The 64,062-nt window shown below is 52.8% G+C and overlaps 1 protein-coding gene across 4 annotated transcripts; it reads right to left on the reverse strand.

The window, feature by feature from the left end:
- Positions 1-2,471: 2,471 nt before the first annotated feature.
- Positions 2,472-57,964, reverse strand: AAK1 (AP2 associated kinase 1). 4 transcript variants are annotated; one of them, XM_077191728.1, is made up of 22 exons: positions 57,564-57,959; positions 57,173-57,475; positions 38,754-38,872; positions 37,076-37,184; positions 34,690-34,832; positions 31,389-31,510; positions 29,962-30,043; positions 28,262-28,394; positions 27,228-27,331; positions 26,265-26,344; positions 25,442-25,596; positions 25,088-25,356; positions 24,700-24,909; positions 23,821-24,041; positions 22,931-23,088; positions 22,367-22,474; positions 20,743-20,838; positions 16,766-16,867; positions 15,801-15,902; positions 14,942-15,052; positions 13,421-13,525; positions 10,356-12,373 (listed from the first exon to the last, which is right to left on the reverse strand). In XM_077191728.1, exons 2-22 carry the CDS (start codon positions 57,333-57,335, stop codon positions 12,279-12,281), a joined length of 2,787 nt encoding a protein of 928 aa, XP_077047843.1. In that variant the 5' UTR covers positions 57,336-57,475; positions 57,564-57,959; the 3' UTR covers positions 10,356-12,278. The 4 variants fall into 4 exon arrangements, with proteins under 4 accessions (XP_077047845.1, XP_077047843.1, XP_077047842.1 ...); XM_077191727.1 differs by having other exon boundaries at positions 25,088-25,362; positions 57,564-57,956; XM_077191730.1 differs by lacking the exons at positions 10,356-12,373; positions 13,421-13,525 and adding an exon at positions 2,472-6,824 and having other exon boundaries at positions 25,088-25,362; positions 57,564-57,964.
- Positions 57,965-64,062: the final 6,098 nt, after the last annotated feature.

The following is a 64,062-nucleotide window of genomic DNA, read 5'->3' on the forward strand; positions in this document are numbered from 1 at the left end:
GCCCCGCCTTTGCCGTCCCGTCGGTCCCGGCCGTCCCGGCTACCGCGGGCCCCGCCCCTCAGTCCCGCCCACCGCCGTCACCGCGGCCCCGCCCCCGATTCCGCCCCTTCCCCCCCGCTGCCAGCGCGGCCGCTCCTGCCCCCCCCCACGCCCCCCTCGCCGACACAGCGGGGCTGGCGGCGGCCCGGTCCCGTCGCTGCTGCGTCTTTGCCGTTCCCTGCGGCTCCCGGGTCTGCGGTGCCGAGCGCGCCTGGCGCGGCCGCGCTGCGCCCCCAGCGCCCCCTGTGCGCGTTGCCGCGGGAGCCCGCCCCCCCCCCCCGGCGTTCCAAGCGCCTGCAGCGCACCCTGAGCTGCCCACGGGCCCCGTGGCAGTGCACACGCCCACGGCTGACCCCGTCCCCGCCGGCGTTTGGGCGCAATCCCCCGGTCCCGGCACGGCCCCGCTTGCGCTGGGACCGGGGCACCCCAGCCCGCCCAGCCCCCCCGTGCCGGCGCCGCGGCGCCTACACCGGGGTCTGCAGCCTCTGCCGTGCCCGCGGCCGCTCCAGCCCCCCCGTGCCGGCGCCGCGGCGCCTACACCGGTGTGTGCAGCCTCTGCCGTGCCCGCGGCCGCTCCAGCCCCCCCGTGCCGGCGCCGCGGCGCCTACACCGGTGTGTGCAGCCTCTGCCGTGCCCGCGGCCGCTCCAGCCCCCCCGTGCCGGCGCCGCGGTGCCTACACCGGGGTCTGCAGCCTCTGCCGTGCCCGCGGCCGCTCCAGCCCCCCCGTGCCGGCGCCGCGGCGCCTACACCGGTGTGTGCAGCCTCTGCCGTGCCCGCGGCCGCTCCAGCCCCCCCGTGCCGGCGCCGCGGCGCCTACACCGGGGTCTGCAGCCTCTGCCGTGCCTGCGGCCGCTCCAGCCCCGCCTCCCGTCAGCGCCGCCCCTGCCCGCCGGGCCGGCAGCCACCGCAGCCCCCAGCGGCTGCACGCCGCGGCCGAGCCGCCGCCTGGCCCGGCGCCCGCCATGCCCCCCCCCCCCCGCAGCAGACTCCCGCCGCCTCCACGCCGCTCCTCCCGCCTCCCGGGATCATCTCCCGCTGACGAGGCCGCTCCGCCGCCGCCCGTGGGGCCGAGCCGCGCCTTCCCCACCGCGGCCGCGCTCTTCAGAGCTGCTGGATGGCGCGGCTCCGCCGCCTCCTGCCACCACGGGCGTCCCGGCGTTCCATTCCGCAGCCGCAGCCCCGGCTCCCGTTCCCGCAGCTCCGCCGCCTCCCGCACCCCCCGGCCCCCCCGCCGCCATCAGGGCGTCCCCACGTTGCCATAGTGACGGGACCCACGCATGCGCGGTTGCTACAAACCCCGCACCAGCGATATCGCTCCGCGCCGACTCATCCAACCACAGCGCTGCTTCCGGGATCAGCCGCACGCATGCGCGGTTCTATCCCCACGGCCCCGCCGCCACCCCGCCCTGCCTTTGGGTGCAGCCCGGTCCCGGTTCCGAGCCGCCGCGTGCCGCTGTCCGGCCACAGCCAGCACCCCTGTGCCCGGGCATGCCGCTTCCGCCGCCACTGGGTCCGTACACGGCACCACAGCAGGGGAAAACGGCAGCGCCTTGCGTGTATCCTTAACCGACAGCTGGTATCCCTCCGCGTTTTCGCCTTCCGCACCCCTAGCACCGAGTGGGACTACTTTGTGTCACGATTCGTCTGCACAGCCACATCCACGCACGCAAACCGTGCAACGAGGAGGGGGAGGCTGGAATATGACAGCTGCTTTAATTAATACAGGACAGAGAATTATTTTGCCCCTGCAAATGCCAACCCTTTGATCCTAGCACAAAAGAATTTCCAAAAAGAACAGTTCCCAAACAGCCCCAGAGTCCCCCCAGTGTCTGGGACAGATTTCTCGACCCAAAAAGAGACACTAAATCCTGAAAATTCCCCAGCATTAATCCCAAAATTAGAAAACTCACAAAAATCTTTTGATAATTTTCAACTAAGAGACTGGGATGAAGTCAGAGGCCAGATTTGCAAAGAAGAAAGTCCAAATCCTTTAGCTATGCCTGTGCCATTCAGCCAGCGAGCCCCTGGTCCCAGAACACGGGTGGCTGTCCCACCTCATGAGACGTGACATTTACACCAAGAGAAAAATTAAAATAACAAGTCTAGCAAAGCCCAATTAATATTTTGCACTTAAGAGAGTCTTGGCAGCTGAATGATACCAAAAACCACGTTTAACCAGCACACAGCGAGGGCTCAGGGCTCTGTCCTGCCCTTGATGGGAAGGGTTCTCTCTGAAATATAAACTGGATACAAACTGAAATATCCTCTGCTTAAAGCAGCAAGATCAGTTTGACTTCACAGCTGCCAGATTAAACATCCAAACCCAGTTCAGCACTTAGGTAGGAAGAACTCATTAAAACCCAGCTTCCCTGTGTCCAGCAGAAATATTTTCCCCGGGGAGGGGAGAAGGAAGGCACAGTGGAGATGGTGCTTGTCATCAGATATAGTTTTAATAAAATGTACATAAGTTTACAAGCGGAACATTTCTTCATGATTACCAGGAACAGACGATCCCAACCAAAGAGTGCAAAATTGGAGCCCGGGGCTCTGCCAGGCATGGGGGGAACAGAGGGGACTGGGGGACACAAGTGTCTCATTGTGGGTCACTGTGGGGACCACGGACACCCCCAGCTCCTCCTGGACACAAAGGAGTTTTTCCAAAGCCAGACTCAGTGTTTGGGATGCTCCACCAGCTGCATCCCACACCACAGCAAGCCCCCTGCCCTCCCAGCCCATCCCTTTGGAGGCGAGGGATCAGGAATGCTGAGCAGCCTCGTCCCTCTGACTGCACAGGGGGATTTCTGGGTGTGTGTGAGGGTATTCACCCACCTACAGCAGAAACTGCAGGCTGGGGTTATTTCTAGAAACGCTAATGCAGCTGATCATCAGGAATGTGTTTCAGAACTGGAGCAGGGTTTCAGTGTCATGACACTACTGTGAAAGTGCTTTGGGGTCTGTCAGTGTGCTCCAAGGCATTGATTTAACACTGTGAGGAAAGGAATAAAAACCCACAAAAATTCAACTCCCCAGCACAAGAGTCTTTGGTGGAAGCTGAGTTAAAGTAACCGATTAGCACTTTGGAGTGGTGGAGTTCAGCACTTAAGGAGATCTCACCCGGTTTTGCTGCTGTGTCACACGGGGTGGGGGTCACAGCAGGAGAGGGGACACGGGGACAGTCCCCAAGTCCTGCAGCATTCACGGCAGTGAGAACAGAGCCAGCTGCTCGTTCTACTCACGCAGAAACTCTGATTGATCACTTGGAACAGAGACTTTAGTGCATTCAGTGGGTGAGAACCAGGAGCCAGCCCCTCTCCCAGGAGGAATCCAGGATTGTCACAGGGATGTGATAACCAGAGGACCCAGGGCAGTGAACACCTTTTACTACAGCATCCAAAAAGATGTGAAACCAGTGATTCTTTTCATAAAACTGATTTCAAAACACCCCATTGAGCCTGTATAAGTCTCACTTCATTAAGATCACTGATTGTGTGGCAAATAATTAGCATGATTCTTCCACATTCATTAAAACAGTAAGCTTCAGATGCTATGGAAATTGAATTTCCACTTCCATCACACTGAGGCTGCAGCAGTGGTAGTGCAGGATTAGGAGGAACACAGGCTGGAAATGAGACCGGTGTTAGCGTTGACAGGCATTGGAATTGAGTTTTCTGGCCATCACCAGAAGTCCCATTACCTTATGAGACACATGCAGAGATACAAAGGAGCTGCCTCCACTCCCAGAAGAGATTTCAGGCCGTTTAAGCACTGGATGTGTCTGCAGGATCCCGAGCTCTGGGGCACAGTCAGCCTGCCCCTGGTGTAAAGTGCATTCCAAAAGGCCAGCTGGGAGCTGAGCCTGCCCTGGGCCCAGCAGGGCTGCAGAGGAGCTGCAGAGCTCCGGGCACCTTCCCTTCCCAGCAGGAAGGGTCAGGCTGAGGCTCCTCCAGCTGAGGCTCCGTGCACCTGCATGCGGCGCCGACAGAAGCTGCACTGAAGCATTCAGGGGCAATTTTTCAAGTAAAAATGAAGAGAAGGAAGGAGAAGCTGCAGTGAGCAGAGGCAACGCCTTGAACCCCCGTGGCTCATGCAGGAGCAAAGCATCTCTCTGTTGCACAGGCTCATCCCACAGCACCAAGGCCTGGCCTCCCTTCAGCAGCTTCTGAGCACATCCCAGAGCTCAAGGGCAGCTCCTGGCTCAGTGTGCCTGTGACCCTCACACTCGCTGTCCTTGAATTCACAGTTTGCTGTCACAGTCATTCTCTGTCTCTCTCGCTGATTCCAGCAACAACCGACTTGGGGGAGCACATAATTAAAACTAAAACCACCTTTCGGGTGTATATTTAAACAGAAAACTAAACAACAAAACAGAATAAAAGCCTCAGCTTTGCTGAAGAAACATCTCAAGGGAAACCCAGGAAGTTCTCTACAGTACTTCTGTTTTCAGGAGGTGGTGATGGAGGGCAGAGAGCCCCACAGCCACCACGATGCACCAAAACCACCAAAGCCATCAAGTGCTTTGACTTGCTGATTTGGTCTTACAGAAGTGGCAATGTGTGTCACAGTGAGAGTTACCATCTAAGGAAATACTGTATCTTGAAGAAGGGTATAAAAAGAGTTTGCCTTTCCTAATAAATGCCTCAGTTTCTGTGCCAGGCTGAGTCCATGCCTCCGTCATCACAGTCCTGCTCTTGGGAACAGGATAGAAAACATCACATCAGAAGGAGAGCAAATGGATTCTGTTTGGGTTCATCCTTAACCAACAGGAAAGCAACAGGCAGAATTGACTTTGAAGCTCTCTGCCAGTATAAACCAGTCTAAGGGGGCTGTGGCCTCTGCTGAGTCACAGCACATGAGGTACATCAGGATGGTTATGGAGCTGTTTACATCACAAATGTCCCATAAGGTCTACTTTTAATACTGTAAATACACATTTCTCCTTCACCATAAGTAGATTTCCATGTCCTACACTTTGGCATAGACCAGACAGGAAATACAAGTGTAAAAGTGAAAGCTCTGCCTGATTGTTTGCACGACCCTTTGATTTTCCAGCAACAGTAACAGCCTGATTGCTTCACTGGCTTCACAACACCCTCCCTGCCTCCAGCCTGGGGCAGCAGCACTGCCTGGTGTTCCCGTCCTTGGGGAGCAAAGCTGTGCTGCTGCCCTGGCTCTGCTCCACCAGCACTGCCCAGACTGGCACCAGACATCCCAGCACGGCTCTGGCTCTGTGGGCACGGCACCCACCTGCACACCCAGAGCTGCAGCAGGAATATCTCCGAGAGCAAAGGTCACAACAACCCTTTCACCTGTGAAATCATGTCCTTTCCAGAGCATTAGCAAGTCCTGCTTGACTCGCTCTGTAATTAATAAACCTTTGTAATTTATCTTGTAGTGCATTTCTCCACCTGGGACCAGAAAATACGGAATACTGTTGGTTTGAGAAAAGCATCTAAAAAAAAAGAAATAAATGGAGTGAAGACAGTGAGAGGAGGAAGGTGAGAAGCAACTGGAAAGGATACGAGGATCCTGAGAGCCAGGCATTCGGACAAACATAACTTAAATGCTTCACCTATGTATCACTGCAAATAGAGTTCTGACCAAAAATAATAATTACTTTATATATATATATGTATATATTGCTATGTCATTCAGTCCAGCTCAGAGGTGCGAGGTCCTCCCGGGGTGCTCCTGCAGCCAGCACAGCCCCCAGCACGTCAAGGCTTCTGCTTGGCGGCTTTGGAAGGGAAGGGCGCTGAGGCGAAGGGATCCGCGCCGGGCAGCTCCGTAGTCCTGGCAGACAGAGGGACAAGAGGGACAGAGCCCGCTATGGCCTGCCTGTTGGTCTGAGACACCACTTTGTAAGCAGCTATGGGCTGGGCCTCGGGCCCATCCTCGGGGCCGTAGTGCCGGGAATACTTGGCCAGGGCCTGCGGACGGAAGGGCTGGCTGGCCACGCAGCCCAGCGCGTCGCCCTGCTCCGGCAGCGCCGCCTTGCCGGGGCTGCCCTCCTGGGCCTCCACGGCTCTGGCGGGGCAGGGCTGGACATTGCCTGGCTGAGCAAAGCCAGCACAAGCGTGCGGGGATCTCGCAGAGGCCACGGGGCCGTGTGCTGCCGGGTCCAGGCCTGGGAACGGGGGCTGAGCTCGGCCGTCGCCCGCCTGGCTCAGGAAAGCGGGCGCTGAGAACGGCTCCTTGTGGGGAGTCAGCTCCTCCACGCTCTTCTTCTTGGTGAAAGGGGCCCTCAGAAACACATCTGCTTCCTCTGGGTGCCGCAGAGCTGCGTTGCCCTTACAGATAAAAGGAGCTTTGGTAAAGACATCCACTTCATCGGGGACCTTCCTGGAGCTCCGGAAAGGAGCCGTGGCAAACACGTCGGGTTCGTTGAAAACCTCCCCGCTGTGGGACTGGAAGGCCGGGAACAGCGGCTCCCCTGCCCTGGCCTGGGGCTGGGGATCCTGTTTGGAGGCCTCGTGCCTGGGCACAGGCTGCAGGAGCCCTGGGCACAACCTGCTCGTCTCCTCCTCCTCCTCCGAATCCATCAGCAAAGGCCTGGAGCCGCTGCAGTCCAGGATATCTCCCTCGTGGTCGGTCCCCTCCCCTTCGCTGCTGTAGAAGGAGCTGTTGCTTGAAGGACCATCCCTGGCCAGGTACTCTGAGTTGTGCTGCACTTTCACCTCCAGCATCTCGGGCTGGCCCTTGTACAAGGTGAGTCCATCAGCGCCAGGATCTCCTTTGCAGAGCTCGAGAGCCACGGCTGGGAACCGGCCCGGGTCCCTCTGCACACCTACAGACACAAGAGAAGGGAGTTACTGAGGCAGCTCAGCAGCCACAGCAAGGTACCCTGCACAGGAACGCCACGCTGCTCAGATGGAAACCACCACCATGAATGGAAAATGGGCAGGAGAGGGAGGGCAAATCAATGTAAAAACAATGCCAGGGGAGTGTTGGCAAACGGGAACCACTGCAGAGAGGATGGGAGATGTCTGACACACGCATGGGCACACACAGCACCCTCAGCACCATCCCACCAGGTTTCTCTCCCACCCACCCCTGACAACAGCCACCAGCACGGAGTTTTTCCCTTCCCAACGCTGCTGCCCGAGGGAAGCTCCAGCAGACAGACAGGTCTGTCCTTCCATCCTGCACTGCTGCTCCCCCAGCACATCTACTGCTTGGCCTGGCCTCTCTTCCTGGGGGCCAGCCCACAGATACGTGGAATTGCTGGTGGGGATGCCCCAAAACCTGCTAAAATAACAGGCCCATTTCAAGGACTGAAGGTCAGCTCACAGCTTTCAGTGAATCCTACGTAGCAGCTATTTTAGTAGCAGCTATTCTTTTTAACCACTGCCAGACAAATGGTTTTTAAGCACTCCATAGCATGACTTCATCATGGATCAAGGATCAGAGCTCCAATGACCTGGCTGGTTTCTGCATTGGCATAACCAGGCAGTGCAGGGAGAGGCTGCCCTGCCCTTCCCCAGCTCCAGGAGCCACCAGGAGGCCGGGTTTGCCTTAGGACTCACACAGACAAAACAGAAGATCTCTTACCTTCACAGAACTACTGGCAGCTTAGAAGTGTCATTGGACTCGTTAGCAAGAGGATAGGAGAAAATCACATGAAAACTAAAACAGCAGGAATTGCAGGAAGAACGAGGAGGGTGAGGAGGCTGGTTGGTACCCAGGGTCAGCAAGGCACCAACCAGGACACCCTGCAGTGCCAGAACCTCACCCAGGGAAACCTGCCCGGGTTAATTGTTCATGTTTACACCCCCAGACAGCCCTCGGGCACCACAGACACCAAACACCCCCTCCTCCATCGCTGCTCACAAGGAAAGACACAGCAGGCACTCGTGGGGCATCAGAAGCAGCGTTTATTGGGAACTCTGCCCCTGGGTACAGCACACTGCTAAGGAAAGGCAGCGCAGGTACGAGCACGTCGGGCCGGTCACTGCCCAGAATCCCCTCTCTCTCCTGCACCCTGCTCTCCACACTGCTTTTCCCCCAGGGCCACTCGGATTCCAGGAGCAGCACGGGTGCCAGCCTGGCCAGGGGTCACTGGGACACCCTGAGAGCCAGGCTGAGCCAGAGCAGGACCAGCTGCCCCTGATCCGGGGCACTGGGCACGGAGAGCAGGGCAGCCAGGGCCCGCTCTGCACAACAACTGCACAGCTGGCTGCCACCTCCTGACTGTGCCAAACCAGCCATTTGGGACAGAGCAGGACAGGCAGGACAGCATCTGAACCCATCTGCTGAGCAGCAACAGCTCTCCATGTGGGGACACTGCACAAGAAGCAGAATGCCCTGTTCTGGGAAAAATCCCTTTTTCTGATGTTCTCTCTGCCCACTGATGTGAAAAGGGCACCAAATGCTCACAGCAGTTTTCTCCTGCACAACAGCAGTGTGTGTAATCTTTGATTCCAGGGTCAGATATACACACTAAAGAAGATTCCAAACTACACCCAGGCTCTTTCTCAAGAGGGAGAACCTTTAAAACCCTCTGATCACTCAGTACCCCAGGAACACACTCTGCAGGCATCCAGACAACAACTGAAAGAGCTTCACCCCAGGAAACCTGGAGTTTCCCCAGCTCCCAAGGAAAACAGTGCCCTGAAATAGCCAAGAGGAAAACTAGAAAATATTCACTCCCTGTTAACAAGAGGCAGAGCAGTCACCACAATGGTGATGATCTCACTTCTGGAGCAGAGCCGAAAAGAAAAGGTCAGGGGAGACAGAGAAACTCCTGGAGTCCAAAGCTCCCCTTCCACCAGGAAACTCCCCTGATTTCATCAAGGCAGGGTCAGGCAGGACTCAGCATCCAGGAAAGGGCAGCTCAAGACCAGCACAGTTACCAGCAGCAGAATTACTAGGTTGGAATTTTAAAGGGTCTAAGGCTCATCACTCCTTCATCCCCGCACTGTGCAGGTTTTCCTTCTACTCCAATTCCCAGAGCAAACTGTTCCAGTTTCTAGAAGCAATCCCATTAAACAAGAGCCCAGAACTGTCCCCAGCCAGCACAAGGAGGAACAGCACAGCCCCAGAGGTCGGTGCCACCTGTGGCACTGCACAATTGGCAGGATCAGGTGTCTGCTCAAAGCCACTCGCAGTGGGACACCTGGAGGCAGATCCAGAGCCTGCAGTCCCAGAGGATGGGGAATTTAATGCTGCAGTTCTGGCAGGAGTTCAGCACACCAACCCACAGCCCAGCAGGGATGAGCTGCCCTGACCCTGCACACCAGGAGCAGCTTCACTCTGGGACATGGCCCCAGAGCAGGGATGGCCCCAGAGCAGGGATGGCCCCAGCACAGGGATGTCCCCAGAGCAGGGATGGCCCCAGAGCAGGGATGGCCCCAGCACAAGCCCAGCCAGCAGCCCCTCCTGGTTCCCCAGGGCCAGCACAGTGAGTGAATTTTTAAATAAGGTGGTTTTGCACAGCTTTTAGGCCAAAGAACACCATTATGGCTCCTTTACAAGATGCTCCCTCTAAAAATGGTTTTGCTCCACACAGATTGTCTCCAGCTGCCCTGGCCTGTGATGAGGAGGCTGGAGGAGGATGAAGATCTGTCACAAAGCCAGGACTCTCCCACCCACTGTCCCAGCACGTTGCACAGCACCTGAAGCCCTGGCCAAGGAGGCCCCAGGGATCCTGAGAAGACTTGGACATCCCAGAGCCAGGGAGCTGCAGCTCCTGCTTTGGGACAGGTGCTCCCAGCACAGTGGGTGGTGTCAGAAATGAGGAGGCTGACTGAACTCATCTGGTTAAAAATGAGCAGGAGGATTCCAAAGGCAGGGGCCCTTCCCAGCCTGAGCCCCTCAGAGTGACCAACACCAAAATTCCAAGCATCCCTTTGCACCTCTGCCACCCAAACCCAGAGCTCGCTCCTGCACCCGGAGCATGGCCCTGAGGCGAAGGGAAATGGCTGCAGGTGCTGTGGCTGTGTCTGACCCTGCCATGGGCAGAGCAGAACAGCCCTGAGCCCTTCAGAGGGGCCAGGAGAGCTCCCCTGGCCCCAGCCAAGGCTCCAACCAAGCCACAGCACTGATCCTCCCCAGGGACACCAAACCTGTCCATGGGACAGGGGCGAGGCTCTCACACAAACTCCTCAGCTCTGAGCAGCACCAGCACCAGCCCAGAGCCACGGGACACTCACAGTTTCTGGAGAGTTAAAATGAATCCCCAGTCTCCACTCATCTCTCAATTCCATTCGCTCTGCAAGCACATGGTGAGTATTTGCTGATGAAGGAGGTCTAAGAACAGTCTCTAAAATATCAGCTTTCCACCCACACCCAGGAACAGCTACTTGAAAAAGCAATAAAATAAACATTCACATCTGCTTATTTAATAGCATTATTAACAACCCAGTGCATTTGTCATTTTTTCCAGAACCCTTGAACAAGCGCCATTAGATTTAAAATCTTAAACATTCTTTAAAAGTACTTTAATTCACAGAAATCTTTGTTTCTAATATACAGTAGATGGTTACTTTTTAAAATCCATTCTCTTTTCATATAATCTCAGTATCTGACTATACAATAACTTTCTATCTATAGCATCTTCGTGTTTTCCAGTCCAGCTCGCCTGTGCTTTAGGAATATAAAACAAAAAAATAATAAAGTTCTATCCACAATTTTACTAAGGTCATTTCCATAGTTCTCATGTAAAGCTTCTCTTGGAAAGTGCAGTATACACATGTAATGATACAACACACGTAAGCAATACTTTTATTATTAAGTGTAGGTTTTAAAAGAAGAGTAATGTAGAGACACAACCGATGGGAGCTCTATGTACAGAATTTGTTCAACTAAGTGTTGGGCTGGGGGAGGAGATGGAGAGAGGAGAGGAGGAGTCACAAACGTGGGGTTCTTCCCTTCCCAGCGAGGTCAGCACAGACACATTCAGTCGCTCGCACTTTCGCACGGGGGAACTGCACCGCCACTAATACAGCTACAAACACAAACACGGGGAGCAGGAAGCTGGGGAGAATTCCACTACAGAGAGAGTCCTTCTGCTCAGAGAGGGCTTTCAAACACGAGATAGAAATTCCAGACTCGGCGGGAAGCCAAGGAGAACGAGCTGAGCGGATCCAGCTACGGACAAACCAAGCAAGGGGGGAGGAAAAGGGAGAACCCATCGAGTTGTAGCAGCACTGATTTCAAACCACCTGAACCCAGGGCATGCGTGGTCACAGAGACTGGGGTGGAGAGAGGCCCACAGGAATCTTTGTCTACTGAAACAATGGCTCCATACTGAACCGGGGTGCACTATAGCAGTTACAAGAGAAAATGGAGAACCCAGAACAGATACCAGATGCTTGACTAAAACCAGGATTAAAAATAGACAAACAGCCGTAGGACAATTTGTTTCATACACCATTTACAGGAGGTTGAGGGGAGTTTCTTTTTTTCCAGTCAAACACAGAAAAGAAGTCACAGAAAATACATCTGCTGCTGCCACAGCGCCCTTTTCACCCCAAAAAAGGTCAGTGAAACACTGGTCACAGCCATACTCACATGGATTTGGTTCAAAACCTCGTCACGCTTCACTTAGGGTCATTTCTGCAGCTTTAACAATCTGGGGTTTTTTTCTTTTTCCTTTTCTCTGTTTTCCCTCCCCCAGGAAGAGCAGTTTGATCCCAGCAGGATTGTCAAACAGCAAACCATGAGCTGGGGGCAGCTGGAAAACTCTTCATGTGCACCATCACCAGAGTATGGCCGGGAGGAACCTGGGGCTTCCCCCTCCTCTGAAGCAATTCAGAGCCACCAGCTCTCCTGGCCCGTGTCCTGCAGCTCAGGATGGCCCTGCCACTGTCCCCTGCCCCTGCCCAGCCGTGGGGAACAGAACCAGAACCAGAGCCCAAAGCACAAAGCACAGGTGGGGCTGCCCTGCTCACGCCCTGCTCGGGGACAGGAGGCTGGGGCAGGGTCACAGAGCAGCCCCAGCTCCCTGAGCAGGGCCAGGGGGGCTCTCAGGGGGCTCCCCTGGCCATGGGACAGGAACCCAGAGGGAACCCACAGGGCCCCACCAGGCTGCCTGGAGAGCTGAGCCAGAACCTTCCCCAGGCCACGGGAGGACAGGCAGAGAGCTGGGTCACTGTCTCCTGTTGGCAGATTTTTCTCTTAATTAAAGGAGGAAAAAAGAAAAGAAAAGAAAAAAAGCCCCAAAGAAGCACAAGGAAGGAAACTCTTCTGGCAAGGAAACCGGAGGTGTGGGTACGTTACAGAAACTGCTACTGTGTCACTGCTACAGGTCTATGAGCTGATCCACCAGCAGCAGAGACCTGGCTATGTTGGGAAGACTGGACTCAGAGCTTCCACTGTTGTTTCTAGAATGCCCACCTGAAAGTGTGAGAGATAGGAATTCAGTATTGAGCAGGACACACACACACACGACAGTTTCACAAGTTCAAGATCAAGAAGGAAAGAAAAAAGTCAAAGCAAAACAGAGAATTTGCTCAAGCTCTTCTCGTTATTTGTACCAGCACAGCAATGAATCCCCTGCTTGCTGCTCACCCTCTCCCCCCAAACCAAAGCAGAACAGCAAATCCCTACAAACCCATTCTTTCCACAAAGCTTATCCAGAACCCTGTCCTTGCTAAGGGATCTCTAAAACAAATTCGAGGACTCCCACAGCCCACAGAAAGGACAGGCCAGAATTTTAAATCTTGAAATCTATTTTAGGAGCACCTTTGGGTGCTTTGAGCTGCTCCCAGCAGAACTGGGCTATCGTGGGACTGGGACTTGGGCACTAAAGGAGAGACCCAGGGAATGGTTTGGGCTGGAAAGGACCTTAAAGTCCATCTGGTTCCAACCCCCCAGGGGGGGCCTGTCTTGGCCCAGAACTGGGAGAAATCCCTGACTTCCAGAGGAGTTTGTAATGTCTGAACTGTTCCTAACAAGTGTCAGCCTCTGAAAGCCAAGACTGGTGCAGAGCAGGGTTCAGCACATTCCTGCTGAGACCAAAAATGGGAGTTAGGGAAGCCAAAAGGTTCTGTGACCAAACTGAAAAAAAGAAAAGGCAAAAAAGCCTTAAGAAAAACCACACAAAAAAAAGGTCATGGATTTGTCTTTACACCTCCCCAGGTACATCAAAGGCTGAAATCACAAAACCCTTCCAGAGGGGTGACTGCAGAGAGGGGACCCAGCCCAGTGATCCTTCCCTGGGGAACGAGGGCCTCAGCACAGCTGCTCTGTCAGCCCAGCAGTGCCCACTCCCTGCCCCACAGGCCCTGCCTGCCCAGAGCTCCTCAGGGAGGTGGGACAGGGACCAGACCCCTATTCCACAGACTGGAACCATCTGCTGCAGCACCACTGCCCCAAAACTAATTCATAGATCCACTTCTTGCCTTTTTTCCTTCCCTTTTTCACTCCCACATCCTGGCTTACCTTGTGAATTTTTGGATATCAACACTGGAATTGGGTCAAACTCATCTTCTGTCACTTTTTCAGAGCCCTCAGGAGCATCAAAGCCTGATATCAGGTTAGTATCTTCTGCAGCATAGAAGAGAAATAAGGGTAAAGAAGCAAAGACAGCAGAGAGGCTGGTTAGAATTGCAGAAGTGTTAGAACACCTTAATGTTTTCAGAGACAGCGTTTAGAAGCAGGAGTTCAATTTAAAAAGCGAAATGAAGTTGGTAAGGCTGGGCAGGAAAGAAGAGAGGCCATGAAACACAGAAGTGGAGGGGATCAAAGCAAACCAGGCAGGACCCAGAACAGAACCTGAGCAGTCTGAGGGCTCTGCTGAAGCTGTGGCACAGGCCTGGGTAAGCTGCCAGAGACTGAGGGTGCTCTTGGTCATGGGCATGGCGAGAGCTCAGGCTGGCTCTCGTGCACAGGGAGAGGAAAAGGGCTGGGGAACAGAACAAACCCCAGAGGAAACCCCAGTCATGTACCTGAGACAACCCCCGAGCTCTACCCGAGCAATGAAACAAGAAGGGCAACATGAAGGCAGATGTCCAAGGAGCTGACCTGCCTGGAGAGTGCCCAGATGCTGTGAGAGGCCTTCCAGAGGCCCCTAGGGCAGTTCTGGGAGATAATTCCACTGATTCAAACCACATCAGCTGCAGTTCAACACGTGGGAGAGGCACTGCCAACCATCTCCAGGGACGAGATGATTTATGCACCTCATCAGGCAATGATGTGTTTTCAGAGCCTCTCACACTCCCTGGGCATCACTCCTTGCTCCTTCAGACACCTCAAATACCCTCCCAGATCTGCTCCTCAGCTCCTGCATGAAATGTTCCTGAAAGCCCAGCAAGGGCACATCAACCCAACAGTTTCCATGAACAGAACATCCCTGTCTGACCAAGACTGAACAGGTCTGGGGAGAGGTGAGGCAAGAAAGGACTTGTGGAACTGCTCTGGGGGATCAGACCCAGGGAAAACAACCCTGAGGGAGCCCCCTGGCCCTCCCCTTAGGCTCCCATTCACGTCTGCTGTGACACCACAGCTGGACTCAAGAACTTCTCCTGATAAGGACAACGTCCTCTTGGGCTGGAAGAGTTCATCAGCCTGGGATGCCAACTCCAAAAACCACAGAAAAATTCCTTTTGTTCCAAAACCTTGTGCCAGATGATTATCAGGCTCCCCTCTGGAATTAATAATGCAGAAAAACCCACCAGTCTCAAATGGCACATGAAAAAGCAAACCCAGAGTGCACTCAGTGAGGAAGGGCTGCACACAGAGCCCACCCCCATGGAAAACAACACCACTTTGCACAAACTCTGTCTTTACAGTCAAGCTGAATAATTGATTTTTTTCCCCTCCCTTAGTACATCAGTGCACATGCCAAGTTTGAGCAGCTTGGGAAGAAAACAAAGCAGTGCCTTGGGGCCAATAAAGCACCAGAACGGGTCAGAGCAGCTGTCCCTGTGAAGCAGGAGGGCCAGGGCTGAGAGCAGAGTTTACCTTTGTGAGGCTGAGCTGTGAAAGCTACAGGAGCAAACTCATCCAGGAGGTCAGCAGCAGGGTTAGAGAGCAGAGAACAGTCAAGCAGAGAGTCTTCCCCAGTGAGAGAGTCTGCATCCAGGTGAGCATCCCAGGGTGGCATTGGACAGGACACAAACAGTGTTAAGCTCTCGTCGTTGCCACATTCCCCTCACCCACAGGCAGGGTGGGAGCAAAGCCAGCACAGAAACTGGGATGGAGGAGATCCCACTGCCCCCAGGGAGGGCACAGAGCCCCTCCAGCAGGGCTCTCTGTCCCTCTGGAGCTGAGCAGGGCAATCCCACAGAGCCAGGACAGGGGCAGAGAGGAGCTGCAGGCCCAGGGCACTCCCAGCAGACACCTCTGGGCAGAGCTCGAGTCCTCCTGCAGTGGGAAGGGGCCCAACCAAGGCTGCACAGGGAGAAAGGGCCAGGAGCTGTTTTGCTCCCCCCTGGGACAAACCAGGGACTGCTCCTGAGCTCTGAACCACTTCATGGAGCACAGCACCAGCACCTCCAGCTCTGGGAGGGTGGGCTCAGGGAACACCACCACAGAATCTCCTGAGTGGGAAGGGACCCAGCCCTGGCCCTGCACAGACACCCCAAATCCCCACCCTGGGCATCCCTGGGAGCGCTGTCCAAAGGCTCCTGGAGCTCTGGCAGCCCCTGGGCCATTCCCTGGCAGCCTGGGCAGTGCCAGCACCCTCTGGGGAAGAACCTTCTCCATTCCCACAAGGAGAGGAGGAAGCCCAGAGCAGCCCCAGTGGCAGAGCAGCCCCCGAGGGGACAGCCAGAGCTCCCAGGGGACAGCAGTGGCACCCCCAGCCCCGGGCCTGACCAACCTGTCCTGTTGGAGGCCACGGAGTCGCTGTGGGACACGAGGCGCTGGGCCAGGGGGGCCTCCAGCCCCGGGATCAGGCTCTCCACAGCCACGGCAGCTTGGCCTTCCCACGGGCACAGCAGCCAGAGGTTGGTTTGCAAGGAAAAGCAGAAGGAGGAAACTGAGGCAGGAGTTGTCTGAATCCTTTCCTGACCTGCAGCGAGTGTCAACTCAAGGGCTTGGCTGGTTTTGAAGCCTGGTTTTGGCTTTTGTTTGTTTGGATTTGTACAAGCCCAATTTGAAATACCCAGAGAGTGGAACAGCAGGTGCTAACACCTGCCCTGCAGCTGAACAGGAAGGAAATATCCACAAGATCCTTGGCCAGCAAAAGGAAAGCAGTGACCACTGGAGTCCCCTTGCATTCAGAGGAGCTGATCATTAAAATTCAGACAACTGCCAGAAACTGCCAAAGCAGAAGTTTTACTGTTACAGGAGTCATGTCCTTCCTTTCTGTCAGAGCCCCAGGTCACACCTACCCCACAGCAGCAGCTGATGGCCATGAGCTGCAGCCTGCACTCCCTGTCTGCAGGGCACCTGGCAAGTAAAACCAATTCTGCAGCACCCAGAGCCCTGCCCTGCCTGGAGCTGCTGCTGCCCACCTCCACCCCAGCACTCCCAGCTCCAGGAACCCTCCCCTTCCTCCTCATCCTGCTGAGAACCAAGGGCACAGCCCAGCTCAGTGCCTGGGCCATGCTTAAACACCAACTCCTGAGCACATAAAGGCGTTTTTGCCATCCTCAACCAGCAATCACCTTCTCCTCCCAAGAGAACACCCATGACCCAGCAGAGCGGAGCAGCCACAAACTCCCCCTGCTCAGTGCCCACCCCAGAGGGAAAAGGCAGCTCAGGCCCAGCACCAGCCAGGGGCTGCTCTGGGAGCCAGGGGAGCATGCAGGGGGCACAGGGGGGGCACAGGGGGGCAGTTACCATTGGCAGGGTCTGCCGTGCTGCCGAAGGGGTCAGCCAGAGGCAGCAGCTCGGGCAGCAGCAGCGCAGGCTCGGGAGATTTGAGGCCCTCAATCAGTTTTTCTGGGGCAAGCAGGAAAAAGGAGGAAAGGAGGCAACAGTGAGAAAAGCAGAAGAAAGAAGAAGACACCATTAATGAGGGCTGGCAGTGCTGTGTGTGAGCCCCAAAGCAGGACCTGCACCACGGGTGGGAAATGGCTGCAGCACAGAGCCCTGAGTGCCCTGGGCTGAGCAGAGCCCTGAGTGCTCTGGGCTGCAGAGTCAGAGCTCTGAGCAGAGCCCTGAGTGCCCTGGGCTGAACAGAGCCCTGAGTGCCCTGGGCTGCAGAATCAGAGCTCTGAGCAGAGCCCTGAGTGCCCTGGGCTGCAGAATCAGAGCTCTGAGCAGAGCCCTGAGTGCCCTGGGCTGAGCAGAGCCCTGAGTGCCCTGGGCTGAACAGAGCCCTGAGTGCCCTGGGCTGCAGAGTCAGAGCTCAGCCACCCCTGCCATGCCAGGGTCACCTCCCTCGAGCCTCCCTGGCCTTGGGCACTGCCAGGGATCCAGGGCAGCCACAGCTGCTCTGTGCCAGGGCCTCACCTGGTTCACTGCAAAGATTCTCTTTAACCCAATCCCCAGCTCCTTCAGCTCAGCTTTTCCTTCAGACCCTTTTCCAGCACATGCACACCCCTGATGGAGTTTACTCAGTCAGTTTGCTCAGACTTTGCACCTGCAGCCTCCAGTGCCACAGACTCTGCTGCCATGCTGCTTTTACTGCTGCCCACACACCCCTCCAGCCACACACACTCAGGAAGCAGTTTAGGAAACACCAGAGTTAGGGAGAAACACCAATCAAGGTAATATCAATAATATCAACATCAGAAATACCAATCAAGAGATGAGAGAGGCAAAGGGGCTTGGGGTTAGAGCAGGCTATTAGAAAGAACTCCTGACCAGCTGCACGTTAAAAGGGAGCAGAGGGCAGAGCTGTGTGCCAGGGTGAGGACGCAGTGCCCAGCAGGCACGGGGGGCACACACAGGGCTGTACTCACTGCAGGGCTGGCACCCACTGCAGGGCTGCCCTGGGCAGCACGCCCAGCTCAGCAGAGCACACAGCAGAGTCCTTTCCTCTGGGGGCTGGCTGGGAGAGAGAGACACAGCTGTGAAAATCCTGCCAGGGCAGGGCATCGCCGCCGGGCAGGGATCTGGCACTGCCCAGGGCTTCTGCCAGGGACTGATGGAGCCTGAGCAGGGAAAACGGCCCTGCCTGGTGTCCAGCCATGGCCCAGGCCAGGCACTGCACCCCTCTGCTGGGAAACGGGGCTGGGTCCCACACAACACGGGCAGGGACAGAAGGGCAGCAAAGGGAAATGGAATCACAGAGCTAACAGGACAGCACTCAGCAGCTGTGGATGTGGCAGCCTGCTCAGAGAGCGAGAAAAGCTTTCCCAGAACTGGCCTGGGAGACTTCAGGGAGCTGGAGATAAACAATGATAGCAAATTCTGATAACCTGCAGGTGTTGTTCTCCTAATATCTGTTTTCTTGTTATTCTCAAAGATTGTTTACAAATGGGCATCTTGTAACTTTTTCAATCAGGTGAAATGCATTGATTAAATGACCAATCGTACTGTTAATTATTCTTTCAGGTGAAATGCATTGAGTAAATGACCAATCATACTGTTAATTATTCTTTCAGGTGAAATGCACTGATTAAATGACCAGTCAGGCCCACCTGTGCAGGCCAGTGTACCAAAGGAGCAGTTCAGTGCAGGCTGAGGCCCTTAGGCCACTCAGCCTTCTGATGGCTCTGTGTCATTGCTTTTTAAACAGTGACAAACAGTGGCTCCTTAAGAGAGCAAAACAAGCAATTTCAGGTTCACGTTCAAGACCTCAAATATTTATAAAACAGTAAATTCTCCCCTAAGATCAAGCTGAAAGCCCAGGCAGAAGAACACTGGATGCTCTTTACAGTCATTTAGCTGGATTCTCATGGTCTGCTGGCTTTGTGGCTTTAAATCCTCACACCCCCACCTTGTGCTCCCAGTGAACACAGCAATAAATCCATCAGGTTCCCACATGAGCAGCTGCCCTTCTGCATCTTCCCAACTCAAGATGCAAACTCAGATCATTAGTGCACACCCACAGCTGCTGTGCATGCCCAATTGAGCATGTGCAATCACTTTATCTCAATGTGTCATCTTGGTGCAAATAAAGCCTCAGCAGCAATACAGTTGTTTATCACAGCTCTTCTAAACACCCAGGCAGAGCTGGGCACCCAGTTATCTACTCAGAATTTATGGGCCTGGAGCAGAGTTATGGTCATTAAAAACATCTCATCCAGTGTTGTGTTCCCAAAAAAATAAAATACCCTCCCTCCATCAGTCAGTGACCCAGAGAGAGCTCCCCTGACCAAGCCCAGGATCAGTCAGAGCTGAAGCCTGAAATCAGCTCATTAAGAACAACTTGGCTCATTTTCCTGCACATACACAAGGAAATATGTTTTCAGCATGAATATTTAATTCTCCCTTGTTTTAACAGATGTTTTGCCATATTTTTACATCCCTCTTGCCAGCTCCTCTTCCTAGTTACAGTTCCATGAAGAGCTGCAGCCATGACACAGGGGAGGAAGAGGAGGGACACAGTGACACCCCCCCTGCAGCTGTGCCTCTGCAAGGTCTGACAGGCACTCAGGTGATGCCACCTGCACCTCCAGCTGCCAAGGGGAGGAGGTTGGTGGCCCGAGCTGAGCTTTGGCCAGGTGAAAACCTGAGCCCAAACCCAGGAGTTGGGTCCTTTCTGCTGAATTGACAAGCAGACCCTCTCAGTTCCCAAGCCAAGGGCTGCTCTGTAGCCCCAGTCCTTGGAAATATTCATGAGACCTCAGGTTTTCCTTTAAAAAGAACAAACAAATGAAATTGTCTCTTTTGGGTCCTCCAAGACCCAGAGCTGGGCTAAGGACGAGGATGGGAGCTGCAGTTGTGCTCTGGGGCTCACACGTGGGACCTGCCTCACACCTTCACAGAGAGGCTGCAGGATAAAAACATCCCCACATTCCCAATCCCACTGATTTGCAAATAAGCTCCTAAGCACTTACATAATCTGTGCTAAAAAGTGTTGGCTGCTGCAGTCAGAAATGTGCACAGAAAAGGCTCAGAAGCAGCACTGCAAAGTAAATGAAATAGCACCAACTGCACTGGAAAACCTTGCCAAATCAGAAAAGGTCACATGGAACTTGTGCTTCTCAAGATGCTCAGATTTGCAACAGACTTTGGAAGCCAAAGAAACACTGACTCTTAGAGGAAAGAAAGATTAACAGTAATAAAACCTACAATTCCATGGTTGGAAGCCATTTGAAAACAGCTTAAGTCAGAGGTAATTAATCACCTGGGGATCATTTCTCACAGGGTCCTGGAATGGTTTGTGTTGGGAGGGACCTTAAGGCCCATCTCACCATCATTCCATCCCACCCCTGCCATGGCAGGGACCCCTTCCACCATCCCAGCTGCTCCCAGTGCCCAGCCTGGCCTTGGGCACTGCCAGGGATCCAGGGGCAGCCCCAGCTGCTCTGGGCACCCTCAGGGCGCAATTCCCAATTCCCAATCTCCCATCCATCCCTGCCCTCTGGCACTGGGAGCCATTCCCTGGGTCCTGTCCCTCCATGCCTTGTCCCCAGCTCTCCTGGACCCCTTTAGGCTCTGAGGTGTCCCTGGAGCCTCCTCTGCTCCAGACTGAACAACTCCAGCTCTCAGCCTTCCCTCCAGGAGAGGTGCTCCAGCCCTCCCACCCCTTTTGGGAGCCCCTGAAGGGAGCCAGCCCCATCTCTGAGATCAGCCCAGGCCCTGCCGTGCAAAGCCCCAGTGCAGTGAGGCCAGCAGAGCCTGGCAGTGCCAGGGGTGCCCAAGAGAAGCAGGAGCTCCAGAGGGCAGAACAAAGGGCAGGACTGTGCCCCAGCTCGGGTTACCTGGGGTGTCGGATAACGGGAGAGGAGTGAAAGGATCAGGCACAGTCAGCAGAGGAGGGCTAGAGTCCAGACTCAGAATGTCTTTCGTTTTTTCAGCTGGGAGAGAAGAGGGAAGGAAAAGAAAAGAAAAGGCAGAGTGAACAGAGAAAAGGAGAAAGCACACAACAAACCCCAGCACAGGCACAGCCACACACAGGCACACTCTGACCAAGTGTGCCACTGAAAAGAATAAAAACCCAAACAAAACTCCTGTTACCATGCAGCTCTCCAGCACAGTTTGACCCACAGATCTCAGAACATTTCCTGGCAGGGAAGAACTGTTATCTGCCTTCACAGCAGCACAAAAGGTGAAAGGTTTCACAAAGGACACACAGTCTGCAATAAAATCTGCAATAAAATTGTGCAGCAGCCAGGCTGGGACAGGCTCCTGTCTCTGAGGAAAGAAAGAGAAGGGCTGGAAGTGCCCAGCCCCAAAATTGCCAAGGTTCCTTCCCATGCCAAGCCCCAGGACTGGGAAGCCCTGCAGGAACTGACCATGGTACAGCAGCCACAGGGCCCAGGGCACACAGATGCTCCTCAGGCTTTGCAGAAGGTGCCTTACAGCTCAACGTGGAGCTGCTGCTGCTGCTCAGCATCACCCAGGCAGGCTGATGGAACACCAGAAACTGCTCACAGCTGGACAAACCCAGAAAGCAACCCCCCAGGAGTACTCCTGTGCCAGGGACTTCAACTCCCTAACTCTCTGGTAAGAACCAACACACCAGGCTCAGTTATGAGCTCCCCTGAACCTCCTTTTATAAACAGAAATAAGCACAAATGGATTTGTCACTGCTTGCCCCACAAAGGATTCTTCAGCCTTTTCCCAGGCTCCTCTCACCAAGAGTTGTTTTGTTTCGGTGGGGAGGCATCAGCCAGGAGTATTTGTCACCAGGGGAGGATCCCTGGCTTCTGGAGCTCCTGGAAGCAGCTTTCCACCTCTGCTTGGCAGGTCTGAGCTGCCCCCAGCGAGAACTGAAGCTGAAGCAGTAAAAATGAGCAGCAGCACTCACCAAGGGTGGTTGGCATAGAAGGGGCCGCTCACAGCAAACCCCTGAGACACAAGGGCCAAAGGAGAACCAGACAAGGCCCCATAGGCAGAGAAACTCCTCAGAGCAGCCAAGGGGGAGCCACACAGCCCAGCCAGTGCAGAAATTACTGCCTTCATCACTCCACGTGTCAGTTATGGGGCTGTGCTCCCCTCCAAGGGCTCTCCCTGCTGCAGAGGTGTTATCCTCGTTCCTCTGCTCCTCCAGACAGAGCAGCAGGCCTGGCCAACACCCCCAGCCAGCTCCCTCACTGCACATGGCAGGTTTTACTCCTTGTGATGAGCTCCATGGAACCTCCTCACACTAAGAACCTTCCTTGGGAACTCAGGGCTCAGCTTCTTCCCTCACCACGAGCCCCACCTCTGCCTCCACACAGTCTCTGCCACCCAACTGTGTCATTCCCTCCCCTCCTGCAGTGCCAGCCCCGTTCCCTGCAGCTCTCAGTGCCCATACACTCTGCTTGTACCAGTTTTCCTTCCCTTTCAAAGAGGTTCTGACCAGGAGCTGCCCTCCCATGCTGTCCATGCCCCCAGGCTCACCTGGCCCAGCAGGGAAGGAGGAGCCACCGAAGGCATCCGTGGGGGCTGCGGGCTGGAACCCTGGGAGCAGGTTCTCTGTGGAGCTGCCTGCCTTCTCTGGAGCTTTTCCTGCAAAGCACACCCAGAGTTAGGGGGAAACCTCCATTTGGAAACGTCTGTTCTTCTGTTCTATTCTATCCTGAAAGCAGGCTGCTCATCTGTATTTCCAGGACACTGTTCCACAAGTGCCTGAGCAGTGCCTGCCCAAAACCATCCCAAATAATCCCTGAGCAGTGCCTGCCCAAAACCATCCCCAATCCCTGAGCAGCGCCTGCCCAAAACCATCCCCAATCCCTGAGCAGTCCCTGCCCAAAAGCATCCCCAATAATCCCTGAGCAGTGCCTGCCCAAAACCATCCCCAATCCCTGAGCAGTGCCTGCCCAAAAGCATCCCCAATAATCCCTGAGCAGTGCCTGCCCAAAAGCATCCCCAATAATCCCTGAATTGTCCCTGCCCAAAAGCACCCCCAGCCCATGGCACCTTCCCTTCCAGAGCAGGCAGGTGTTACAGCACCCAGGCACCTACCATCCCCCAGCTTGGCAAAGTCCTTGTTCAGCAGCTCCTCAGCTGTCAGCTTGGAGAAGTTGTCATCATCAAAGGGGTTCCACGTGGACACGTCAGGGGGGTTGTAGACGTTCTGCTGCGAGGTCCTTGGCGAGCCCGAGGGCGTGGTGGAAGCAGATCTGGATGGGGTCACCCCAAACAAGAGCCATTAACCCACCTGAAACCCCCTGGCCAGCACCATCAGCTGCTGCAAGCCACTACACTCTGATGACTTCCCACATAAAACATGCAGTGTAAGTTACTGCAGTCCCCGCTCAGAAGCCTGGGAGCACTGAGGGTGAGCAACCAACAGCCAAAAGGCTTCTTGCCTGTAGACACTGTCAAAGTGACCTAGCAAATACTCCTACCTAAGGAATCAGAGCTCCATTAAGATCTCCAAGACCATCAAGTCCAACCTTCAGGAAGTGCTGGTGTCAAGCAGTGAGACTCAACTGCACACCAGGGCTGTGGCCTTTTGGGAGCCAGAGAAGGGCCTGGTCACCCAAAGCTTTCTGGGACTTCAGGCAACTCATGAGGGGCAAACACTTCCCAGTGCTTCCTGCCAAGCCCTAAACTGAGGTCTTGAAGGCAAAGATTCACTCAGAGTTTTGTACCTACCTCCATTCAGAGCTTTGCATCCAACACCTCCCAGAGCCTGACCCAGCCTTCACTCCACACCCCACACGGGGCCCTGGGACTACTCAGACTTGTTGAGAGTGACCCCCAAAAGCCCTGGGCACCTACTTGGATGTCTTGAGGCTGAGCCCCAGGCCCTGGCACCTCAGACTTGCTCAGGCTGACCAAGAGCCGACCCCCCAGGCCCTGGCACCTACTCAGACCTGCTGAGGCTGACCCCAGGCCCTGGCACGTACTTGGACTTGTTGAGGCTGGCCTCAGCAGCTGCAGCCTGCAGCAGCTGGGTGGATTTGCTGGCGGGCACGCCGAACACGGCGCTGTGGGTGACGTCGCTGAGGATGCGGCGGTGCCCCGCGCGCTGCGCCTTGGGCGACGAGGGCGGCGTCAGGGAGCCCAGCTTCTGCCCCTGAGCCTGCTGCTGCTGCTGCTGCTGCTGCCTCTGAGCCTGCACCTGCGCCTGCCAGGGGAGGAAAGCACAGGGACCTCGCTTACAACGGCAGCCACGGGGAGAAAACAGCTCCTGGTGGAGCACCCAGTGTCCCAGCCATGGACCGGGGAGAAAACAGCACCCAGTGTCCCAGCCATGGACTGGGGAGAAAACAGCACCCAGTGTCCACATCATGGACTGGGGAGAAAACAGCACCCAGTGTCCCAGCCATGGACTGGGGAGAAAACAGCACCCAGTGCCCCAGCCATGGACTGGGGACAAAACAGCACCCAGTGTCCACATCATGGACTGGGGAGAAAACAGCACCCAGTGTCCCAGCCATGGACCGGGGAGAAAACAGCACCCAGTGTCCACATCATGGACTGGGGAGAAAACAGCACCCAGTGTCCCAGTCATGGGCTGAGGATGGTCTGGAGGGGAAAAAATCAGATAAAGGGATTTGCTGCTCTGCAGTGTTTCAGGATTAGTGCACAGGCAGTCTCTCCCCTTCTGTGGTGCAGCTCTGGAGGTAAAACCTCCATTAGGACTTGGCAAAGGCTGGCTGAGCTCAAACCTGGTCAGGGGGAGTGAGGCTGAGACCCAGAGCAGAAGTGGAAAGGCTCAGATCAGCATTCAGGAGCTGGCAGAGGAGCATTTGTACCCAAGCCCCAGTGCCCCAAGGTCTCACCCCCTGCTCCTGTGGCTGTGCTGGGGGTGCTGTGCCAGCCTGGGCCTGGGGCTGCTGCTTCTGCTGAGCTGCTGCTGCTGCTGCTGTGGTCTTCTGCTGCATAGCTGCCTGCTGGGCCAGCAGCTGCTGCTGCTGCTGCTGCTGCTGCTGGTAGTAGTTCTGCATCAGCTGCTGCTGCTGCGCGGGCGCTCCTTGCTGCATCACTGGGAACTGGGAAACAATTGCTGGTTGAGAGGCTGGAGGTGTGGAGGACCTAGAGCAAATCCTGCTAGAGGACTGGGGACACACAGAAAATTCCTAAATCTGCACCCCTTCCCCCTAAAAGAGCAGGAAAGGCAGAGCTACAGCCCTGCAGACACAGATGTGATGAACTGGTGCACACACCCACCTGCTGAGCCTGCATCATCTGTGGCTGCTGCTGCTGCTGCTGGAAGAAGGCAGCCTGCTGCTGCTGCTGCTGCTGCTGCAGGAGCTGCTGCTTCAGGAAAAGCTGCTGCTGCTGATGCTGAGGGGTGGCCTGGGGCTGCGTGGAGGGCACCTGGGGCTGTGCCTGGGCCGCTGCTGCTGCCTTGGCCTGGGGCTGGGCTGGAGGCTGCTGGGGGGCTGCTTTAGCCTGGGGGGTGCTGGAGGGCTGGGCACTGCCCAGGGCAGCCGGGCCTGCAGCTGGCACAAGAACCAAAGGCAGGGTTAGCTCAGTGCCTGAGGCACACAGGGGCAGGGAGCACACGGACACACCACTCACCCTGAGGCTGAATGGCTGCCTGGGCTGTGGCTCTCTTCCTGGGCGTCAGGGCTGGCTGGATGGGCAGAATGCCAGGGTTGGGCTGGGTCTGGCCTGCTTTAGGCCTCTGCCGGGGTGCTATGGACGTTTCTGTCGTGGGGATGGGGTCTGTGAGCCTGTCAGGGAAGGAGGAGAAGGAAGGGCAGTGAGCTGGGACACAGAACACACAGCAGGGGTAAACGCTCACCCACACCTCAGCTGGGTGTGAGTGACAAAGGTAAAACACTCGTGGGCACCCAGGCACAGTGAAAGCTCCTGCATGCATTCACCACAATTAATCCAACCCTGTCCTTCTGGCTTCTCTGCCAGTCGTGGCATCTTCTGCTGGTGGACAGCTGGGACTTGTCAAAACCACTCAGCTTACATCCAACTATTTCCTACAACATATTGCTTGAAACCACCCAGACTTCTGAATGAGCACATGAAGGACACCAAGCAGCTCATGAGCAGCTGGTCCCTTTGGGCAGAGTTGTGTGAACTGCCATCTTTAGATGCACTTTAACTTTGGTACATCCACCCCAGAATCAGGCCACTGAACTCTCCTGATCAGGGTTTACTGAGCTCCAAAAATGCACAGCAAGAGAGAGGAGCAGCCTTGCCCCCAGCCTTCTGTGGTTTGGAGATACCAAACTGATAACTAATGAACCTGATATCAGATTGTTTCTGAGTCAGGGAGAATAACTTGGCAACTGAAGTCCCCAAGGAAGCAGCTGAATCCACCTTTGCTAATAAACAGCAGAGACAACAGGCAACAAAAGAGGGAGTAAAAAGCAGGTGGAGTTACCTGGCCTTTGGTTGACTCTTCTTTGCAGCAGCTTCACTTGCTTTAACTGGGTCTGGGAGTTTAGCAGGGATTGGAGAGTTCTGCAGATCCCAAAAACACCCAATTCGGTATTTTGAGGGCAGAAAACAGAGTCAGAAATAATGTGCAAAAACATCACAATAAAACAGAGAGATCTGGGGATTCCCAAAGCAATTACTCCTCAAGGGGACACATAACAAACACCACAAGGTTTTAAGTCATGGGAGACAGGAGTCTGGGGGGAAGAAAAGAGGGCTCAGCTCTTTGACCACTGAACATGGAATATGAACACAAAGCTCCACAGCACAAGTTGGGTTTAAAAGACAACCAGGGGACAGTAGTGACAAAATTTATTAATGATGCTATAAAAACACAGGCATAATAGAACCCAAACTACCTCTTATTCAGAAAGACCATAAATAAGCACCTGAACATGGGGGAAAAGCCCTGATTTCTATTCATGATAAAACAACATCATAAAATGCCTGTCACAGTGTCCATAACAATGTAAGAAAATAATTGTCCACTGCATTTTCCAGCTGAAGTCTCTGAAGACACACCAGGAAGGGGCAGATGGTTGTGTAAGGGCTGATGCTGATGCAGTTCAAATGCCAAGTCCCAGAACTGCTGCTCAAACCCAAGTGCAGGCCAAATTACACATGCTATGATCAGAGTGCCTGGAAATCAAATTGCTTTCCCAAGCATGGCCTAATTTTCCATGTTCACATGCACAAGATCTCTTGGTTGGCCTCACACTGGTGACTGGGTGAGGAGGTAAATCAGGGACAAACAGAATGAGACACCCTGATTTCTGACACAAAAATCCAGACCAAACTGTGCTGTTACAAACAAGACCCTCCTGATTACAGGACTGGGGAACAACCAAGAGGACAGGGGCAAATGCTCAGTGTCCATCAGCTGCCCCTCAGGCCACCCCCTGCTCACCTGGACATTCTGCACTGGGCAGTCCTTCTTGGCCAGCTTGAATGCAAAGTAGGAGACCTGATAAATGTCAGGCCTCTTATCAGGGTCTGGCTCGAGCATGTACCCTTGAAGAGATGGAGATGCAGAGATCAGAGCAGCAGGACCACAGAGAGGGCAGCACATCACACTGGACACAACACAGGAATTGTCTGTGCTGAGGGTGGGGAGCCCTGGCAGAGGTGCCCAGAGGAGCTGGGGCTGCTGCTCCTGGAGCCCTGGGAGTGTCTAAGGCCAGGCTGGGGTCACCTGGGACACTGAGAGGTGTCCCTGCCATGGCAGGGGTGGCACTGGGTGGGCTCTGGGGCAGGGAGGGGAAAGGCTGCCTGGCCAGGGAACAGCACTGGGTGGGACTGGGCACTTCCAGGTGAAGCACAAAGGGTTGATGATGCTGGAGTGCCAGCAGGGCAGGGAGACAGGGCAGCCACAGGCACCACTGCAGACAGCCCACAGCAGCAGCAAAGAAAATACCAGCCTGCTCTGCAAACACATCCAACCCTGTGTGAGTCAAGGCTGTGGCTAGGGAAAGGCAAAAAATCAAAAGCTGTGCTGGAAACAAGAGAGCTGCCCCAGCTTTGCCAAGAGTAGTGCATTGTACACTTAATTACACATGCACTCCAGTCAGTGGGATATTTATAAATCATTTCAGTTCTGTTTCCCAGTTCACAGGAGATGAATTCTTATCACTAGCCTAAGTCCCTGTGGTCTTTTCAGTTCCTTATCCAAACAGATTTATTACAGCAGAAATACATTTCTGCACCAAGGGCTGATTGTGCAAGCTCCTGCAGGGCTCACACCAAACAGCTGTGTGTGCTGCTGCCCTTCCACCGAGCTCACTCCAGCCTGGCCAGACTGAAATCTCCGTCCTGATCACTCCAAGTGATCTCCTAAAGCAGCCCAAGATCCCTGTAACCTCCCCTGTGTGCAGGAAAGCCCTGGAAAGCAGAGAGCTCCCAGTCTGGGGCAGGGTGCAGGAGCAGAGCCCTGCAGACACTCACGGATGAGGCAGTGCATGTCCTGGGAGTGCCTGGAGTTGTCTGGGATGGTGAAGTTGCCATCACAAATGGCCACCTGGCTCTCCCCAAAGGGCAAGGTGAAGTAGCACAGCTTGTACAGCAAACAGCCCAGGGCCTGCAGAGAGAGAACAGGGCAGGGATTCACCAGGCGGAGCACGGCAGGGTCCGGGCTCCTAATGCTGTCAGGCCTGCCCCAGCACCCTCTGAGGGACCTGGGACAGGCTCAGCTGCAGGGGGAGATGAGCACAGGCAGAGCTCTCCTCTGTCAGACTGCTCTGGGGGATTGCTCATCATCACACGACCCCGAGTGTCAGTGAACAGGCAAAGCCTTTCTGCCACACACTGGGAGCAAAGAGCAAAGCAACAGCACAAATAAACGGCAACCATCACCATTAATACATCCATTGTGACAAAGAGAAACCCAAACTGTTTCCAAGATTAAGTCCAAACAACCTTTCAGCTGCTATAAATAAATGCCAGGGAAGTACAGCTCATTCTGCAGGCTGCCAGGTTCTGCCACCCTTCCCTCCACTGCCACGCTGCTTTTGGCACCAAGAACCACCACCCATTGCAAATTAAAACTGTTTTTGCACAAAGGGCTAATTATGAAACACTCCCACCACCTCAGAGGGGGGAGCAGGAAACATTTCCTAATCCTAAGAAACTCCCCATCAGCTCATCTCTTTTTGTCACAGGATTTCACAATGAAACTGCAGGCTGGCTTAAAACAACCTCAGTAAGATTTCAGGAAGAGGGAGGTTCCCAGCAGGACAAGCACTGGAGCAGGCCTGGAAGCTGAGGCCCCAGCACCATACCCTGCTCTGGACATGCTCCAAGTGTCACTGGAACACAGCTCCAGCCCTGCCAGGAAGAGCAGAGCCTTTGGATCTCCTCAAGCAGATCCTGGTTCTGCTCTGGCTGCCTTGGGGCCCTGTCCTTTCCCACGGGCACAGCTGTGACCTGCAGGCCCGTGACCCTGCCCAGTCCAGGGCTGACCCCTGGTTCAACCTGCTCCCACCACAGGAGCTGCTCACTGAGGGCACTTCCAGCAGATGTCTCACCAGCAATTCTCCCTCTTGCAGATGCAGAACTATTGAACATAGATCAAAACTCTCTGCTTCTACCATGCTACCTCCCAGATCAGGGCTTCCAAAAACACAAAACAAGCTCCCAGTTAGCATTTTAAACACCTTTAAACACAGGTGCTGAACTGCCACTCCAAAGAGCACAGACTCTTCCTCACGTGTGTCCCACCAAAGGGGACCAGGTGAGGCAGGAATGGATTCCAGCACAGCTGGATTCTGTTCCCAGCACGAAGGAAGAGCATGGCAGGATTGCCCTGATCACCAGAAACAGTGCAGAGTTTGGCCTCTGGCCAGGCTGACACCTCAGCCCTGTGTTACACAGATCTGCACGCTGCTGCTGCTGGGGCAGGGCCATTGAACTTTCTGGTTTAACTCTTATGATGTAAAATCAGGTTTGCCCCATTCAGCCCTGGAGTTTGATCCATCTCTAAATTCAAAGCACGCAGGAGGAGCACACACATCTGCTGCAGCAGGAACCCATCAGACACATCATCAGAGGAACTGTGCCTTCAGGAACTGCCCAGGCTCCCAGAAAAGCAGGCCAGCCCTGTCTCCCTGCCCTGGCAGTGAAAGGATGCCCAGGGGTCCCAGACTTACCCAAATGTCTGCCTTTGTAGTGATGAGTTTGCCACTGTACAGGTTCACCATCTCTGGGGCTCTGTAGGACAACGTCGTGTACCTGCAGGGGAAGGTGGGTCAGGGGTTCAAAAGGGGGGTAGCAGCTTTGTCACACTCCCAAACAACTCAAAATTCACTTTTTCCTTATTCATTTTAAGGAAAGAGATGCTAAAGATACCTATTGGAAAAATGTTCTAAACAGCATCACCTGCTACACACCTCAAACAGTAAAACACCCCTCAAACTGCCCTGGGAAGTAACCACAATCCTCCCTAAAGCACAGAATTCACCACAAAATGTGCAGTCATTTTAAGAACAGAAACATTCAAGGATTCAAAGCATTAACAAGGTCAGTAATCGAATGTCCTCTGCAATGCCCTCACTGCAGGGCTGTGCCCAGCTGTATTACAGAGATTGTAACTGGATATGGGGCTCCCAAAAATTACATTTCCACACCAGGAGTCCTGCTCAGAGCCACTGTGGCAAGGGATGGGTCACTGTGTACCTCAAACCACAGTGAGAATCTGCCTCATCTTGAGAGATCACAACCAACAGGAAAGCTGGAAACTGCTCCACAGATGATGAGGCTCCTCTGATGAGATTTCCTGCCAGCAGGTCTGTCACTGCTGCTTGCCCTGAGCACAGGAAAGCACTGCCAAAGGCAAAGGTTTTGTAGGCTTAGGTGTACAAGTAGGGCACTCCAGGGGGACTGCAAGGCTGGATTAGGAGCACTCTGAAAACTCCATTCAAACAAACCCAGGAAATCCAGGCAGGTGTAGCTGAATCCCAACAAAAAAAGAGGCATCTGTAGCCATTTTTAACTGGATCAACAGGAGTGGCCAGTCTGCAGCAGTGATGGTGTTAGAACTAAAGCAAGGCCAAGGACCTGGAGTGTGCTGCACCCCTGGCCCAGGGCTCACTGACCTGCAGGTGAAGCCCTTTTAAAAAGCACCAAGGGGCACCAGGGATGCTGCCAGGACAGCTGGCAGTGCTGGGGCAGGGGGAGGAGCTGGACTGGACCCCTCCAGGGGCTGGCACTGCCCAGATCAGCCCCAGTCAGTGCCCAGAGCCGTGGGGAGCGGAGCTCAGCCAGGATGGGACCGTGCCAGCCCAGCCTGGAGCTCAGAGAAGCCAAGACAGATGAAGGACAGAGAGCCTGACCCTGCTCAGGACAGAACAGGTCACTGCCTCGCCGAGGAGGGGCTGCTGCTCTGCATTAACCTCAGCTCCAAAGCAATGACATCAACTCAATTTATTGTCTCACCTTGCCCCGGGCACCCGCTCACCTGCAGCAGCAGCCACTGCCATGCAGCACAGGCAATCTGCTGAGCACAACCAGCCCAGCACAAGGGAAAAGCACCCTTCAGACACCATCACAGCGGGCTGGAAAGGAAAAGCACACTTACTTCTTGATCTCCTCCTCAACTGCGTTCACCCCCTCTGTCTGAGGGTTCTGGAATTTGTTGGTAGCACTCCCAAAGTCACACAGCACGTAGTGGCCACGGTCATGCAGCAGGATGTTTTCAACCTGGGAGCATCACAGACAGACACAGAATCACTCAGACAAAAAAATATTCAGGGTTTGGCTTTTTTTTTTTTTCAGATGAGTCAAGGTTTTAAGTGCCTGAAGAGATATCAGACATATCTGACACTGAAGTCTAAAAGTGACAGCAAAGAAAACAGGCATCAAAACTGTCACATCTCCTAAAATAGACATCAAATCATGGAGGCACAGCTACAACACTGCCTTCCATCCTGCCACCCCTCCCTTCTCCTCCTGCAGGCACATTTCCCTGCCTCTTGCAAGACTTCAGTGTCCCAGTGCCTTTGGAGCTCAAGGTTCCTGAGCTACTGTGGCCCTGCTCTGGCACCTGAACTGAGGACAGGAGATCCAAGCTGCCCCAGATTTACCAAGGGCTGTAACTCCTCACAGTCCATGGGGCAGGCACACACACTTCCATCTTCATGAAATTAAAACACATCTCCAGGTCTTTGCCTGCATCTTACCTGTCCCTGAGGGTCTCACTCAAAACAAACCTCAGCTGATGCTCACATTGATTTGCTTGGTTCTCAGAGTCTGCTGGGTGCCCACAGGCCCTGAACAGGGGCTGTAGCTGCAGAGGCTCCCCCAGGCTGCTGAGACCCCTTTCTTTCAAATACGATTTGGCACCTTCAATCAGGCAACAGAAACAAATGAAACCAGCAGAAACCTCCTCCTGTGCATTAACAAAACTCTACCTTGCACCCACCTAAGGAAATTGCCTGTTCCAACACTGACTTTAAATGCGTGAAACCCTGTGCTCAGATCTTTGCTTTGGCAGAGCATCCCTGTGCTCCAGCTCCTCATCTGTGCAGCAGCACTAACAGCATGTTCTCTGGAGGGAACACACCATTTTTCATGTCTTTATCTTCAATCAGTGTCAAATGCTCAGATACAACAACGAGATAAAACATGCTGCTCATAGAGCTCAAAATAAATAAAAAATCACCACATAAGCGTTTGCTAACAAAACCCTTTGGAAGCAGAGCTCCCCGTCAAGGATGGTCTTTACAAGAAGGAAAGAAAAAGAAGGAGTCAGCATTTTAAGCATCAGAAAACGCAGCCAAATTAGAGCAGCTGAGGGGGAGAAGGCTGGCTGGAAACCAAGGGTTAAACACGCCCCTTCCCCTGTGCCATCCATCTGCTCTGAATCAAGCACTGCACACAGATGTTCTCCCCAGCACAGCAACACTGGCCCTGTTATTCCCTGCTCCCTGCACTCCTCCAGCATCTCCCCAGGAGTCCTCCCACTCCATCTGCCTGAGCAGGCTGATTTCCCACTCAGACACCCTGAAAGGTTGGTCAGGCATCAGCACGGGACCATCCAGCAACCAGGTCTGATCAGCAAATGCCAGGAGGAGGAAAAAATAAACACAGCAAAAGGAATTGCTGCTACCACTGCCAGGCCAGAGAAAAGTGGCTTTAAAAGGAGAATGAAGGTGCCTTCTTCTGGTGAAACACTCAGAAAGCTGCAGCCCCGAGCACAGCCAGGGGTGACACAGGATCCTCACTCACAGGGCCATGTCCCCTTGCCTACAGAAATGCTGGGGAAAGGCTGCTGTCCCCAGCTGCTGGTCACCTCCCACCAGCTGGGGACTGTGCCAACAGGAGGCTGCTCTGCTTCAGGCAAAGCCTCTGGGTTAATTCAAAATCAGAGCCAGGGGCCACTGAGGCTCCTCCAGCTGCACTTGTGTGAATGGCTGAGAGCTCATTCACAGCCTCCAGCTCCAGAGCAGCACCAAAGAGCTGCAAGGCAGAAAAGGGCTCCAGGGCCCCAGCTGCCTGCAAAGCCAACAGCTGCCCCCTCTTCAGCAGGGTGATATTCACCCCAAGAAAACATCTACAGGTTCTTCCTTACACACAGAACTTGTACTAAACCTCTCTGGCCCTTCATCTCTCTTGGCTTTGCAACTGCCCCTTGACAATATTACATTTTAACACAAATAAAGACAAAATATATGTAAATATTAATTCAGTGCTCGTGCTTAGATCCCCAGAGGTCCCCATGACAGAAACAATTCACTACCCAAGCAGAAAACGCCTCCAAGCAGAGAAGAGCCAAGCCTTACTCTGGGCACAGCTTACCCGGAGTCAGGCCTTGCAAAACCTGGCCTGGCCTAGGCAGGCAGCAGAGGGCTGGACACCAGCCCCAAGAGCCCATTCCAGCTGCAACTCAGGCAGAAAGTTACACCAAGAGCAACTCACTAATCCAGCACACATGTCCCAGATTTACTCCCCTGCAACACACTGAGTTTGCTCTGTATTAACCCCCCAGGGGCTCACCACAAAGGTGAGGGCAGGGTTAATGTCAGCTGGGAGGCTCCTGGTCCTCACCCTGCTTTCCTGACCTCGACAAACTCCCGCAAGCTGCCCACAGACCTCACAGCCTTCAATCCAGGCCTAATGGTAAGAGATCACCCCTGGGAACAGACACAGAGCTGCTCCTGTGCCCAAACTGACTGAGAGTGGCTCCACTGTCATTTCAGACATGCCACAGCACATCAGACCCTGAGGAGGTTCTCCCCTGCTCTACCTGGCTCTCCTTGGTACACGTGGCATGTAAAACCATGGCCAGTGGCACAAACAAACATCTGTGAGGGCTCTGAAAATAGAACCTGCCCCACTAAGCACATCTAAATTTCAAATGCACACGGCAGCCTCCTCCCTGGCTGAGTGTTTCATTCCAGCTCCTTGAGAGCAAAGGGAAACATCTTTTTGTTTGTGGGATTTTCCCCAAGCTGGCCCAGCTCAGCACACAGAGCTTTACAACACACTTTCATGGTCAGAGCTCCAGAGGCCACTTTCAAAAGCTCCTAAGGATTCCTGCCCCAAGGCCAACACTTCTGAAGCAGCTCCTTTTAATCTGGAAACAATTCTGTGAGCTATCTCAAATAAGTTTCAGGCCACTGTGAATAATTCATCAGGTACATTCTGGCACGTGTGCAAGCCACAATTATTCACAAACATTTGTGTTTAAGTAGATCTATAGATGGCAAACATATGGTAAGCAGCAGTGAGAGGCTCATTTCTTTTTTAATCTCCCAGCAGAGAGGTGTGCCTGTGCCCACTTTCCCTCATTACCAGCAGGAGCAGCACAGCGTGGGCAGCTGGCAGACAGGCAGGAGGATGCCAGCAGCTCCCTGCTGCACCCTGGGGCCACAGCTCACCTTCAGGTCCCTGTGGATGATGGGGGTCTTGCACTGGTGCAGCCTGGCCACGGCCTCGCAGGTGTCGCAGAAGATCTGCAGGACCTCGCTCTCGGTGAAGCCGCTCTGCAGGCGCTGGTTCATCAGGTTCACCACCTGCCCCCCTGCAGGACACAGAGCAGGACAGGGAGGGTGGGGTGACAAATCAGAGCAGGGACAGGGAGCTGTGACCACCCCAAACCACAGCAGGGACAGGGAGGGGTGGGGTGACAAATCACAGCAGGGACAGGGAGCTGTGACCACCCCAAACCACAGCAGGGACAGGGAGCTGTGACCATCCCAAACCACAGCAGGGACAGAGCTGTGACCACCCCAAACCACAGCAGGGACAGTGAGCTGTGACCATCCCAAACCACAGCAGGGACAGGGAGCTGTGACCATCCCAAACCACAGCAGGGACAGGGAGCTGTGACCATCCCAAACCACAGCAGGGACAGGGAGCTCTGACCATCCCAAACCACAGCAGGGACAGTGAGCTGTGACCATCCCAAACCACAGCAGGGACAGAGCTGTGACCATCCCACATCACAGCAGGGACAGAGCTGTGACCATCCCAAACCACAGCAGGGACAGAGCTGTGACCATCCCAAATCACAGCAGGGACAGGGAGGGGTGGGGTGACAAATCAGAGCAGGGACAGGGAGCTGTGACCATCCCAAACCACAGCAGGGACAGAGCTGTGACCATCCCAAACCACAGCAGGGACACTGAGTCCTGGGGTCTCCACACCACAGCAGTGACACTGAGCTCTGGACTAATTTTCTTATTTTTCTTCCAAATAGGATTTCTTTTGTCTGACTAGAGGAATAAAAGGCTGGATTTGGGGCACCCACAGTCCACAGATTAGTCTGCCTCATGTAAGCAAGAGGAGGGAGGAAGGGAGACACTCAGAAAACCCACAGGTTAAGTGGCTTGGCTGCAAAGAATTAAAAATCCATCTGTAACAAGGGAAACTCTGGACAAACAAAAGCAAGTTTTCATGAACGAGCCCTGGATTTGTCTCAGCTTTGGGGTTTTGTTGCTGTCAAGGCCTTTCCAAAACAATCCTGAGGGTTTTTTCTCCTCTAAATGCCCTAGACAGAGAGAAAAGCTCCTTTCTGAAGCTCTGGTGAAGCAGGACTGCATCATTCCACATCACAAGTGCTGGAAAACTTTCGTGGTAGGAAAGAAAAGCTCAGTTTAATGAATACTACAGCTGTGAACATTTTACACCCAAAATGAATGCAGTTCTGCACACAAAGGCACTGATTTGGTTTGGAAACTGCTGGCCACAAAAGGAAAGTAACAAGGGAAAATCAGTGTGTAACAAGCATTGCAGGGGGAGGGCTGCCACGTGAGGAAAGCCACCTCCCTCCAGATGGAAGGAAACTCCTCAGAAAGATGGGCTTTATTCATCAGCCCAAAATGTGGGTCCTGCAGCTGGGGGTGCCTGTGGAGAGTCAGGTTTGTACCTCCCTCACACTGGGCTCTGCACATGGGGCTGAGCAGGGATTTGCCAGCACTGCTAACAGCAGCAGCTTGAAGCTTTAAGAGATATTATGGGTGATTCCTTCAGCAAAACTGCCCAAAAAGTTCCTCCTCTCACCAGCAAACAACCCAGGGCAAGGCAGGCCAGACTCCTGCAGCAAACAAAGCAGCAAAGAGGACGTGGCAGAGCAGAAGCCTGCACTGGGCCTGTTCACACACATCTACACGTGTGTAAATGCTATAATGCTTTTGAATTCAAACCAGACAGGCCCAAAAATACCCATTTCCATCAGCTGCCACCACCCAAACCAGCCACAGGCTCCTGAAGTCACCTGGCCAAAGCATTATTTTTGCTGAACACTCTTCTGCGAGAAGACAGAACTTGAGCCCAGCACATGCATCATGTTCCAAACACCACATCCCAGCCACAAAGATCAAAGCTTTGGGACAGATGGAACAGCCTGTCTGGCTACACACAGCCAAGCAAAAAGGTCAGAGGTAAGAGGAATGCTTTTTGGCCTCCCATTATCCATGTCCTGCTTCTTCCAGAACAATCCTAGGCCAGGCTGATGTGGAACAAAGCTTGCAATGAGATTAAAGTGAAGAAAAATTACATTCCTGACTGCTTTAAGAGGAGCCATTTCTTGTGTGGAGCATTCTAAAGACAACAGCAAGATGTATTTGAGGGTTCTCCTTCCCAACAGAGGGGTCCAGGGGTACCCTGGGCAGCAGCAAGGATGGCCCCAATCCCAGGGGCAGAGTCAGCACAGCCCTAGTCCTGGCTTTGCCCAGCTCAGGGACAGCTCCTGCTTCCAAAGGAGGATGTGCAAGGCCCCTGCAGGCACAGAAGGACAAACCCCCCCTGCCCAGCCCCACTCACCCCGGCAGAAGTCCATGAGGATCAGCACCTCCCACACATCCCCACTGCTGACGGAGTTGATGCTGGAGTCGATGTAGCCCACAATGTTCTTGTGGCCAGACAGATCCCGCTGCAAGACAGACAAATGGACACGTGCAACAGCCAAATGTACCCCTGGACCAGCCAAAGGTACCCCTGGACCAGCCCCATCCACACCATGGACCAGCCAAAATCAATGTACCCATGGACCAGCCAAAATCACCCATGGACCAGCCAAAATCAATGTACCCATGGACCAGCCAAAATCACCCATGGACCAGCCAAATGTACCCATGGACCAGCCCCATCTACCAGCCAAAATCACCCATGGATCAGCCAAATGTACCCCTGGACCAACCAAAATCACCCATGGACCAGCCCCATCTACCAGCCAAAATCACCCATGGACCAGCCCCATCCTCACCATGGACCAGCCAAAATCAATGTACCCATGGACCAGCCAAAATCAATGTACCCATGGACCAGCCAAAATCAATGTACCCATGGACCAGCCAAAATCACCCATGGAGCAGCCCCATCCTCACCATGGACCAGCCCCATCCTCACCATGGACCAGCCCCATCCTCACCATGGAGCAGCCCCACCCTCACTTTCCACTAACCACCATTGCAAAGGCACCAAAGACAGGCAGACAAGAGAAGGCAGCAGCAAGTGAACCCCAAGTAAACAAGCTGTAATGTGAGATCTAATCTCACCTTTTCCCACGTAGCCCAAAGCTTCCCTGCACTATCACAAACTGCAGCAGCTCACTTAAAAGGTATTAACCTCATTTAAAGCTACTGCAGGAATCACACACAGAATTGTAGGAGTTTCTGACATCCACCCCAAACCTGCACCTCGTGTGGTAAACTCACAAAATGAGGATTTTATATTTCCTTCCCCACCTGGCAGCTGCTCTCAATTCTTATCAGTATCTTTGAATACAACTTCAAAAGTGGCACTTCCACGTTTACCATGCTGCAAACAAGATTAGGCAAATCTATTTGGATCATCTCCATTTTGGCTTTGTTTAGGGAAGCTAAGTTTGAAACAGCTATTAAAAATAGCTATTCCATCATATAAATCCTTGTGCCCAATAATCTGGAGAAACATCCCAGAGCTTATTACAAACACTTTACATTTCAAAAGCCCTGGCAGCAGCTACCCCACAAATACTGCTTTAATCTACCACCCTCAGTGATGCAGAGATAACCTTCATCCCAACCCAGGATTAGAAGATGCTGTGATACAGATTTATCTCAGGATGGAGGTCTGCCATTCATGCACTGATTGCAGTTCAGAGATACCAGAATCATCAGCCTTTTCTCATCAAGTTTAAAAGGCTGAGGTCTTGAGATCTCAAGATTGTGAGACTGAATTCCAAAACCCCAGCCATGCTCACATCTCCTGCCCTTCCTTTTCCCAATAAACCATGCCGTTCTCCCCTCCTTTTCCTGGCATTCCCTGGGTTTTTCAGATTTTCCTTGTCCCCTGAACAGGAACTTTTGAAATAGTTCAATATTAGATTTTCACACACTCCAGAGGTGAGGATTTCCCACACAAAAGGCATTTTTGCTAGGAGAAGGCAGGGTTTGTGAGCTGATGGCACAGAACCCACGAGCAGAAGGTGCCCAGGCTCCTGCCCAGGGCAGGCACTCACCATGATCTGGATCTCCCTCTTGCAGACCTGCAGGTCGTACTCGTTATTGACATACATCCTCTTCAGGGCACACTTCACCCCATTGCTCGTCCTCACCAGGAACACGATTGCAAAGCCACCTGTGCAGGACACAAGAGCACCTGCTCATTGACCAGAAACCTCTCTGCTGCCAGCCCTGTCCCTGCCAGGGGGTGCAGCAGGGGCAGGGGGCACCGAGCAGCTCCCACCCTCCACAGTGGAAATGCTCCTTTTGTGCCTGGACACTTATCCCAGGGACTCACAGGGATCCAAGGGGGCAATCTTCAATTAATGGCAACCAAGTCAACACTTAACATCTCCATAAAAACAAGCAATTACACCAGCTCCTGCTCCTGCCAGACACTCCCTCGTTGCTCCATTAATTCCCATTATGAAGAAGAAAGCTGAAGGACAGCAATACTGCCTTGGACAGAAATCAGAGCTACAGATCACCCACTGAACCACCAAAGGCCTAAACTTAAAAGGCTCTGCAACTTTGAAGCATCTCAGTTACATTACAAAGCTGATTTGTGCAAGAAGCAGAAGAAACATCTCCCACATGCAGTTTGATGTTAATGCTTTTAAATCGGGACAGAAGAACAAGGGAAAAACCCACAATTCATTCTGTGGTCATTGCTATTGGTAAAGTCAGGATTCCCAGGATAAATTGACTTGTTTCAGATGAAAGCCTTTAATCTCTGTCAGCTCTCCATCCAAACACACAGGTTTGCATTTGCAGTCCTGGCAGAAATAGGAGCTGAAGGAGGATGGAGGGGTAGAGGCACCAGAAGTTTCACACCTGGCTCTGGAGATGGGATGGATTTGGGCACAGATGTGGCACAGATCCAGCAGCCACCAGTGCTGCACACTGGTGAAAAGGGAGGCACAGTGACACTGCTGATGCCACAGCCCAGCAGCACCTTACACAAATTCCTTCATGTCCAAGGACTCATCATAAAGGCCCAGCCCAGGGGTGATTTATGTGTCTCCAGAAGCCCCACTACAAGGGGAGCAGCAGGTACACACTACAGAACCCAATTCACACCCCAAAGAATTCCCCTTTTCTTCACAGGGTGCCAGAAAGCAGCAGGGCCCAGCACACACAGCTCCAGATGTGTTTGTGCTCAGGGTTATCCAGCACTTGCACCCATCCATGACAAACAAAGCCACGCTCGGGTGAAGTTTACTGACAGGAAAGAATGAAAAGCAGCAAATGGCCAGACAACACTGCTGTGTGTAATGCACAAGCCTCCCTGCTTGTTTTCAATGCTTTTTATGACATTACAGCTCCTTCCTCCACAGGAGTTACACACACCTGGCAGGTACCTCACCTGCCAGCACGGTGCTCAGCAGGAACCTCTCCTGGCAGGTCAACCCCAGTTTTACACAGCAGAAAGATGGGACAGGAAGAAGAAACAAACCAAAAATGACTGCTCCTCCCTGCCCCCCCACAACAAAATATAATCATCATCAAGACTTCAATTAAAGGTCCTGAAAACTACAGCCAGGCTGCAAAATGGACACTCAGAGTGAGCCAAGTGGGCCATGGCCCTGGCATGCAGCAGCCACAGCTGCTCAAGCCCCCGTGCAGCTCTGGAGGGGCCTCAGTGCAAAGTGCTCGATTCAGACCCAAAAATAACCCTGACTCTCCCCAAAGCTGCTTCAAGTTGAGGATCTCAAATTACAAGGCGTTTTTAGGAGCTCCTGAACCCACAGCAGCAGCCTCATTGTTCTCCCCAGCCACATTTGTCTCGTTTTTGGAGAGCAAATCTGCACATCCCGCTGTGAATCTGCAGCCCAAAGGGTGCCTGTGGAAAAGAGTAACACAGCCTTGCCCTGATTTTCCTTCCCCCTCTTATAACCCACAATGGAGCCAGGAAGAAATAAGGGACCATAACCAACATAATTTTCCCAAACCCTACTTTGCTACCACCTCATATTTTTCAGAATCATTGGAGAGATCAGGCTTGGAATCCTTTTTTTGTTTAAATTTCTGTATTTCCAATATACAGTAATAATAATACAGTATTTATATAATACTGTATATAATATAATATTATATATATAATATAATATAATATAATATAATATAATATAATATAATATAATATAATATAATATAATATAATATAATATAATATAATAATACAGTATTTCCACGGATCTCAGAAAAATACTAGGGAAAAAAAAAACAACTAAAGAAAAATCCCACCCAAAACAAAATAACCCCCAAAGAGTTGCTTTTTCAAAGTTGATTACAGTCTCAGTTTTGGTTTTGTTAATAACAGCTCCACCCCAGGGCTCAGTTCCCCTTTCCCAGCTCTGGCCAGCAGGATAGGGGATCTCTGTTTACAGTGCTGTGCTCAGCAGAAACAAACACGAGCTGAGCAGCAAAAATACATCAAAAATACATTTACCTTATCTTTTGACTGCTGACAGCTGCCTAACCCTTCCTCCTTGCCCACTGCACATCTACACCACCACCAGCGCCTCCTCAGCCTCCAGAGCTCCAGACCACAACCAATTTCTCCCTCATTATTCCAGTCCAATCCCCAACTTGGCTAAATCCTGGTAAAGTTGAAAGGAAACAGATCAAAGACAAATTTACAAGCAATTATGATGGAGCCCTGCCAGCTGCACATTACAGGACCGTTTCCTTCTCAGAGAGCAGCAAGACAACAGCAAAGATGGTCCCCTGGGATCTGAGCAGCCAAGGTCGGCTCAGGAGCTGTGCTGCACGTGCCAGGGAGGCTGGGCCACGCTCAGGCACAGCTCAAAGTACTCCAGGCACCAGGAACATCCCCACCTCCCTGTGCTAAAGCCTCTTTGCCAGTGCACGTGGGGAAAGCAAAGGCACGGGACCAGCGCAGGCTTCGGCTGCAACAGAGGAAATAAATCCAGAGACCTGCGAGTGCCAGAAGGGACAGGAGCAAGAGCTGAGCCTGAGAGTCACCTCAGAGGACAGAATTCCCCTGCACATGTGCCTCTGATTTGAGGGTCTGAAGGAAATTCAACTCTCATCTCACACCAGCCAGCAAAAGCTAAAATACCCATTCTAAAACGTGGGAAGCTATTTCTGTGTTCACCCTTAGGACATATGAATATTGTTGAGCAGGCAGCACACAGCCAGCACTGGGATCACCATCAGCTCAGAGCCACCACCAGATACAGGGGTCTCTCTGGGGAAATTTTTTTTGGGTCTCTTTGGTGTTTTAGGCCTCCCTCAAGTGCACGGAAACATGGTTATCAAGCTACACACTGCTGCCTGACTGTTGTTCTTGCTAAAAGGCTTTAGGATAAGCTGAAAAAATACTGGGAAGTTCCAATTATCTCCAGTCAATAGAGATGCCAGAGCAATTTTCCATGCAGGTTTGTGTCAGGGCACTGGCCAGCTGCCAGCTCTGGTGCTTGTGTTTTCAGCCCTTCTGTAATTTCAGCAGGATGCACAACTCCTCACAGTGCATGCCCACAGCCCAACACTGCTGCTGCAGCTGATCCCTGAGTGCAGTGCATGCACACAGCCCAGCACTGCTGCTGCAGGGCACCCCCTGATCCCCCTCCATGCTCTGCATGCACACCCCACTGTGCCCCAGCACTGAGGGGAAGCCAAGTGCTGCTCAGATGTCCCCAGAACTGCCCCAGGAACATTCAGCCTCCAGGGACAGCCAGCCAGGCATTTTAAGCTCCAGCTGTACCAGCAGGCACTTAATTTAAGTGCTCTGCTGAACCAGGCACAAAGGCACTCCATTTGCACAGTTCCAATACTCACTGATCCTTATCCATCAAGAATTATGTCATATTTTGCCTTATCTCACCAGCCACAAGAACTTCCTCAGCACTTACCTTCCCAAGTACAAGGGCAGGCCCGCTCAGGTTTTGTTTTCTCCCCCCAGTCAGGATGCTGTGGTGCAGCTGCAGGAAAACCAGGGTGACTCCCTTGCACGGGGTGTTTCCAGCTCACCATGCCCAAAGCTTTACTAAAACACTCAGTGATGAGGTTTCCCCCCAGCCACAGCCACAAGCAGCTGTCACACAGACACTGCACATCACCCATCACTGGGCAGCACCACCTGAACCATTTTCTCTCTGCTGCTGTCCTGAGCAAGCCATCCTGCACCTCTGGCTCCTCTAACTGGAGCACATACAGTCATTAAAAAAGAAAACAGCTTTTCCCCAAGTTGTGTACACACAGTAGTCACTCCTTTCAACCCAAATCATTCTGTGATGTGATTCTTGATCCCAAAGCACCAATGGTTTTGGGCATCTTTTCCAGAGATCCATGTGCCCTGTGATGCTCTGAGCAGCTGAGCTGCAGGGACCCCAACAAAGCCTTCCTGTGAGTGCTGGAAGAGGCACTGGGACCCAGCAGGAGCCTGCAGAGACTCCCCAGCAGCTCCTACAAAAAGCACCAGAGCCCCACAAACCCAGCAGGGCCAGGGAGGAGAGCCAAGGGAAGCAGCCCCACTGACCCTGCCTCGTGCCACGCTCTGCTGTGACCCTCCACACAAGTAAATATTTGCTGCTGCATTTTAATATGGGCTTTTTATTTCAATAATAGCTCCCCATGATTTGCATCAGGATTACAGTGCTATTTTTGTGGCTATTAATCTGCACCAATGTATTCTTTCTGCTGCCTTTATTCCACTCTCCCACTGCCCAGCAGGAGGGTCCTGCTGCACACACCTGCTGAAAACACACCATTTCAAATCCCATTTTCCCCACTTTTATGCCACTTCGGAGCTCTTTGTTTCCAGGACAGGATATTTCACTCCAAATTAAGCTTTCTGTTCCAGCATTATTCCTTGTTATTCCTAAATGTGCCCACAAACCAGAGGCAGCACTGTGGAGTGTTCTGTGTGATCCAGAACGAGGGGTTGGAATGAACAGGATCACTGCACATTGCTTTTTCTGCTTTATGAAGCATCTGCAACACCTTTCAAGTCACAGTGTGTCAGCATTAACATCTTTACAGGAAAATACAACTGCCTCATTTTGTTTTGAAAGTCATCTGAGGCATAATTCAGAAGGCACAGTAATGAGGCAGACTTTGCATTAGGGCTGTAATAGCCAACATCACGAAAATACCAAAGGAAGGGAAGACAACACTGGTACAATCCATGATTTACTGAGTTCAACCTGGAACATTATCTCTGCTCCTCCTTCCTTTGGATGGAGACAGTCAGAAACACGAGCAATTTGCAAGTAATTTCTCTGCTTTTCAAGCCATGCTGTTAAAAAGGATGTTACTGGGGTAGGAAAAGATTAACAGAGAAGGGCAAAAAACTTAGAACTTGACCAGAGAACATTTGGGTCAGTTTGCCAACACCACTGAGAGCAGCAGGGTGAGCTGCAGGCCCTGCTCCTCCAGACCTCCTCTCCCACAGGGGCTCTGCAGCCTGGCTCCAGAAAGCAAAATCTGCACCTCCGGGTGGCTCCAGCCCAGAGCTGACCCCCAAACCACAGCATCTCCTGCTGAGAGACAGCAACAAGTGATCCCAACAGGATGGGACTGAAGGCTCCCCTCTCCTGACACCCTGGCCATGGCAGAACGTGTCACCCACAGGGAGAAACCCTGTGGAGGTTTCCCTGAAGCACAAAGGATTGCACCTGAGCCAGCCCCTCTGGCAGGACTGGCACTGCCCACAGTCCCTCCCAGCACCTGCTCTGAGCTGTTCTTCCACCGCTCTCCTCACACTCCCCACGTGCTCTGCACCAATTTATTCCTGGCTGCTGTCATCCTGTCACCACCAGGTCTCTCCAAAATCTCCTCTGATTTCAACCCCAAGTTCTCCCCACATGCCAGGGCAGCTGTACCCCACCTTTCCCCCTGGAAGGATGCTCTCCACTCGTTCCCAGATGATCCAGCACCACAGGGCTGGAGGACTCAAAGCAGTGTGGTTGTACTAATGCTCTCCTTTGTGCTTGCATTTTGTTGTTTTAGTACTACATGTTGGAGAGACACGACACTTGGGCTTTGGGATTTAATTAGTGCCTGTGACTCACTCTGCCACCCAATTCCATAATCCTCTGCTTACAGTGGGGTATTTACATGCCATTTTCTAGCCATATAAGTGAAGATTATTCACCCTCAAGCTGCAGGCACAGAAAACACACAGTCTGTCCCAAGGCACAGGCTTGCATCACCTCTCAGGAGTACACAGATAAAATAAAGATAAAACCAGTGTTTGCTCCCCATAACCCAGGCTAAAAAAAACAGGATTTTCTGCACCTGGGGTAAACTGTGTCAACAGTCAGCACACTGAAGCACAAAGCACTGCCAGGGTGTGTCTGTCACACAAACCCACAGGGGTCAGGGGTACCTGCACTGAAGGTGGCAGTGGGGACAGAGGTGACACTCAGGACACACCACACACACAACAGCAGCAGCAGGCTCTGCTCCAGGAGGGCCTGAACGTGGATCTCCTGCTCTTACTGCACCCAAATGTCTGTAAACAGTGCATGTGTTTGTGTACATGTGTGTTATAAACCAGAGTCCAGTTCTGAACCAGAACAGAACAAACCCTCGTGTCTGCCAGCAGCCTCCCCAGCTGAGAAGAGCAGATAATAACACTAAACTAAACAGGGCCCCTCTCAGCCCAGACTTTCTACCTCAAAGGAAATAACAATACAACAAAAACCAACTAAGTAAAGCTTAAGTCCCTTTACTTATCTAAGCATAACAGTGCCAAGGTGAAGGGACTGCTTCAGGCCTGTCCCAGCATCTCCCAGAACAGAATTTCAAGGAGCTCTCAGTGCCTGACCCGACCATACTCACCTGAACAGAGAGTCAAACACACTAAAACCAAACAAAAATCTGGGTGGTTCACTGAGCTTTCAGCTGTGGCTTCATCTGCTCCTTTGGGCTGTTTCCATGCCCCTAAACAGCACTTGAAAAGGTTTCATCCTGGAGTGGAGATAGAACAGCTCTGGGAAACTTATCAGATCAGATCTTGAAACAACAACCGCCAATTAAATAGTCTGAACATTTGAGTTTTATCTTGAGGGCAAAAAAGAAAGGGCACACCACTAACTCCAGCTGAAAGAGCTTCGTCTGTGGAAGGAGCAATGGTCACAGTAACTCAAATTTCAGCCCTGTTCTGACCATTTTAATTGGCTGTAGGAGGCAATCAGAGCTCCAGAACTGCAGGGAAAGTAGATAGCACCTAGATAAAGCAGCGAGGACATCTAGTATTTCATGACAGGAAACCTGAAACGTGCACAGTATCAGGAGAATAAGCTGAATCCTGCATCTCCCCAAATGGAAAATGAGCTCAAAATGTATTTTTGCAACAAGATCAGGAATTTAATAGTGAACATATTCTACAGAAGACTGTAACAGTTACAACTGTAAGAAGTCAGGAGAGCTCAGAGCTAAAGTGAACGTACAGGACACGCAGCTATTTTGTGAGTGGTTCTAGTGATGATACTTTAGTGCAAGAAACACAAGGGACACAGACACAGGTTGTGTGTCAAGCCAGCCAAAGACAGAATCCTCCTGGCACAGGACAAACTCCTGAAGAATACTCAAGCTTTGCTGGGCAAACCACCAGCTCCCCTTCCCTCCCTGCAGAGCAATGTGCTCAGCTTGTTTTTTCCTAGCAAATGCTGGGGCTTCCCAGCCTTCATCCTGCTGCCAGAGGAAAGCAGTGCTGGGAACCTGAGGTGGATCCTGTGCTCACCCAGTCCATACTCACAGCAGCAGCAGCTCTGAGCAGGGCAGGTAAACACTCACTGCTTCATGGTGCATGAAGAGAAACACACGTCAGCCCCACAGCTCCCAAAGCTGGGCCCTGTCCTTCCAATAGTCACCATTTCAAGCAGCCAGAATTCCCCACACATTCCCTTCGAGCTGGGAAGAATCTGGCCTGCACAAAGTCCATCTGCACAGAAGCAGCAAGCAGAGGAGCCCAGGCTGGCCAGCAGAAGCCCCTGAGCCAGCCTGAGGCTGCGTGAGCTCCCCAGGCACGGAAAGCCCAGCACCTGCCCACACAAAATGCAGCTGGGACTCAGTGGGAGGCGGGAGGAAAAAGGGAAAAAACCTAAAGAACCAGCTTCAAAGATTCCTCCAGAGTCCATCAGACAGCACCCATCACCAGGGCAAAGGTCTGATGCCAAGGGAGCAGAACAGCCCAGGCAAAGCCCTGCTGATCACAAACCCTTCCCATCCAGCCCCAGAAAGCTGCAGCTCTTCCAGCTCCAGCACTGCTTAAGCTTTAGCCTTTAAATACCACCAGGAAAACTCTAACAGAACACCCAGCACATCTGAGCAGAGGACTTCTCCCCAGGTAAAACAAAGGCTTAAGCTCACACAGAGTTCATGGGTCACTCTCAGCCAGGGGAAAGCAGGGCCACAGTCAGCCCTGCACAGATTTACCATAGCTGAGAATCCTAATGTGATTATCCAATATTACCAACATAATTATAGGGCCCTTGCTTAATGTCACTGCTGCAATATCTAGGCCATGACAGGACAGATTTAGATTTACAAGCTCCACCCTCTCCTTTTAAATAGGCAGGACACATCACCACGGTTAATGTTGGTGTGGCAGCCCCAGCCAGGAGCGCCTGAACTGTGCAAAATAATACAGCCAGAAACCCCCACAACACCAGCACAGCCTCTGCCTCTCCTGATTCCAGGAGAGCAAGACTGGCTGTCCAGGGATTGTGGCAGTTTTGGCAGTGAACATTCAGTCTATCAGCTGTGATGCTCAAACCACAAACAGACACAAAATAATTAAACAGTCACAGGCATTTTCACTGCATGGACAGCACGGGAAAAGCATAACTGCCTCTTGTCACTTCTCTGGGGCTGCTTTAAAACCACCCAGCTTCGTTTCTTTGCATGTTTCAGGACCCCAACTCATTACAGACCTCACTCCCCACACAATCCTCCTGCAACTCCCTGCCAGGCCCATGGAGAAGGACAAACAGGAAGCTGTAAATCACAACACAGCAGAGAAAGGAGGGGAAGGAAATTAATCTCTGCCATGCAGCAGCATTTTAGAAGCCTAAAATAATCACTGGGCAAGATCCAGGCTGTGCATTAAAGCCACACTGCTGTCAGAAGCTCCAGTCCAAGGGCAGCAGGAGCCTGGCACTCCCAGAGCAGCCCAGACACCCCAAGTCAGGGGCATTGAAGTCTCCCAGTGTTTGCAGTATTTGTGACAGCAATTTCACAACAAACAGCAGCTCACTGGAGGCTCTGGCCCCGTGCTGGCTGCCACAGCAGGAAGCACGTTTAGGTGTTCACGTGGGGGGATTTGCTGGGCATGTGCTCTGTGCACAGCCCTGTGCATCCACTCCATGACTCCCCAACAGGCACACTTGCAAACCCAAAGCTGATAGAACAGTGTTTTATTACTATGCAGCAGGACACGCTGCCTCCAAATAGATTACTTGGCAAGGCAGGCTCAGTCCCTCTCTATTGTAACAATTTTAGTCCCTGAACTTCCACTGTAAGCCCGAAAAAAAATAAAAATTAATGGGTCATGAATAACTCACGGCTTAAAAAAAAATTTAAAAGAATCATTTGTTTAGTTACCAGTCAGCCCTTTAAAAAGCACATTTCAGCTGCTATTATTCCCAGCAGCTGCTAATAGCATCTGAGCCCTTGTTCATCTCCAAGTGAAATTAGCACTGGCATCAACATGCTGTGGAGCATGACGGGCTGAGCCAACACGGCTGGAACTGCAAAGCCAGCAAGAAGCTGCAGCAACTGCAGGCAGCTCAAGAGCTTCCCTGGAAAGGCAAGGAAGCCGTGAATCACATCAGGAGAGCAGAGCAAAAAGCAAAACCAGCCAAGCAGAGAGCAGGGAGAAAGCAGGATGAAGGGCTGGGACTCACTGGGCTGGCTGCAAGGGCCAGGCAGAGCAGGCCGTGGAGAGGTGTCATGGAAACAGCACAGCCCATTTGGGAAGCAATTATGCAAGGATCCTAGGACAGCTGACAGCAACACACAAGTCAGGCGTTCAGGAATCCTGGTTCCTCAGGCAGCACCCGGACGGGCTCCTGGGCACAACTCCACACATGCCAGGAAGAGCCTGAGCTCACAGCCCACAGGATCCTGCCAGAGCTGCACAGCAGCCCATGGAGGCTTCCTCTGCTCAGCCCCAGGAATGCATGGCTCACCTCTCCAGGAAGGGCAGATACCTACAGCTCACAGGTAGCCCTGGGCCACCGAGTGCCACCCCCCTGAGTAACAGGGCAGCACAGCTGAAGGACACATCCCATTCCTCTGCAGGCAGATGCCAATCCAGCCCCAGAGACAGCAGTGAACCTGGCAACTCCTGAGTACACGCCAGGCATGCAGAGAGGTATCCACCATCCCACCGGGCAGCCCCAGGCACAGCCAGGAGCACAAAGGATCCATCATTCAGCATTCAATGGGAAAAAATAGCAGCTCTACATGAAACAGGGCTTTGAGATTTCCACACGTGCACAGGTGAAGAGGGAGAGGCACAAACTATTTGTCTGTTCATTTGTCAGAAGTCTAGGAACAGGAAAAGTTGCAGGGGTCCAGAACCTGCAGTCTTGTGACTGTTACTCACCAAGCCTGGAACCACTGGGGATTGAATCCATCAGTTCAAATGAACTTAAATATCTGCTTTACTTATTTATATCCCAACTTAAATAATAAATATATCACTAAATGCATCAGTTGCAGAAAAACTTTCAAAGGCCTTCTTTTAAGTTAAGTTTAAAACAAAAGCAAAAGGTAGAAAACAACCACCTGTCCCCCTTCAAAACTAGCATCATTTTAATTTTTTAAAAGTCCAATACATTTAATCCTGTCACATGTGCTGCTGAAGGCTGGGTGAGCAAGGCTGAGTCTGTGTTTCTGTGGTCTCTGAATAATGCCAGTCTCCAGAAGCTGCTGTGTGTCAGCTCTCACACCATGATGAGCTGTACCAACCACCACAGCTGCCTGTTCCTCACACCCTCTCTGAACAGGCAGAGCAGCAGCAGCACACCAGTGTGCTCTGGTACCAAGGGAAGGGCCAGGAATCCCCAAGGAGCAGGGACAGGCTTTGTTCTGTATTTGCACTATGTGACACGGGGCCCAGGTCCATGATAAAAGTTCCTGGGTACTATGGTGACATGAATATTAATGACCCTGTGATTAAAACACCAGGCAAGGAGTTCTATTTGCATTTAATACAAGACTGTCCCTGCTCTGCTACACAGCCCTTATCAAATGGCTTCATCTTCATGGGCTCCAGCTTCTCATTTGTGAAATAATTTGATAAGCATCCCTGGCACCATCTGTGTGTCTGCTCTGCTGGGGCACAGGGGCACAGGCTGGGGCACACCTCACACCCAGAGCCTCTGTGTTCTGCAGAACAGCTCAGCACTTCAAACTGCAGCTGGCAGTGCAGCACAGAAACAGCAGGTTTCACATTCCCAAGCTCACGTTTCCATGTGAAATGTTCACATTTCCAAGTACATCTGCTGACTCAGAAGCAACAGGTAAAGGCTGAAAGAAAGGCTCTGACATTCAGCAGGTTTGCTCTTCCCAGAAATGTCCCCAAGGATGACAGGACAGTGTGACCTGCCTGTCCTGCCCTCCCTCCCAGCCCTTGCCACCCCACCTCAGGGCCCTGGGATGCATTTCTTCATTTCCTTACAAACACAGCCAATCAAAGCCACAAACATGGCAACCAGCAGGATCCCAGCAGCTGGGTGAAAAGGCAAGGGTGGCAGCACCTGAGTCCCTGCACACACACAGGTGCTGCCACAGATCCTTCCAACTGCAGAGAGTGTTTCCTTTGCCAATCTCAGGGTATTGCCCATGCCAGCAGCCACCTGCATACCCCTGGTGTCACACACTCCTTGCCAAAGGTCATGAAGAGTCATTGGAGCAGAGCCCTGGGCCAGCAGCAGCCACCAAGAACCTTCCTGTGGCCATAAGGGAGCCTCTCCCATCGATCCAGCTCCCTCCTCACAAGCAGCAGCTCAGAGCCAGAGAGGTCTTTGTGGCCCAAGCCAGAAGCCATTAATCCTCCAGAGGGTCACAACAGGTAACTGAGGTAACACTGAATTAGCAGGTAGGTCATGCAGAGAAGGCACAGAAGGCAAAAGGTCTTAATTTCTGTGCTTCTCACATCAGCACTGATTTCTTGTGTTCCTTTTAAGAATTTCAAACCGCTCTGGAAGTGCACATTTTGCATCACTCTCATGAACACCTGAAGAGCACCCCTCCAGGACCTGGGATAGCAGTGGAGTCACAAAAACACATATAACACACCAAAGCAAGGGCTCCTCCTGCTTGCTCTGGTCCTTGGAGAGAGACTGATGTTCAGTGACAGCCACAGGAACCAGGCACATCGTGTCCTCATGGAGCATTCTGCACATCTTGAGACAAGCCTGAGTTTATTTCACTGCTGCCACTTGTGCAGCAAAAGCACACATCAGCCCTGCAAGCATCGTTGTGCTTGCAGAAGGAGAAACAAGCGAAGATGATATCTGAACAACAGCTGTGCAATTAGAGAGCCCCAGAAGATCTTGCATTTTGCTCTCCTCACACCCTCGAGAACAGCTTGTCAGATTGCTCCAGGCTCACACAGGCACATTCTGGGGCCCCCTACCACAGGCCCATGTGAAGGGAAACTGCAGTGTGACTAACAGTGAATGGAGATCAGCTCTACCTGCCCTCATCACAGCACCAGGCAGCTCCCAGCTCAGCTGTGAGGGGATGCACACGCAAATCCCTGCTCAGGGAACTCAGCTGCTGATGGCTTTTTTTATTTTTAATCTATGAGATCACCCGTCACTGGTACGTAATTTCTTTCTGCAAAATCATGAAGCAAACCAGATGCTATGAGCATCTTGTTCCAGAAATGTCTTTAATCCAATCCTGCAACACATGGCCCAGGGTCCTGGTGTCAGCAGGGGTTCTGCCACAGAGCAAGTGTGAATTCACACCCAAATCACCCGTGTGCCAGGAGCTCCAGTGAAACCACAGCGAGGAAACACAGACTGCAATTCAAGCACCCAGTCTGGAAGGGCACAGATCAACTCCTGACTTGGCCACACATGCTCTGCATTGCTTCACCTCCCTATCTGAGCTCCCAGCAGCCCTAAAAGGGGTGGAAGGACACATCCACAGGCTGTGCCAAGGCTCAGATTCTCTGGGTAGGGAGAGCTCCTGGCATTAGAGGAGCTGCAGCAGCTCCCCTCTGTTTCACTCTGCTGCATCACACTCAGGGCAGCTAACAATAACCTTCATTTCATTTAGTGGCAATTCCTGGACCTCCTACAAAAGGAGAAAGTTTCCATAATGACAAAAAGCCACAAATGAGAATTACCTTGCAGTGCCTCACTTGAGCCTTTCCAAATCTTCTCCTTGTGCTTGTAAATCACTGTCAGTATTGTTCCTGCTCTCAAGAAGCACAGCAGCCAGTATCTGATGCAAGCAGGTTTGTTTCCAGCACAAGGACAGCCTGTGCTTCCCCCACCCAAGGAAGGCAGCACCCCTTCCTGGGAAACTCACTCAGTCACCTCTTGTTATCAGCAGATAACTCCTCCATAAACCAATTCTGCTCATGGCATGTTCTCCTCAGAGACTTCCTGTCTCCTTCCACATGCAGAACACAAGTAAACACTTAGCACAAGAGAAGGCAAATTGGTTGTGACTTTCCAGAGAAGCAGCACCAGCCCTGCAGCTGGCACACTGCCTTCCCAACGGGCACAGCCTCAGCCTGCCCAGAACATCTACCCTGAATAAAGTCACCTTCAAGGGAAGCAGCTCCCAGCCCCAACACGAGTGTGCAGCACCCAGCCAGGGCTGACCCCTTGTTAGCCATGATTAATGCAGGTGGGTCAGCTGGGAAGGCAAGAAGTGCTAAATGCAGAGTGGATTCCAGCTTGTCTTCAGCACATTTGTAACTTCCCACCTGCTCTCCTCGAGCTGCTGACAAGCTCCTGCACAAAGGGGAGAAGGCCCATGCCACCATAAAAACATTATGCACATGCAACCAGAGTTAGCAACCTGTTCCTTTAAAACTACCAGAACACTTCTGCAGGACCCCAGCTGGAGTTAAACCATGTATTACCCCAGCCAGAATCCCACAGCTAGGCTTTCTTATACTGACAACTTCATAGCAGGACTGCTGAAACAGAAACTCCCTTGGTTTCCCATGGAAGCTCCTCCCTGGGCTGGTGCCTGGCTGGGCCAGCAGGGCCTTTAAACCAGCTTTTAGCTGCCATAAGGCACCAGCCCCACAGGCACAACCCAGACCCCTTCTGTGACAGGCCCACAAAGCCCAGTCTCTGGCCCACACAACTTCTTCCACACTTAAATCCACTAACACCTGCTTTTCCTCCCTGATTACATCTCAGGACACAGCACACACTGTCCCAGCAAAAGCTGTGCTGCTAAAAGCACCAAAACACTTGGGATACCTCAGCATTTAGCAAAGAACTCCCTTGGGATTCTTCACAAGTTCCCCTGGCTTCTACTCTCAGAAAAACAGACTGCTAGAACACAGAATCCAACATCCTACCTGGCAGAGCAGAGTACATGTTCTGCCTCACAAGAAACAGGGAAAAAATTAAAAAAAAAATAAAAATCCCATGTGCCATTCCAAGAGGACAAACAGTTTAATTCCTAATCCAAATGTCCCTGCTCAGGTGATTAGCAGCTGGCCCCTGGCTGAAGCTGGAAAGCAGTAACTCACAAAATACACTTCAAAGCAATGTCTGGAACCCAACCACACTGGAACTGGGTTGAGGATCACATAAATCTGCAAAACGTTCCTCAGATGGGGTTTGCTTTAAAGTGAAATTATTTCAGAAGAGGCTCACGTGCGTTTTCAGTGACCTCAGGTGATGGTGCTGCAGGGGAAGGAGGTGCCAAGGGAGAGCAGGGCAGGGGTCAGCAGAAACCCTCTGCACTCAGGGCAGCTCAGGGCACAGCCTGGGCATCCACAGCCTCTCCCAGCTGCTTGCACGTGCGCTGCCCTGCAGGTCTGCTAAGGAAAGCCAAGGTGCATCCCACAATGTCCTTCCTTTCAAAACAGAGGAAAAAATACAGCTGGCAAATGTAGGATGACTCTGTGACTTTGCACTGGTTTGTAATAGCAACCACCAAATGCTTCCAAATCAACACTAGCTACAGCACACAGGCATGGACCTGAAAAACTCCAGCGAGATATCCAACAATTATTAAACCTGAACCCCTTACACACTTGAAGGGGGAAAGACCTTAAAAAAAGTAGAACTCATTTTAAAAGTAACTTTTCCCAGGCCTGCAGAAACTCAGCCTGTGCTTTTTGCTAGAAGCAGAGCAAGATAAACAAAACCCTGCTCAAACATGTGCCCCATCAATGTTTACACACCTTGGCTCAGCTCAGCACTCTCCCACAACACTGTGAGTAAAGTCATACAAAACACAGAGGCCCTCAAAAATGGGACACTGGGGCAATCCCCAACCTGGTTTAGCTCCCCCGTGCCTCGTGGTACCTTGCCACACACACGGCTCTCCCAAACTCCTCAGCAAATTCCTCATTTATGGCAACATCCTTCTCAATGCTCCTGCTGCTTGGACCCCCACCAGAGGGACACCAACCTCCCCAGAGCTCCAGCATGGGGCTCTGTTGTTTTGGTTTTTCCCCTACACACAGGCAGAACCAAAGAACAGTATCTGATTTGGGCCAGCGCTGTTTTGGATTATTTTCAGAAAGAAAACAGCAAGACAGCAGCCTGACTCAGCTCTGTGAAACACCATTCACCCCAAAAGCAGTCACAACACCCCTTGGGGCATTGTGTAACTAAACCTGGCCCTGCAGACCCCAGGGCCAGCAGCACTGTCCTCCCACCACAGATAATCCTTGTGCAAACTTTGGGGGGAATTGTTCAAGAGATTATTTGTGCTATTGCATAGATTAGAGCAGGAGCTCCAAGGACCCAACTAGGAACCACCCATTGCAACACCCTGTTTGTAAAGAACCCACTGCTTCACCATGTCCTAACACCACAACCAGACCCTCAAATTCCTTCTGCATTACTCCCATCTCCTTCCTTCCAAAAGGAGGGGATGTTCCTCCCTGCCCAGGCAGGCAAGTATCCAGACAGAACTGTTTTCCAGGGGTGCAGGAGTTAAACCGAGCAGCTTTACCAGCAGGTATTTTGGGGGATCTACACCAGAGGCACATGGAGCCATTTGGCAGCTGGCACAGGCACTGCTGCAGCCAGGGCACACTCCTCATCAGCAGGGTTGCTCAGCAGAATTCAGGGTGACCAGGCACAGCTCTGACAGGAAGAGCCAAATCCCAACACCTCCATTCCAAAACTTCTGTTTTGTCTCCTCCACACCATACATCACTTCATTGGTTCTCTCTTTTAAGGCACTTTTACAGCTCTTTTTTTTTCCATGTTTCACAGGCTGCACCTAAGCACAGCCCTCCCCATTCCCTCCTAAAGCAAGGGGATGAGAGGTCCTTCCTTCCCAGACAGGATACTCCTCCTACAAAGTGCTTCCCAGGAGACTTTTCCTTTCAGCAGAAATAGCCAGGAGTTGCCTCTTCAGCACTGCTGAAACACCACTGCAGATACAGAGAGGCTTTGCAGCTGAGTTTCAGACGTCAGGAGTGCAGGGACTGGGCTGCCCACGAGCTCCCCAGGTCTCCAGCTGAGTCAGGGAGAAAGGGCTGTTTACCAGCACACCCAGAGCTGCAGCACTCCTGAGCCACGCTGCTCCCCAGCACAAAAACCCACAAAGCAGCCTGCAGACCAACACACCGCCTTGCTCGTGCCCCTGGGAGGCCCCACTCTGCACACAGAAGGATTTCACAGTGCCCACAGCAGAGTCTCAACAGGAGGGAGACACCCGGGCACCACCTTTCACCAGAACAACTCCCTCTGTGCCTCACAGCAACTGTTTCACGGGGCTCAGCCTGCATGCAAGGCACCCAGAGCTGCAGGCCACGCTCCACCCCACAGACAGGAGCCAGGAGACGCAGGGAAAAGCCCCCAGAACCAGCAGCTCCCCCAGGACAGGGAGGCTCTTCCCCCCCAGGCAATCTGTGCTCCCACCTCCACCTCTGCAGCAGCAGGAGAGCCCGGTGACACACGGCTCCTCTTCCCAGGGCAGAACCTGCCAGCACATTACTCATCAGCAAAAAAAGCCTCTGCCTTCCCATGTTACCAGGATGAGGCCATCCTGCATTAAAGGGAGACTGACAGCTTCTCAAGTTTAGCTCATGTAGGTCCTCAGCTTCCAGGGCCAGAAGGGCCTTGGAAATACCAGTCCAGGCAAAGCTATATAGCAAATTTCAAGGGGGAAAAAAAAATCACTGTAGTTGCTAGGTAAAAGCCTGGTTTCAGTGCTCCTCTCAGCAGGACACATCAGAAACCAAGTCTGAAAAACAGCCACAGACCTATTTTCTTGTACACCGTGGTGAATTCTTACAAATCTGAACACAGGCAGCGTACACAGAGTCCCTTTTCCATTTTAGGGCTCTTTCTGTAAAAGCCAACACAGGTCCTCCCACTCAGCTCTCTCCCAGCAGCTCTCCTCTCCCTCGCCATCAAAACAAAACACTGTTTGGACTAAATCTGCCCAGGATGCTGCGCAGGAGGCACCAGGGGCAGGTCTAAAGAGGCCAACATCCCTCTGAAGGTCGAGGCTAAGGTTACCAGGCAGAGCCATTCAGGAGGCTCCTCACAGCCCCAACAAATGAAATGTAAAATGATAGTTCAGGCAGCAGAGCTGGTTACAATTAAACAAATGCCACCAGCAGCTCGCTGCACTGCAAGGCCTGCACACGTCATGAGTTCTGTAACCCCTAGGATTCGTTTTTAGTTTTATTTGGGAAAAAAAAAAAAAAAAGAAAAAAGGCAATTGGGATCACCACTTTGCCTTGCAGACATCCCACACAGAGAGAAATCCCTCATCCCAGGTCACAGCACATAGTCCTGCTCAGCCTACCTATGTGCATAACACAGCTACAAGGAATTTACTCCAGTGTTTTAATCCTCTCTGCTTGAGGCAGGAAAGGAGGTAACAGCTGAACAAAGTTTAAGAGTGAAGGACACTGCTTTCTTTATTTGCAGCACCTTGTTCTGCACCAAAATATTTCACAATTTTGGTTTAGGTGTTTCTTTTGGTTTTTTTAACTCCCACTTTAAGAGAAGTAGGAAACAACTTCTAAATATTCCCCAATTTGTAAAGCATTAAAAGAACTGCCAAATCTAGCAAACCCACACTGGATTTACAGATGGGAATACCAAACACATCAGCTTACAGACACCACTGGACTGCAATTCTGCCAAGGACAATGAAATATTCAGGAATCTGGGGGTCAAGGAGGAGGCTGGGTGCCCGGGACAGCGCAAGGCCTCCCTTCCAGCTTGCGGAGGGAAAGCCGCAGCCGTGGAGCGCTCAGGACGCTCCGGGACCTTACCTTCCGCCAGCACCTCGTCCACGGTGACCTGGTGCCGGCCGATGCTGAAGACCCGGCCGATGTAGCCGCTGCCCGGGCCGCTGCTGCCGCCGCCGCCGCCGCTGGTGCCCGCCCCGGGCCCGGAGCCGCCCTGCTCCCGGCGAGAGTCGAAGAACTTCTTCATGTCTCAGGAGGCGGCAGTGCCGGCCACGGGGCGATGCCGGTGTCGGTCCCGAGCCCTCCGGCTCCTGCCGCGGCCGCTGAGGGGGCCCGGGGCCGCTGACCTGGCGGGGCCGAGCCGCGCTGTCCCCCGGGGAGTCACACCTGCAAAAGCGGCGGGGATAACGGGCCTGCGGCGTTACCCCCGCGGGCCCCGCCGCGAGCCCCGGCCCGCAGAGACCCTGCCCGGTACCTCGCAGAGGGCGGCGGGTGCCTCCATGCGCCCCGCGGGGCCTGCGCAGCCCCAGCGGGTCACGGCGGGGGCCGGCTGCCGGCAGGGCCCGGGGCCCGCATCGCTGCCTGGCGGCGTCACCGGCGACCACCGAGCCCGTCAGGGACAGGGACCGACCCCGCCGCCGCCGCCCCCCGCCGGCCCCATCCGACCAGGAAATGGGCCGTCACAGGAAGTCCCGGCTGCCGTCGGGAGCACCGCCCCCGCGCCTCCGCCAGCGGCAGGGCCCGGCCCCGCCGCCCCGGGCTGTCCCGTCCCGTCCCGCTCCGCTCTGTCCCGGGATGTCGCGTCCCGGGATGTCCCGTCCCGCAGCCCTCGGAGCGCCCCACGGTGCGGCGGGAGGGCGAGCGGGGGCTCGGCGGGATGGCGGCGCCGCGCGCGGCACGCTGGGGGCGGTAGTTCCCCGTGGCGGGCGCAGGGGGGGCCATGCCGCGGTGGGGACTACAAGTCCCGGCATGCGGCGCGGCTCCGGCCGGCAGGGGCCGCTGTGGCGCGGGGCCCTGAGGGGGCTGTGGCGGAGCGCCCGGGCCGGGGTCGCCCCTCAGACTGGCCGGAACCGGAGGCCGCCCCGGGGACAGCGGAGGGGACCCGGGGGCTCTGCGCCCTCGTCGCCCTGAGGGATGAGTGCAGAAATCCTGCCCGTGAGGAACCATGGCCCACATTCGGGCTTTGCATGGTGACGGGTATTTATGTTTATCTTTGAAATAATGCGCTAAATCGATGTTTTTGTGATATAATAATAAAGGGCCACTTCTGTGACCTCTTGGGATTAACCTGAAGCACGAGGCTTATCTTCACACAGGCCCTGCTAGCGCCTGCCTTGAGAGCCTGAGAAAAAATCCTGAAAGCAGATATCCCAAGCCCTTAAAATATCTTTAGTGTTTTACACCTGGTAGCTGGTTTTGTACCAAACCTGTGCCTTGGATTTGCTGTTAAATTACAGCTTCCTCCTCCTTCCTGCCTGGCAAGATGCTCCTCAGGGGCACTGCAGCTCCTCCAGAGCCCAAAGCCACTGGGTCAGGCTTTGGAAGGTTTAGTTTAGCTCAGATCTTGGGAAACTCAGTTTAAATGCACTTTGGGTTCTTCTCAGCATTTTTTCCTCAGAAATGAGGAGATTTTCCCAGTTTATGGCATCCAGAGCTGCCGACTCCTCGTGCACTACTGAAGGCCAGAGCTGGGATTTCAAACAGCAGAGGGAAATGTTAAAATGGCAAAATTTGGTTTTTCCAGAATGAAGCACCAGAATACAAAACCCAAGCAGCACTTGGCTGCCAAATGAATACCTCCATGACAGCACCACTCTCCTTCCTCCCCTCTGACTGGGATGGAAGAGGAAACCAAAGCATGCTCCCATTTTCCCAATGACTATTATTTCCTGTATGATGGTAATAACTACAGCCATCCTTCTCCAGCCCCTGGCCCCAGGGTAGGCCAGGTCTGGTTACTTTGGGGTGACAAAAATGTTTGTCCTTCCCACAGCCCTTGGCCTCACTTTGGGCTTCCAGCAATGCCAGCGAGATTGGATCAGCCTGTTGTAAATGGGTCTAATTGGGTTTTTCCTCACAGTGTTTGAAGGCTTTGAAGATGCATATGGCTCTGAGAACAGGCAGGTAAAATTGCTGGTGGCAACATTTAGCAATACACAGATCTGACAGCACATCACTACAGTTGTTGTTCTGTGCCTCTTCACTGGGGATAATGCTACACCTCTTCCCCATCCTCATCCTCAGCAGGTCCTAAAGGTATGGGCTCACAAGCCCAGCCTGCAGACCCCAAAGTCCTCCTTTGACCACCTTCAGTCACCCATAATTTGTAGGGTGGCTTCTGGCTGCCCCTCATTTCCAAGTACACCCCAAGTCCACAGAGCTGGAGCTGCAGTGATTTCAGCCAGGCTGCCAGCACACGTGTGCAAACAGTCCTTTTTCATTTGCAGCCTCCAATCTGCATGAAACATGCTTGGCTGTGCTTTGGGGCTCTGTGATGAATTAACTTCCAGTGCTCAGTACAGAAGGTTCACATGCCCTTTGGAATAAATATGAACTGAGTAAAGTCTCAGTTGCTTCTGCCCATTATTTTAAATTATTTTTTTATGTGAAAATCCCCAGGCATCTCTCAAGACAGGTAAAACACCCAGTGCAAAAACTGGGCCCCATCACTGGGGATTTCTGGGGACTCTGCAGAACTGAACCATTTCCAAGGAAATTGGGCATCTCTGTACAGTACAGGGAAATGAGTCATTTCCAAGTGAAGAAGATAAAAGCCACTGCATGCAGAGAGCTGCAGATGCACTGCTGAGCCTCCTCCCTGGCTCCTTTTTTTAACCGTACCTGCAGTGCAATGCAGGCGGTGCCAGGCCCACGCGCGGCTCAGCCCGCGGCACACAAACCCCACCCATGACCGTTCTGGGGAGCAGCAGCACCGCAGGAGCCATCCCGGGCTGCAGACGCTGGGGAAATTCATTCTTCATTCCAGCAGGCCCCGGGCTCGGCTGCGCTGCTGCAATCCCAGTGACCTTCACAGGGATCAGAGGGACCTGAGCCTCAGAAAAGCTGATCCGTGGCCACAGCACACACAGGGCCTGGGGCTTCTCCCGTGCCACAGCGGCTCCAGAGCGCTCCCAGGCTCGTCGTGCTGCAGAGAGGAACCTCTGACTAATGCACTCAGTCCTAGACACTGAATTTTTTAAGCTGCTGAAATCCCATGACGAGAGGTTTAAAATATCCGAGTGTGGTCAGCAGAGCTGCTTCCCTGCACTTTGTCTCCCCGATGCCTGCTCCTCCTGCGCTGCTCAGAAAATGCATTCAAATCCCCAGGAAGAAGCACATTAATACAGCTGCATCCCTCTTCATCAAACTTTCCAGACAGCTCAGCATTTTCTAAATAAAAACACAGGCCTGGGCAGGTTTCCTGCGGCCCCCGAAAGGCGAGGGCACACTGGCCCCTTCTGGAGAGCTCGGGGAGAGGCAGCGACAGAGAGCAGAGCTGGCGCAGCTTCCTATGCTCGCTGTCACTTCACCGGCCAGGGGAAACGCAGCCACCGTCACATTTTCCTGAATTCACCCCATAGTAATGAGGTCTTAATCACGCGGCAGTGTTTATCCTGATAAGGATGTTGGGAGAGCCATTTTTACGCAGTGATAGGGGTCACTGTTTCAAAGTAAGGGAAGGGATATTCAGATTGGATATAAGAAAGGAATTTGTGAGGGGGATGAGGCCCTGGCACAGGTGCCCAGAGCAGCTGTGGCTGCCCCTGGATCCCTGCAAGTGCCCAAGGCCAGGCTGGACAGGGCTGGGAGCAGCCTGGGATAGTGGGAGGTGTCCCTGCCATGGTGCTTGGAACAAGATGAGTTTCAAGGTCCCTCCCAACCCAATGCATTCCACAATCCTATGTTTCTTTAAATGTACATTTACTGCAAAAAACTCTGTTAATCTTCTCACCCACAAGGAATAGAGCCACTGTTCAATCATCTCTCTGCTTGTGATTTTCTGGATTTCTTCCCAAGTGCACAGTAGTGGTCCCCAAACACTATTAGTATGACCAGAAAAACCATCACTGATCTCCATCACCCCCAAGAAAAGGTCGGTTCTCAGGCACACTATCATGGAGCTGGGCAGTCATGGCTCTGTTTCCATCCCCTAGAGCTGGGTCATGGCCAAATTACAGAGCAGCTAAGTGAGATTAAACTACATGGAGGCAGATATTAATGAAGAAGAAAAAAGTGAAAGCTACTCATTTCCTCTTCAGAACGATATGTATGCTAATTAAAGTAAACATTGGTTAAGCCCCCTCCCTCTCTGGAGTTTTTGCTGACTCCTGCTCCCCTTTGGGCCACAGGCAGCCAGTGAAGCCACCGATGGCCCGGGCTGCTTGCATTGCCCGCTGTTTATAGCTTTAGTGACTAAAGAAAACAGCAGAGTGAGCCCGTGGCCAAGTGCAGCCCTCGGTTTCTCAGCAGGAGAAAGGCAGAGTGGGTGGGCATCTCCGAGCAGTGTCAGCACAGCATATGCTGGGGGACAGCCCCGCGGAGAGCCCCCGGCGCCGAGCAGCTGTGAGAGCTGTCAGCGTGAGGAGCTGCGAGAGAGCTGGGATCCCCTCCTGTGCCTGCAGAACGCGAGCATGCCCACCTTGGGAACCTGCTGATTGAAGCGCGCTTGAACGGCAATTCGACTCCTGCCTGCCTCATCCTTGCACTGCTCATCGCTGTCTCCCCTTACAGCTCATTGTCTCAGCCGTGTTGGCTTCCCCGTGTCCAAATGGACTCTTGTTTTAAAGGTTTTCTCGAATCAGTTCTGCTCCCCAGTCCCTTCTCGGCCTTGTGTGACATTTATGTTTATGTAATCCACCCAGAGAGCCTTTGACTTGCATAGCAGTGCTGGTATGCCATGCTCAGGGCTCTAAATCCTGCCTGGATTGCTGAAAGGGAGAGTGCTGTGCATTCCCCTGATAATGCTGAGTGCACAAGCAGTGTTTCTAGTGGTTCTGAAGAGTTAAGAACACTCCAGTTTCTTATGTGAGTGGGAATAGTTCAGTTTTCCCACTCAAATAAGCACTGCTTACCTAGGTCTGGGAGTGTTTCATCTTCCTTCCTCTCTTTGTGTTAAAAGGGCTCTACTCCAGTCATGGATCAACAGCTCCAGGCTGCCTCTTCCTGAGTTCTTCCCCAAAACACCTCAGACTTGTGCTGTTTCACCTTCCACAGTGCTGAAGGGCAGGTAAGGACACACCCCTGCTCTAAGGGTCAGAAGTGCCCCTGGATGTCTGCAGTTCACTTTGGGACTATTGTGATATTAATGCACAGAATGAGAATTCACCCTCCTAAAAGCACACAGAACTCAGTGCTTGGGAAAAGCAAGGGCTGGTTTTCAGCCTCCACCCTACCTTTGGGTACTGCTGCTATGGAGACAACACTGACTGAGCTACAGCATCCAACACACTCCCACAGCCCTTGTGCAACCCTTAAATAACCCCATTTTCAGGGGCTGCTTGCAAACTGCCAGTGCTCAGGTATGAAAATGAGCACTTCCCTTGTGAGCCTCCTAAAAACACTGGCTTAATCCCCAAAGGGCCAGATTCTGACCCTCTATTGGTGAATGGCTTCATCAGTGTCAGAATTTGGAGCTCAGTGAGTGAGGTGAGGCTGCTCCTCTAGAGCTAAAGGCAGGTACCTGCTGGTGAAAGGGCACACTGAAATCTCTCCTCCAACACAGGCTCCTTTGCTCTCTGAGATGCACATTTAAAAGGTCAGGTCCTTCAGGCAAAAACAAGTGCTGCCATTTCCTAGAGGTTCAGCTCTGTTCTCATTGTGGGACTGAGGAAATACCCCTACCTGAGGGGCTGCTGCTTGAGCCCCAGTTATTTACTTCATGCACACTGCCCTCCCTGTTTTTCTGTGACCTTTAACTTTCATTAGGTCTCTTGTAGATGGGAGAACAGCAGGATGGAATGGGAATAGGAAGCATGTGTGTAACTGAGTAAAGTCTGGGGGGTCAAGGGCTTTAAACCAAGGCTGGTTAGAATCATTGACAGGACAAATGAAGTATCTGTGAACAGAAGAGCAACGTGCCCTGTCACTGCACAGAGAGGGACTGTGGGCTCGTCCCCTGCTGTCCCTCTTTTCATGCAAGGACAGCAAAGCTATGCCAGCCAGTGATATCCCTCAGCTGGAGGTACTGGAGAATAACCACAGCCTTCCCATCCTCTCAGAGATGAAGACAAAGCTGAAAGTTGAGCAGACCCTGCACAAAGGACCCCTGGAGAGACAAAGCTTTGTCACCTGAACCTTGTCTAGGAAAATACAGCACCAACCCTTCACCTTCCTGGAGGGAGCAGCTCCTGGAGCAAGGTACAGCTGAGTTCCTTAAACCCCCTGCCATTCTATCCACCTTCCAGAGAAGCTCAGACAGCTCTCAGCATGCTCAGAAGCTTTTGTGCCTTTTTGTTTTCCTTTCTGGTCCAAATATCCGTGACTGGATCAGATGGCTTTGGAGCCAGCACCCATAACCAGCCATGATTACAGGGAACTTGGCTGTGTGATGTGTCAGGATCTGGCTGCTGCATGGAATACACCTACATGACTCATTCCAGGCAGCCAAAAACTTCCACACAAACACTTTGTATCTTCAAGTATTCCTCCTACTTGGTGCCTCTCCCAGGGGGAAAGAAAAGGTTAAACTGTGAAAATAATGAATGGTAGGATTGCTGCAATATTTAACTAATTTGTAAAGAAAATTAATAACTTATGGTATTAAATAATTACTATTGCATATACCAGTGATTGCAGTGACAGAGCCTTCCAGTCCTGAGGGCTGAAGAGACTGGGAAGCAAACAGAAGGATGAAAATACCCAGGCTAAAAACATCCCTGGCAATGTAAGATGGAGAAACACAGCAATTCTGCTGGGGGATTAAAATGGGCCCAAAGCAGGGACTGCTGACGTGAGAGGAAGGGCTGAGAATGGAA

The sequence above is a fragment of the Agelaius phoeniceus genome, chromosome 30 (assembly GCF_051311805.1).
Source record: "Agelaius phoeniceus isolate bAgePho1 chromosome 30, bAgePho1.hap1, whole genome shotgun sequence".
Taxonomy (NCBI): Eukaryota; Metazoa; Chordata; class Aves; order Passeriformes; family Icteridae; genus Agelaius; species Agelaius phoeniceus.

Bases quoted from the DNA above. Each gene is read 5' to 3' on its own strand.
- AAK1 (XM_077191730.1), bottom strand. From the start codon at position 57,335: ATGAAGAAGTTCTTCGACTCTCGCCGGGAGCAGGGCGGCTCCGGGCCC. The intron at 26,345-27,227 runs GTGAGCAGGGGG...TGGGATCTGCAG, and splicing joins GCCCAGTGCAGAATGTCCAG to AACTCTCCAATCCCTGCTAA. The intron at 24,910-25,087 runs GTGGGTGTGTGC...ATTGTTTCCCAG, and splicing joins AGATGATGCAGGCTCAGCAG to TTCCCAGTGATGCAGCAAGG.